Below are 61,349 nucleotides of genomic sequence, written 5' to 3'. Positions count from 1 at the left end.
TAGCTGTAACATCAAAGTCACAAGTAACAAAAGAAAAAATAGAGAAACTTGCCTCCATCACCCTCTTCCTCTCTTCCCGCTGAAAGTCCCTATTCTTCTGAGTCTTGACCCAATCCTTCCTCTCCTGCACCTGTTAAAACCTTCCCCTTTAAAACTAAATCTGATGATCCAAACAAACCCCAATTTTTTCCCTGGATGAAAAAGCTGAACTGTGAGCCAGGGTGAATGAGTTTCCCAAAGTGACTGAAGACCCCCATAGATATGATGACGAATTTAACATACTTACTCAAACTTCCCAAACTGATTTCTCAGATTGATATCAACTAGTCCCCATATGTGTTGGTGAGGGTCAGGCCACACACAGGATGAAGCCAGTCTGCCAGGAAATCCTTGAAAGGGATTTAGAGAAACAGACCTCCCACTTCTGGCAAGATGCTAGAACACACAATGAAAGTCTCCACCGGGCAAATGTGGTAGCTCTTCCTAAGCCTGCTGACTGGAACAGGGTTTAGGATTGCAAACAGCACCTGATGAATGAACCTGTTGATGACAATTACACTCAACTCCAAGTTGTCCTCAAAGAAAATGCTGCTCTTCCTTTAAGACGGGGAATCCGCCCAAGTAGCCTTTAACTAACTCCATGTTTGCTAATCGTCTGAACCAGGAACATACTCTTCTGGTTAACAGGACCAGGATGGAAAGGGAAGACATATCCACTCCAGACTGAGTTAATTTGGCAATGCTGACAGATCACCTTTTGGCTCCCCATTGCAGTGTATGGGAAACTAAGGCATAGTTTTTATGGTTTACTGCAGGTTTTACCTAAAGGATGATAATGTTGAATGGGTTGTGTGTGCTATTGCAACTTATTTTTGAAATCACTGAGGGAGCACCCTTACTTGTGGCTACTTCAGCCTAATAAGGGAGTTATATTCCCTTATCTGAGCTTGTACCTTAACTAAGGGTAAAACCACAGACTATACCAATTGTCAGTATGCCTTTGGGGTTGTTCATACTTTTGGAATATTGTACAAATTGTGTGGCTTCCTTACCTCCAATGGGGATAAAATTAAAATGACTCCTATGTCCAAAATGTATTAGATGCTATACCTTTGCTAGCTGCTTGGGCCCTACTAAGGTTCCCGGGCACTCCAGGCTAAACCCCGTGGTGGCCCAAAGGAAATCACCTCACTGATATTTCCATGAAAAGCACTACTCTCCAGGAAACCAAAAGCCAAATATCTGTCTTGGTCCAAAGGGATGTTCTCCCAAATGATAATTTGGAAAAATTAACAAAGGATACCCAATAATTGGCCTCAGAGAGGGAAAAACAATACTGAAAATCTAATAATTATTGATTCAGTAAAAAGAGAGAACATTGGTTTCGACCAAATAACACTCTGGCCCTACTGGAGATTCAACAATTCCCACTACTCAGCACTGTATATGCGTTAAACCCTGGCCTAATGACAGTGGTAATGTTCATGAACTAATATTGGCAAGGAAACATTAATAAAACCACAGAAAGTGCCTACCTCCCTGGTCCCACCTGTCCAAGTACAACCCAGGGAAACACGTCTGCATAAATGGACTTCACACAGCTCCCTCTCTCCTGGACATGAATACAGTTTCGTCATGGTTTACATGTTTTCTCACTGGACTGAAACTTTCGCTTGCAGACAAGCCAGTGCTTGTCCTGTGGCTGCAGTGCTGTGAGAAAACATTATCCTTACCTGGGGAACACCTCTCAAACTTCATAGTGATTGGGGAACCCATTTTGCCAGTCGGGTGCTTCCGTGAACCAGTTCTGTTAAGCTAGTTTTACAAAACATTCCCTGCACATACCATCCACAATCTTCAGGCTTAGTTGAACACACTAGTGGCACTATCGATGCTCAATTGACAAACTGGAGAGACATCCCCCCACCCCCTACACCATGTCCGAAAGCACTGTGGTTAGTCCTTCTAAATCTCATATCCACCCTCCAGAACTCCTAGACTCCCACCCTGAGATATCACAGCACGTCCATTGCACTGGTCCCTGTTGACTTTGACCCTCAATGAGAAAGGGAGGTATGCTTCAGTATTGGAAAAGATTGGTCGCTTCTATTTGAAATAACCATGCTTTGGAAGAGCAGTCTTCATGGTACCCTTCTGGAGAGAGAGGAAGACCTGGATCCTCCCACCTTGCAACCCCAAGATTTCGCCTACTGACAAGACACCTCCTGGTTCTCTCCAGTCTCCCTGGAAAGGCCCCTCTCAGCATCTGCCTGCCAGCCCTTGTGTCACCACACTCCAGGGCACAGACTCTTGGATGCACGTGACCTGTCTAGACACACAGCAAACCCTGACTGCCTTGCACACCACGTGGTGATGTGACAGTAAGGGTTTCCCGGAACAGCAGCAGACCACATCTGTGCCACAGCCTTCCTGTGATGTTTGGCCCTGGTCTGGGGTCCTTTAGCTCACTGTTGTTTTCTTCTCTCTTCACCGAGAGATGCCCTGCCCTTGTCTGCGTTTATAAAACACTTGAGGGAGGGGGAACCCTTTTCTTGGTCTTCTGGCCTTTCAGGAACAGGCTCATGAGCATCCCATGAGTTTTCAGAAGGGATAGAAAGTTCAGAAAATCAAGTCTTTCCTTCACTTGACCTATTGACTGACTTAGGATTTGTACCCAAGTTCATGGTCTCTTCATTTGCAACCTTACAGGCTGTATTATTGAGAACACATTTGGTTCCAAGTAGTTTGAGATAAAAATACTATTTCAAAATACCTTTCAAGTTTTGCTATTTTTTTTTTTTTTTTCAAAAACTTCACCACTAAGCTTTGTGTTCTCCCCCGCACTGTCTCCTCCCACATGCCCTGGGTTCGTTCTCGCCCTGTGCTTCTGCAGGGCCCACTATCTGCCCTCACGGTCTCCCGGGTGGGAACTTCCAGGAGGCATACAGGACTCTGGGTCTGCCTCCACAGGGAGAACTTTCCCCCTGAGGTTGGAATAAGTGCCAATAAACATTTCAGTGAGCTGCCTTCAGACTCGGGGTCCCGGATTAGATTCATCTTACAATTTGGATTTGTCATGTTACTTCTTTACTGTATAATATTTTAATTTTATTTATTTGTTTATTTATTTATTGCCTCTCAAAACATTTTAAGAAAATGATATACCTGAGGGCACCTGGGTGATTCAGTTGGTTAAGTGTCCAACTTCAGCTCAGGTCATGATCTCGTGGTTCACGAGTTCGAGCCCCACAGTGGGCTCTGTGCTGACAGCTCAGAGCCTGGAGCCTGCTTCGTATTCTGTGTCTCCCTCTCCCTCTGCCCCTCCCCTCCTCATGCACTCTCACTCTCTCTCTCAAAAATAAACATTAAAAAAATAAAAAAATAAATGATATACCCAATAATGTGATGTTGGATCAATGCTTTGAGATAATCTCCAAAGCTTATCACCTCCAGAAGATAGAATATTTAATTGGCAAGTGCCTGAGAGTTTCTCCCTCCCAACCTTCCTTGTGTCTCAAATGTGGCTTTAACTGGTTCCCACTGCTCTGTACGTTCCCCCAAACATAATACACAAGTAGGAAAGGTTCTTCTTGGCAAAAGACAAAAACACTAAAATACGGAAAAACTGACTCTTGATGAGCAATGCTTTTGAGGAAGGAGGTTGATTGAAAGGGGCAAGTGTGAAAATTAATAAATGGAAATGTGCTTTAGAATGGACTCAGGAGAAAAGCAAGGCAGCCCTTGTCCACTACCGCTCGTGCTTAATTGCAGATCCCACAGAAAGAGAAAAGCCTTGCAAGTCAGTAGGACCTCAGCTAATACTTTACTCCCCCAGGAGCAGGAAGAAAGGCTTTCACCCTCTGCCAGCCCAGCCAGTGAGCAGCCACAACGCGTCCAACTGCTAGTTTCCTACAATGCACCCTTGGTTCACAGCAACCCTCCCAACCTTCACATTCCACTAGAAGACTGTTTGTCTCGTTTGTTCTCTGGACTTGTGTGGTTCTGCCATCGCTTGTTCCAGACTGTAATTATCTACTGTCTGTAAATAAGCCAGTTTACCAAATTTATTTACTTATTTATTTGCTGGTAAAATAACTAAGAGTTTCATTTTGAAGGTTAACAAGGTTGACATTGATTTCTTACTTGAACTAATGGCAGCACAAATATAGTGCAGTGGCATATTTAAAATGTTAAGAGCAGGTGCGCCTGGGTGGCTCAGTTGGTTGAGCCACCGACTTCGGCTCAGGTCATGATCTCACCATCCGTGGGTTGGAGCCCCAAGTCTGGCTCTGTGCTGGCAGCTCAGAGCCTGGAGCTGCTGCAAATTCTGTGTCTCCCTCTCTCTGACCCCACCCCACCCCCACTCTCACTCTGTCTCTGTCTCTCAAAAATAAACATAAAAAAAATAATTTTAAAGGCTAAAAGCAAAATTATCTGTCAAACTAAATGTCTATGCTCAGCGAAAACATCTCTCGAAATGAAGAGGAAGCTAGAGACTGGGTCAGATGAAAGCGGAAGGAATCCTTCCAGGTAGGCAGGCTCCACAGGCCCGTGAAAGGCTGTCTTTGAGGCAGAAGAGACCTGATTCCAGCTCAAGTTGAGGTTTCTGCAAAATGTCTTTCTTGCCACTTAAACCTAAGAAACGTTTAATTATTTCAATGTCATGCTGACCCAACGTATTATAGGGCAAATATATGCCTAAACGTGTGGACAACCAGGTGCAGCCTCATGGCTTCCACTCTGCGGTCACGGCTACGGTGGGAGGGGCAGCTCTAGGGCACCTGGGTGGTTTTATGGAAGCGGAAACTGTTCACACCTTCACAAAGCAGTTAACTTTTAACTGTATCCTCATGATAACAAGTCTTAAATTAATGAGAATTGACCACATCTTCCTTCACTGAATTTTCAGAGTCCTAAGGATTTTATGAATTTTTAATCACTCCCGCACCCACTTCCCCTTAGGGTGCGGAACTGTGTGTATCGGCCCTTCCAGGACCTTCCTGAGACCCTGCTCTGGTGGCACTCCCACAATGAGCCCCAGAACACATGGGACAGCACTTGGAGGTACTTCCTCAAGGACAGAAACTTACTCTTCGCCAGAGAACAGCAGACAAGGCCGTTTACCCAAACCTCAGGCCTGTGTGAAGGCAGTACTATCAGCCCGTGCAGGACACAACTGTCGTTACAAGACAGATCCGTGGGGGGTCGTCCCAGACCCGAACCCCAAAGCAGCGGTGGGCCCCTCCGCCCTCTGCCCCCCTACATTGCCAACAACTGGGGTTGGGGGTCCTGGGACCACCACTCCTGCACCCCACCTCGCGGACAAGGATGGAGAGTCAGGTGAGGACCGACGGTGACCCCAAAACCAGTATGGGACACCGGAACCCCACTCGGGAAGACGGCTATAACTCGGGGCCACACCCCTGGGATCTGGGAGACCTGGGCCCATGACTCAGCCTTTCTCAGTCCCACTCCAGGCTCTCAGAGCATCTTCCTGGTGGTTCTGGGACTGTGGCAGGTAAGAATGTGGACACCACACCTAGAGCAGAGGGAGGCATGTGGTTATGACCCAGCTGCACTGGAAGAGCCACCTTGGAAAGCACAGGATCCCGCCTACCCCCGAGCCTGATTGGATGGTTTCTGAGCACAATGATATAATTGCACCGCGTTATGCACCCCTGTGACCTGATTGGGCATTGCTTCAGGTCCTGACACCTGATTGGACACTGCTCTGAGAAACCCGCTCCCACCCCGTGATAGGACGGCCTGCAGCCCCTTCACGTTCTGATTGGAAGGTGATCCTGGCACCACCCCTGTGTCCCAGAATTGGGCAGATCTGCTAGGTCCCACCTCCTGCTCCCTGATAGGTTGGCGGTACACACGTGTTTGACCCGCCTATCCAGAGGTCAGCTCCCAGCAGGATGGCTCCTGGCCAGGGGATGCACCCGCATCCTCCCTCCTTCAGGTAACTAAGTTTCTCCAGGAACCTCCCTTCTCCAGGAAACCTGCCCAAGTGAGACACAGCAGGGCTGTGAAACCGCACGCTCCCGTGACATCAAAGACTATTCTAGGATTACTCCCTTATTGCAAGTTCAACAGGGGCAAAATCAAGCCATGCACTGCTTGGGGATGAGAACAGAGGTAGAGCTGCAAAGAAAGGAAAACAACAGCAGTCCCCAGGGACAGCACACTCACACACTACAACAGAAAAATCATCCACCTGCAAATACGGCACAAAGGTCTTAAGTGCTTGTGGACACTGGAGTCACCACAGCATGAAGGCGTGGAGCCCCCAACCCTGATGGAGAAGGACAGCTCTGTCCTGAGACACTTTTCCCCAGGGGACGCTCTCTGGATAAAGCCCCCCAGTAACCCGAGGAAGAAAGGAGGCAGAAAGAACTCGGGCACTTTACACCTGCTCAACGCGAGGCTGGCGGAGGACAGAGCCATCAGTGCTGAGCTGGACAGGGACAGCGCTGCTCACAGGTGACAGGTGACCTGCAGACGCCTACCTGAGCCCTGTGCTCCTGGGTGGTTCAGTTGGTTAAGTGTTAAATCAAGTGAGTCTTGATTTTGGTTAAGGTGGTGATGTCATGGTTCGTGGGTTTGAGCCCCACATCAGGCTCTGAGCTGAGGGTTCAGAGCCTGCTTGGGATTCTCTGTCCCTGTCTCTCTGCCCCTCCCCCTGCTCACACCCTCTGCCTCAAAATAAATAAAATAAATATAAAAACAGAGAGAGAGAGAGAGAGAGAGAGAGAGAGAGAGAGAGAGAGAGAAGACTCACAGGAAGTCCCCCTGGCTCACCCACGACAGGGCCATGCACAAAGCCCCCAAATCCACACTTTGTGCCTCATCCACGATCAGCTCAGCTGCTTGTCCCCGTGACCAAGGGGCACAAAATGCTGGCTGGTCCCAGCAAAGTGCTGAGAAGCAAAGTGCTTTGGCTTCTCTCCTTCCTCCAGGCCCCTGAATGTGGGCTTGCTCTCAGCCTGAGCCACACACAGCCCCTCCTGGGGACAGGGGGACAGGCTGGCCTCAGGGAACCTCCACGTCAGCACCACACCTGCTCATGCCTGGTTTCTTTCCTCCTCTCCTTTTACATGACTCTTGAGACACTCGCAGGTCTTAGGCTCACAGTGTCCTCCCTGTCGATGTAGCCCCTGCCCCAAATGCAACTGCCCCCCCGATCCCCTGCAGGCCCCTGCCCCCCTGCACAGCCATTGTCCCCAGTGCAAAAGCCATCCCCCCCTCCCCGTCCCCCTGCAAGGCCCCTGCCTCTAGTGCAACAGTCCCCTCCCCCCCCCCCGCCCTTTGCAATCATTCTCCTCAATACAGGACTCTCCTTACTCAGTTGGGAATCTTCATTTGACACTGGTTTAACCAACTGTCCACCACCGCCCGTTTCCTACCCAAACTTTACCGAGGCCACTGTCCTCCCCACAGGCCCCTGCACTGCGGGTGGCCCACACTCTGACCATCCACTCAGCTGAGGAACAAGGCCCTGGGGACATGAGCCAATGAGGCCTTCCTCCACCGCAGTTGCCGGATCCGGACACTGGGCTTTCCTGCCCATCCCCCTCTTAAAGAACAGCCACGCCCCGGTTCTGTTTCACTGGAGACACTGGAGGATCTCTGAGACTGGACATTGTCCCTGTTGGAGTTTTTTGTATTAAAGTGTCCTCAAACAAGCTGGGATTTGAATTTCTCTCTTAGGTCCATCATGAGTTCCCCGGATTTACCGCCCCACGGGTGGTGGTCCCGGCCTTCTTCCACCAGCCAGGGACTCAGCTGGTAACACGGAAACCAGCACGTGAGAAGGGGACAGGACGCCAGAACCCCACTCCGCGGACGAGGGCTGAAACTCGGGTCCGGTCACCGCGGTCCGGGAGACGTGGGCCCGCGGCCACTTCCGGACGGTTCCGGCCAGTTGGAACGAGCGCCCCCCACCCCGTCTCAATCCCGCCGGACTCACCCTCTGGCGGCTCCGCTCCGGGCTCTCCACGCGTCCTCCACTCGGCACTGCGGCCCCAGGCGGGTGCCAGCTCCGCGCGGAGGAGCCCGAGCCCGCGAGGAACGCGGATTCACGTCCACGAGGTGGGATCGCGCCCGCCCCCGGGCCTGATTGGACGGCTCCCGGGATATAATTGCGGCCCCCGCGCCGTGATAGGACAGCTTGCGGCCCTTCACGGTCTGATTGGAGGGTAACCCTGACACGGCCCCTGGGGCCCCAGATTGGACAGCTCCCCCAGGCCCCGCCTCCTGCCCCCTGAGGGTCCGGCTCGCGATACACCTGTGCCGGATCTGTGAGCCCCCAGGTGGGCTCCCAGCAGAATACACTCTTGGCCCGTTGACCCGTCTGCACCCTCCTTCTGTCCCGAGAATCTGACTCACTTTCTCCGCGGAGCCTCCCTTGTCCGGCGCCAGATCAGGAAGAGACAGAACAAAAGGGCCCGGCGACCCTTGAGTCCGCGGTGGACACGGGGTGGCGGTGCACGTATCCCCTGTATTTAAGAACAGCTCAATGACCGGTGATGTCACCAAACAGAAGATAAGGTCTTCTTGGGTTTTGACCTGACCCTTTGACACCGCGAGGCCCCACTCTCCATCCCCGCCCCACTTCTCTGGTCTCAGGTCAACCAAACGTTCCCTGTGTCCTCAGCCCCCACGAGACGTGGGATCCCGCGATCCCAGCAGGACACAGCCACAGGTGTGCATGGCTAAGGGAATGTAAGCTAGGGCACCTGATGTGGATAAAATCTTGATTGTTTCTCAAGAAGTTAACCACGGAATTATAATGTGACCCATGTATTGAGTCCTACCCAAATCGAAACAGATTCCCGGATGTGTGCACACGAATGCCAGGTGCAAAACTATTCAGGACCCACAAGAGGGAAACGTCCCAAGTGTCCCCCAGTGCGTGGATGGATGAAGAGGGTGCAGCGTATACACAGGACGGACGGTGATTCAGCCCCAGAAAGGAATGAGGCACGTACACATCATGCACGTGAACCAATCGTGAAAATGTTATATACCACGTGGAAGACACCAGCCACACCAGGCCACATGGTGTGAGTCCGCTTCCATTAAATAGGCAGAGTGGGCAAATCCATTGCGACATTAAGTATTTCAACAGTGCCCAGGAAGCATGATTTCCTGGCTATTGTGGCCTTTAAATTTGTTTTGAAAATTGAGATATAAGTCACATACCGTAGTGCTCACACTTTTAAGAGTAAAATTCAGGTGTTGTTTTATTTGGTGTGTTCTCAGTGCACCATCTGAAGAAGGAAATGGAGCCTTTTACATTCCACATTCACAGGGACGGATTACAAACAGGATCTGCTGTGACCTTCCTTGCAGAACACAATGCACACCTGAGTATTGCAACACATCACACCTGTGGCTGTGCCCAGCTGGGGGTCCTGATAACACACATCCCTAGACATTGTTTAACGCGATAGGCCATGAAGGAGTTTCTGGTTTAAGTGATGATCTTTGATTCTTATGCAAATACACATCTGTACATCCATACCTTCATCATTATGCTTCCAACATACAAGTTCTTGATGACTGCTCAATTTGGGGTAAGTCCCTGTACCTCATTTTATAAAAATTCATGTCTCTGAACAATTGTTCCTATGTGTAAAATTTTGAAGTGGGATTTGTGAAGTTCCAAGAAAAACTTGGTATAATGCTGATGGAATTCTATTAAAATGATTCAACTATTTGTTAAGTATTGACACGTGGGAAGATTTCCTTGAACCTCTTTCTCAGCCCACCTACAAGCCAGGAAATTCTGATGGCTCTAACTTCAAATACTATCTGGGCTTCAACCTCCACATCATAGCCATTCTACCAACCCAGTGTGATCCACCACCTTGGTTGAAATCACCATCCTACTGTCTGTTGTCATGGTAACAGAAGGATACTCTGCGGGTGCCTGATCAACTCATCTTGAGAAATCACCATCCTAAGGGACCTGAATGTGAGACAGGAAACCATCAAAACCCTAGAGGAGAAAGCAGGAAAAGACCTCTCTGACCTCAGTCGCAGCAATTTCTTACTTGACACATCCCCAAAGGCAAGGGAATTAAAAGCAAAAATGAACTATTGGGACCTCGTGAAGATAAAAAGCTTCTGCATAGCAAAGGAAACAATCAACAAAACTAAAAGGCAACCAACGGAATGGGAAAAGATATTTGCAAATGACATATCGGACAAAGGGCTAGTATCCAAAATCTATAAAGAGCTCACCAATCTCCACACCCAAAGAACAAATAATCCAGTGAAGAAATGGGCAGAAAATATGAATAGACACTTCTCTAAAGAAGACATCCAGATGGCCAACAGGCACATGAAATGATGCTCAACATCGCTCCTCATGAGGGAAATACAAATCAAAACCACACTCAGATATCACCTCACGCCAGAGTGGCCAAAATGAACAAATCAGGAGACTATACATGCTGGAGAGGATGTGGAGAAACGGGAACCCTCTTGCACTGTTGGTGGGAATGCAAACTGGTGCAGCCACTCTGGAAAACAGTGTGGAGGTTCCTCCAAAAATTAAAAATAGACCTACCCTATGACCCAGCAGTAGCACTACTAGGAATTTATCCAAGGGATACAGGAGTACTGATGCATAGGGGCACTTGTACCCCAATGTTTATAGCAGCACTCTCAACAATAGCCAAATTGTGGAAAAAGCCTAAATGTCCATCAACTGATGAATGGATAAAGAAATTATGGTTTATATACACAATGGAGTACTACGTGGCAATGAGAAAGAATGAAATATGGCCCTTTGTAGCAACGTGGATGGAACTGGAGAGTGTGATGCTAAGTGAAATAAGCCATACAGAGAAAGACAGATACCATATGGTTTCACTCTTATGTGGATCCTGAGAAACTTAACAGAAACCCATGGGGGAGGGGAAGGAAAAAAAAAAGAGGTTAGAGTGGGAGAGAGCCAAAGCATAAGAGACTCTTCAAAACTGAGAACAAACTGAGGGTTGATGGGGGGTGGGAGGGAGGGGAGGGTGGGTGATGGGTATTGAGGAGGGCACCTTTTGGGATGAGCACTGGGTGTTGTATGGAAACCAATTTGACAATAAATTTCATATATTGAAAAATAAAATAAAATTAAATTAAATTAAAAAAAAAACACTGAGAACAAACTGAGGGTTGATGAGGGGGTGGGAGGGAGGGAAGGGTAGGTGATGGGCATTGAAGAGGGCATCTTTTGGGATGAGCACTGGGTGTTGTATGGAAACAATTTGACAATAAATTTCATATATTAAAAAAAAAAGAGAAATCACCATCCTACTGTCTGTTGTCATGGTAACAGAAGGATCCTCTGCGGGTGCCTGATCAACTCACCCACCACCAAAGTCCGTCTTCTTGACTGACCAGCACATGCAACCCACCCCATCCTCTCCTCTCACATCTGCTGTTCCTCCTCCCCCCTCACTTTGCTGGGGGCACAGTGGCCTCTGGTGTCCTTCAGATATCCGAGGTCCCCTCCCTCCTTCAGAATGCATTCGTCTCCTGGGGCTGCCATAACACAGCATGAGACAGACATTTGTGGTGTCACAACTGAGGCTGATGAAAGCCTGAGATCAAGATGTCTTGCAAGGTTGGTTCCTTCTGGAGGCTCTGAAGGACAAACTGTCCCAGGCTTCCCTCCCAGCTTCTGGGGGTTGCCCACAACCCTTTGCATTCCTTGAGGGGGTAGATACATCATGCCAATCCCTGCTGCTGTCTCACATGGTCAAGCCCTGTCTTCAGTGCAGGCCTCTGTGTCCAAATCTCCCAGTTTTATAAGGACACCCATCATTGGGTCAAGACCTACCCTGATCCAGTGTGGCCTCATCTTCCTTACATGGGCAAACACCTTATTTTTCTTTAAAAAAAAAAAAATCTTTTCATGTTTTTATTCATTTTTGAAAGACAGAGCACAAGCAGGGGTGGGGCGGGGGGGGGGGGTGTGGAACACAGAATCTGAAGCAGGCCCCAGGCTCTGAGCTGTCAGCACAGAGCCCAATGTGGGGCTTGAACCCACGAACCGTGAGCCAAAGTCGGACGCTGAACCAACTGAGCCACCCAGGTGCCCCTGAACTACTTATTTCTAGAGAAGGTTGTATTCTGAGGTTCCACGTGGACATGAAATTTGGGGTGTAAAATACTGAACCCAGAGTGTGTGTGTGTTTGTACTGCATATACCTTGTCATGAATTTATCAACTTCCAGTGTTACCTGAAATTGTTATTTTACTCTTCCACTTTCCTATTCCCACCAACCTCCTAAATATATATCCCTGATATTTTAATTAAATAGAACTTGTATAGCAACAAAATGACACCCTGTTTACTTTTCACTGGTGAGACTTATATATAAAAATGATATTTTATCTATTTACATTTATGGGTTGTCAAATCAGCCTTGCAGTTTTTCATTTAAGACAATTCTTGTCCATATTCTCATACATGCTTAGTCATAGTACCAGCTACATATGACCTCATGGATTTTCTCCTTATGAATCAATTTTTAAAATTCTTATCTATTAAGACTTTTGTGATTAACATGATTGTAGTACATTAATAAGACTAAGATAATGACTTTGTCGATGCCCTGAGCCAAAGACCACCAGGACCACACCTGTAGTCAGAGAGGATCATCCTGGATTAGCGCATCAAATGACCACAACTCATGAAGGAGGGTAGAGGTGTCAGTGTGAGGGGCACACTGTGACATGAGCCACGTGAGGACGTGTTCTGACATGTCACATTCAGACATGTGATGGATGATGTGTGTGGGATGTTCTCCTTTACTCTGGACTGGGTGCTGTCTAATCCAGATACCATCAGGAGGTACGTGTAAATTTATCATTGAAAAATTATCATAGTTCTTATCTGTTTTTATTTTTTGAAAATGTTTATTTATTGGTGCACCTGGGTGGCTCAGTTGGTTAAGCATCCCACTTTGGCTCAGGTTATGAACTCATGGGTCTTGAGTTTGAGCCCCACATGGGGCTGGCTCTCTGTTGTCAGCATGGAGCCTGCTTCCAATTCTCTGTCACCCTCTCTCTCTCTGCCACTCCCTTGCTTGCCCTCTCTCAAAAATAATTAATAAATTAAAAAACAATATTTTGAGAGAGAAAAAGAGAGAGCAGGGGAGGGGCAGAGAGAGAGGAAGAGAGAGAATCCCAAGCAGGCTCCACGCTATCAGCAGAGAGCCCACCGTGGGGCTCAATCTCATGAACCATGAAATCACGTCCTCAGCCAAAAGCAAGACCCGGATGCTGAACTGACTGAACCACCCAGGTGCCCACACAGTTCTTATCTAGAAAAAAGAATGCAGTGCAGCTCAAACTATGAATAAAGAGGCAGCCAGCACATCAGCAAGAAGCAGGGAATATTTGGTGAGTTTTATGGACTGGACTCTATTTTCAAGCCTTTTACAGACATGACCATAACATGGTCTTCATGTGCCTCGACACATCACAGACAAGGAAGTGCCTCGTCCGAGGACAGGTGGGTGAATGGTTTCTGCTCAGTGAGAGAATGTCACAGCCCAGTACTGACTGAGTGCCGGGCCGGCTTCCGTGTCTGAGGCTATGACTGCCATTGTCGCTGACTGTGTGAACACTTGACCTGCTGCTTACTCATATCCGGCAGTGTGTTCCTTCCATAAAGGAACTCCACCAACATATATAAATCCAGTTTCCCCTGAGCAAAATCTGTAAGATAGATATTTTTTATCTCCTTGTCTGAGTTGCCTGAGGCCTACAAATGCAGGTGATTTTCCAGAGGACACAAGAGGAAAGGAAGCACTCAGGATGGTCAGTGAAACTGAGCCTTCTTTCCCAGATTCTATACTGTCCGGTAATAAATAATGAGCCTCCCTCATGCCCCACACCGTCGGCCCAGAGCACACAGTGATGTTCCATGCCGAACCAGGCACTGCAGACACTTGCCCACATGGCCTCGTGCTCATGGCCGCCCACCCTCTTGCTCTGCTCGCTCGCCCCCGTGGTGCTCCCCAGTGTCACCCCCTCTTTACATGCACTGACTGTCCTGGGATGTGATCATAATACACGATTATCCTGGGCCCTTCTGTGCACCTGGGTTGGTCACACGAACTGGCTAGCCGCTAAAGGCACACAGAACACGTGCAGAGTCACAGCCTACAGACATCAATGGGCATCCCAGCAAAACTTCTCAGTCAGAATCTGAAGGCACTACAAAGAATAGAACTCCAGCTTCAGAAGGAAAACTGCCACTGGGTATGCAGAAGGGCTAACAACTTATAAGCCAGTTTGACAATGTATGTCATGGGTCTGCTAAGAAAAAGAGCGTTCCATGGAATATGTCCAGCTTGAACTCTTTTCCACCGGTGATGAAACAGAAGCGTGGTTCTGACCCACAGCTTCCATGCTGTTCTAGTTCAGCGCAGCTATATCTGAGCCTTATCAGTGTGTGGTATCCACGTGACCAGTGGTCGTATCGATTGGTGAACTGAGGACAGCAGAGAGGAAGGCCCATTCTGACAGTGGTTGGAATGACTAGACACAAGCATTCCTCTCTGCAAACACTGTACAGATATCTTGATTTTCCATTTAAACTACCACATTCCTGAACATTCCCTTTACCATTTCCTTCCCCCAGCCCCAGTGGGACTGCTCACCTCACACATCATCTCAGACATGAAGCCCAACTCCACCCGAAATACAACCAGACTCCCACCACGCCCAGGACCAGGGCATCATCCCTGGAGGCCATGTGACACAGAGATAGAAACTGATCTGTGTCCAATGGGGGCGGACCAACAGAAGCATGAGTGGTCTGCAGGAAAAGGGAAAGGCCTGGCCTATTTTTCCTCCACTGGAAATAAGGAAACACCTCTGAGTGAAGCATTACCAATCAATTACCCATCCTTCATGGGAAGAAACATCCTTTTCAGCACAATTTCTAGCTGGGAGGAAGTACAGGTTTCCATTCTGGTATCGATTTTCAAGTAAACATCTAAGAGCTATTTTGGACAACAAACATTGGAAAGATGCCTTTCCAGATATTAGCAGTGTCCTCAAGGCAGTTATGCCCGGAGCTCCATATAAGAACTCATTCCCACCACCACTAGACTCACCTCATCAGCCACACTGTTTCTTCTAGTCGTTCACAGACAAGTAGGGAAGATGCGTGTGTCTGCCTCCTCCTCCCATATTTTTGAGCAGGACAGTCACAGCCCAGCTGATGACAGACCATCAGAGCTCCGCCGTTGAGAGGTGGTCATAGACCAGCCAATGAGAAGGCACCATCTTCAAACCCCCAGTTCGTCCCAACGGACTTTTTCTTTACCACAACCCCTCCCAACTCTCCCCATTTCCTGTAAAAGAGCATCCTCTCCTTTCTTCTCTGAACTTGCCCATGGATCGGCCATTTCTTGCCTGTCCTGATTTGCAATCCTTGCTATTCCCAATAAACTCGTTTTTGCTTGTAAAATAATAGACACTTAAAATTAACCTCACTTTGGGGTCAGAAACCGCACCCGTTAGAAGTGTGCTTTCAGTCCTACTCCTGTGCGGACTCAGACTCTTCCTACCTGGACCTGTGCAGGCCTTTGGATCATGGCCTTTTGAAACCAGCCAGTTTGCAGGAAACTGTGGTTTTTAGGAGTTTTAGGAGATCCCAGTCATCGGATGCCTTGAGGAAAGAGACCACATTCGGATCCAGACAAACCTCCTCAGGACTGCGGATCGCCGACACGTCTCCTTTTGATTGGTGGCATTTTACACGTCACTCCTCTGAACAATGAAGACTTTTCATAGTTTACTGATAGGTCTTTTAAATAGGATGGAAGTGGTAAATATTCGCTTGGGTGTGCTATCAGAAATCTTTTTTGTTTTTTAAATAACATTGTATCATTTTTTTAAAACTATCTTGACAGCCACTATGGGGATCGAACCCACAACTCTAAGTGCAAGAGTTGCCCACTCCACTGACTGAGCCAGCCAGCCTGCAAGACCTTTTTTAAAAGGTACTACGGGAGCAATGCTTTCCCTTTCACATCCAGCCCAGTAGTATGAGTTACAAACTGCCACTCGGCCATATGCCTTAGCCACGGGCAAAACCAAAAACATTTAGCCCGATAGTTGATATGCACTTGGGGTACCTCAAGACTCTGGAATATTATGGAAACAATGAGGTGTTTTTATCTCCAATGGGGATAAAACTGAAGAGGTTCCTATGTCCAAAATTTATCAGATGCTATATTTTGGCCAGCTGATCTGGCTGATATTAGGGGTACTAGGCACCCCAGGTATTATGTCCTGGGGGCCAGAGGAAAGCACCTCATAAGGATTTCCACCACAATCACTGCTCATGGAAACAAACGGGCAAACCTGAGTCATGGTCCAAAGGGATGTCCTTTGAAGTCACAACTTGACACAAAATTGACTGACACCAAAAATTAGTCCCAAAAAAGAAACAATATTGGAAGTTTACCAATTGTCCATTCAATAAAAAGAGAGAACTCGGGGCACCTGGGTGACTCGGGCAGTTAAACATCTGACTCTTGACTTCCACTCAGGTCATGATCTTGCAATTCGTGGGATCAAGCCCTGCATCGGGTTGCATGTGGACAGTGTGGAGCCTGCTTGGAATTCTCTCTGCCCCTCCCCCACTCTCTCAAAACAAATAAATAAACAACAAAAAAAAGAGAACTGATGTGAAAATATATCCTTTAATAATAAGGATTGAGTAGAAGAGTTGGTACTGACTCAGGAAATTGCAGTATCTGCAACAGAGAACAGAACTTTCAACAATAGAAGTCTACATGTTGAGATCATATACTAGAAACACTCTGCAAGGTGAAATTAAAGAAATCTTTTTCTATAATTATATAAAGTTGTACACACACTGCCACACACACACACACACACTCTCTCTCTTCTCACTCTTGGGTCTGAGATACATACTAATGGAAAGGAGACATGTTGTGCATAACAGTGTGATTACTTGAAATCTGAGGCAACAACATCTATGTTGTACAGATGCAGAGGAGAAAGAAGGCCACTTAAAACCAGTAGCATTCATATCAGTGACATGAACTAGGAATTCATACATTTGGGATCCCCATTAAGGAAGAGGCACTTTGAAAGACAAAGTCATATTCATAACAATGAAAAGATTTCTGTCCTGCCGGAATTTTTGTGAACAAAATACATCAAGTTCTATACCTGATGTTTTCCCAAAATCTTGTTTGTTCAGGATCATCTCCAGTGTGTTGGCTCACATTCCCAATAAAATTTCAAGGGAGAATAAATGCTTTCCCACAGTGTGTCTGTGCTCACAGATTCCTGGGATACCTGAAGGCTTTTCCACGGTGCTGAAGTTAATAGGGTTTCACGTCACTGTGCTTGCCCGTGTGTGTGTCCTTGAAGGGAAGAGAGACAAACGAAGGCTTTCCCACAGAGCAGACATTTACGAAGTTTCCCCAGTGTGTGTTCTCACATGTACCTGCAGATGTGTGTGATCCCAGGAGGCCACGCTGCTTATTCAGAGTTTCACTGCACTGTGCGTGTTCGAGTGACGTTTGAAATGTTCACGCTTCTGGAAAGTTTGTCCACACTCCTTAAAATCATGGTGTCTCTCCCCAGTGTGTGTCCACGTGTGTGTTTCCAGGTGTGATGGACACTTGAGGGCCCTCCCACACTGCAGACATTCATAGGGTCACTTTCTAGTGTGTGTCCTAATGTGCACTCGCAGGTTCTCAGAGGAGGTGAAGGCTTTCTCGCAGTGCTGACATTTATAGGGCCTCTCCCCAGTGTGTGTCCGCACATGTATTTGTAGGTCTCTGTGATACCTGAAGGCTTTGCCACACTCCTCGCATTCATAGGGTTTCACTACATTGTGAGTGGTCATGTGACGTTGAAAAGGTCGATGCTTCCGGAAGGTTTCCCCACACTCCTTACATTCCAAGTGTCCATCCCCTGAGTGTCTCCTCGCAGTATGTAGTACGAGGGTGTGGTGTCGAATGAAGGCTTTTCCACAGTGCTGACATTTATAGGGCCTCTCCCCAGTGTGTGTCCTCACATGAGCTTGCAGACTTGAGTTGTACCTGAAGGTTTTCCCACACTCCTGACATTCGTAGGGTCTCTCCCCCGTGTGTGTCCGCATATGTTCTCGCAGATTTCCAAGATATCTGAAGGCTTTCCCACATTGCTGACATTCAAAGGGTCTTTCCCCCGTGTGTGTCCTCATATGGATCCGCAGATCTGTCTGATCCCGGAAGGCTCTGCCACACTGCTTACATTCACAGGGTTTCACCATACTGTGCATGGTCATGTGCCGATTAAAATGTCCACAATTCCAAAAAGATTTCCCACATTCCTTACATTCATAGGGTCTGTCCCCTGTGTGTGTTCTCACATGTCTTACAAGGGAACTGCGACCAGAGAAGGCTTTCCCACAGTGCTGACATTCATAGGACTTCTCCCCAGTGTGTGTTTTCTTATGTGTCCGCAAGCTTGACTTATACCTGAAGACTTTCCCACACACGTCACATGCATGGACTCTCTTTCCACAGTCACCTCGCACATGACCCTGAAAGGAAGACGTGCTAGTGAAAGCTTTTCCACATTTCTTGCACTCTAGAGATTTTTTACTACTGAGCCTCTTCGATGTCTTAGATACTCTCCCAGTGTCCTGACTTTCATCGGGTTCCTCTATAAGGTCTGTGTCCGTGTGAGTGCTGAGGCTCACGACGCAGCTGCAGGCTAGCCCACACTCCTCACCGGGACTAGGTCTGAGTCCTGGGTGAGATCCTCTTGCCTTCCCAAGGAAGGAACCATCTGCGAAGGCTTCTCTACGCTTAGCATGTTGACAGGATTTGCCTCTAGTAGGATAACCCTCATGCACAGTAAGACTTGTAATCGGGTTCAGGGTTTCTCCACATGGATCTCCTTCAATACGTTCACAGACACTCTCCACCAAAGGACTTCTGTTCAAAATAGGAAGGCACATGGTTAGGGAATAATGCTTATAAGCGATCTCTTTATTAATTAATGATATATTGATGTTTGTTAATCATTATTGGACTACCTAATGGCCATTGTCAATGAATGGGTATGTTTGTGGCACTGTCTCCATGCTTACAAAGTGGTATAAGCTTACTGCTCTGGCTAAGGACTCAAACAAAGTCATAACTTTCTGGGCTTCTTACATGTAGTTTTCCCTGATCATTCTTCCCAACTGAATTGTTTTATAGATGATCAATATCTACAATGCATTTATAAAAACTTTGTCTTGTGGGGCGCCTGGGTGGCTCAGTCGGTTAAGCATCCGACTTCAGCTCGGGTCACGATCCCACAGTTTGTGGGTTTGAGCCTCGTGTCGGGCTGTGCTGACAGCTCAGAGCCTGGAGCCTGCTTTGGATTCCGTGTCTCCCTCTCTCTCTGTTCCTCCCCCACTCATGCTTTGTCTCTCTCTCTCTCAAAAATAAACATTAAAAAAAAAATTAAAAAAAACAAAAACCTCTGTCTTGTGAAAATTCCGACTGCACAATTGTTGTGCTAGGTTTACAGCTGTTCTTTAATTTCTAGTCTCATAACCGCCAACATCCCCGTTCCTCCCATGCAAGTGTCAGTCACCTTGAATGCCCTTCCTGGGTTTGCAGGTGATCTCCTCTGCTACAAAATGTCTGCTTTTCTCCAAAAACAGAACACGAATCTTTTCTTGTAAATATTCCTGTTTTGTCTTCTCCCGGTGGCTCATTCAGCAAAATGCTCCACTGAAGCCTTGATGCACTTGTGTTACCTTGACTTCGACAACCTGCAAGAATTAGTAGCGTAATTTAATTTCTTGGGAATGGTCGATGTTTCAAGATAAGAAACAGACCTTACATCGACTTCCAGTCACATACTGATCCCAAAATGTAAATGAAGTTCGTCAGGAAGAACGGACACATGACCACAGAAAAATTCTGGGGACCCTAGTGGTTTGGGGCTTTGCCATTAAGAAGAGTGTATGAAATGGCAGCCTCTTTACTCAGCAATACTTCAAAATACAGGGAGACCAATGTGGAGATAAGTATTATCAGATTATTATCAGATACTAACTAGGCAAGATACACACAGCCACCCCTACCCCTACAAGAGGAACACAAAAGGCTCACTTTGAGGGTGAGAATGGATGAAAAGTCTGGCGGGGAAGCCAAGTGAATGACAAACATCATCTTCTCAAAGAAAGACTGAGTCACCTTTCTAATGGACGTGTCCAAATGCTTTTCCCTTCTCTGGCACCTGGTGCACCCGAGGGTTGCTGGTCTGTCCTGAAGGCACAGAGGCCCTTGGTGAAGCCTTCTGCTCTGTCCCAGTTGCCAACGGGAGGTCGGGTGGTGTGTGTGGCTACTGCCCTGCCCCTGGAGAACAGCTCAGCAGGGGGCAGTATTTGAAGGGCATCAAGCAATTTGGAAGGTGGATTCATAGTCTTCAAGGTCACTGCTAACGGATACCTGTGTTTTGTTTTGTTTTTAGTGGAAGCATATTGATCTACACTATTGTCAGTTGTACAACATACAACTATATGTCGGACAATTATATACATTAAAAAGTGCTCACCATAATAAGTGCAATCACTGTCACTATACAAAACTACTATAAAATTATTGACCATATTCTCGGTGCTCTACTTTTCCTTCCTTCCTTATTTATTCAGTAAGTGCAAATCCGTTCTTCTCAATCCCCTCCATGATTTCACCTGTCTCTCCACCCCCTTCCAATCTCACAAACACCATTTTATTCTCTATAGTTCTAAGTCTATCCTTATTTTCTGCTGTTTGTTCGTTCATTATGTTCTTTAGATTTCACATATGAAAGACAGTGTTTGTCTTTCTGTCTTATTTACTTGGAATAATACCCTCTAGATCCATCCAAGTTGTCACAAATTGCAAGACTCCATCCATTTCATATTTGCTGAGTGATAGTCCCTTGTATGTAGATGCCACATCTTCACTATCCATTCATCTGTTGATGGACACCTGCATTGTTTCCATATCTTGAGAATAGTGACTAATGCCACAAAGAATGTGGGGGTGCATGTATCTTACTGTCCTGGTTTTTCCTTTGGTGAACTACCCAGAAATGCAATTATGGACCATATGGTACTTATGTTTAGCTTTTTGTGGAAGCTCCACACTGTTTTCCAACGTGGCTGCACCAGTTTAAATCCCACCAACAATGATGAGTTTCCTTTTCTCCACATCCTCACCAATACTTGTGATATCCTGTGTTTTTTGAAGGTAGCCATTCTGGCTGCTTTAAGGTGACAGCTCATTGTGGTTTTGATTTGCATTTCTCTGAGGATAAGTGCTATTGAGCAGCTTTTCATGTGTTAAGTGGCCAACTCTATATCTCCTTTAGGAAAATGTCTGTTATGTTCCTCATCCCATTTTTTTATTTTTCCTTTTGTTTCCCTTACCTGAAGGGAGAAATCCACAAAAATATTGCCAAGGCTGATGACGTCCATGAGTTTATCTCCTCTGTTTTGTCTTAAGAGATACGTGAGTTCAAGTCTTACACATAAGTATCTAATCCATATTGAGTTTACTTTTGTGTGAGATGATGTAAGAAGGTGGTCGAGCCTTACTTTTGCAGGCAGCTGTCTCATTTTTCTAACACCATTTATTGAAGAGACAGTCTTTTTTCCATTGTATATAATCAGCTCCTTTTTTTTGTGGATGATTTGACCATATAAGCATGGGTTTATTTCTGGACTCTCTTCTGTTCTCTTGATCTATAGGTCTCTTTTCGTGCCAGTACGATACTGTTTTGTTTCGTATAGTTTTGTAGTATAGTTTGAAATCTGGGACTGTTGTATCTTCAGCTTTGGTATGCTTTCTTTCTCAGCATTGCTTTAGTTATTTGGAATCTTTACTGTTTCAATAAAAATTTTAGAATTTTTGCTCTAGTTCTTTGAAAAATATTATTAGTATGTCAATAGGGATTGCATTGAATATGTAGAGTGCTTTTCATAGTATGGGCATTTTTAACAATATTAACCCTTACAATCCATGACAATGGTATATCTTTCCACTTATTGTGTCCTTTTCAATTCATTCATTAAATGTCTTATACTTTCAGAGTACAGGCCTTTCAACTTCATTGAGTACATTTATTCACTATATTTTCTTGTTTTTGAAGGAACTGAACATGAGATTGCTTTCTTAATTCCTCTTTTTGCCATTTTGTTATTATAGAAAAACAACAGACTTAGGTATTATTACTTTTGTATCTTTCAATGATTCTAGTTCTAATAGTACTTGGTGAAGTTTCAAGGATTTTCTATAAATAGTTTCAAATCATCTGCAAATATTGACCATATTTTCATCTTCCTTAACAGTTTGCATATTTCTTAATCTTGTCTGACTTGTTTGGTTAGGACTTCCAGTACTATGTTAAATCAAAGTGGTGAGAGTGGACATCGTTTTTTGTTCCTGATCATAGAGGAAAAACTTTTGGCTCTTGACCACTGAGTATGGTAGCTATGGGTTTGTCATATGTGGCCTATATTCTGTTGAGGTATATTCCCTGTATACACACTTTTTGAGAGTTTTTATGAGGAATGGAGGTTCAATTTTGTCCAAAGATTTTCTACATCTATGGAGATGATCACATGATTTTTAATAATTTATCTCATTAGTGTGGTGTATCATATGTTGATGGATATGCTTATGTTAAATCCTTGCATCCATGGAATAAATCCCTCTTGATTGTGGTGAATGCTCCTTTGAATATAGTTTGAATTCAGTTTGCTAACATTTTGTTTTATATTTGACATCTATGTTCAACAGGGATATTCCTGTGTAACTTTTTTTCTCTTTGTAGTGACTTTGTCTGGTTTTGGTATCAGGGTAATGCTGGCCTTATGGAATGAACTTGCAAGTATTCTTTCCGCCTCTATTTTTGAGAATAGTTTGAGTAGGATAGGTATAACTCTTCTTTATATGTTTGGTAGAATGTACCTGTGAGGCCATCTGGATGGTTCTGGATTTTTCCTAGGAGTTGTTTCACTAGTAATTCAATTTTGTTTCTTGTAATGGATCGATTTACATTTTTTATTACGTCTTGATCTAGCCTTGGCAGATTACAGTTTCTAAAAACTTGTCTATTTCTTCTAGCTTGTGCAGTTTGTTGGCAAACAATTTCTCATGCTAATCTATTTTAGTCCATTGTATTTCTGTGGTGTTGATTGCAAGTTTTCTTTCTAGTTTCATTAGTTTCATTTCTAATTTTGAGCCTTCTCTCTTGTTTTCTTGATTACTTTCACCAGATACTGTCAATTTTATCTTTTCAAAGAACCAGCTCTTCTTGCAATTGATCTATTTTTAAATCTCCATTTCATGTATTTCTGCTCTGTTCGCTATGATTTGGGCTTTGCTTGTTCTTTTTCTAGTTACTCTAGGTGCAATGGTAGAATGTTTGAGATTTTTCTTGTTTCCTGACGTAGGCTTGTGTCACTATACACTTCCCTCTTCAAACTGCTTATGCTACACATGCCAAAAATCTTCCATCACTGCATTCATTCAGTGAATACCTGGAGGTATTTAACAACTTCACTTTAATTTCTTTGTTGTTTAGTAACATTCTGTTTAGGCTCCATGCGTTGGAGCTTCCTTCTGTTTTCTTGTACTTGACTTGTACTTTCATACTGCTATGCATGGAAAACACGCTTGGTATGGTTTCAGTCTTCTTAAATTTACTGCAACTTGTAAAATTTTGGGCCTAACCTATGGTCTATCCTGCAGAATGTTCCATGCAGACTTGAAAAGAATGTGTATTCCACTGTTTGGGATGGACTGTCCTGTATACATCTATTAAGTCCATCTGGTCTGATGTGTCATTGAAATCCATTCTTTCCTTACTGATTATTAGTCTAGACGTTCTATGCATTCACATTAGTGGAGTGTTAAATTCTCTTACAATTACTGTACTACTGTCATTTTCTGCCTTTGTATTTAGTAATGTTTGCTTTATATATTGAGGTGTTCCTGTCAGATGCATAGATATATGCAATTGTTATACGCCCCCTGTTGGATTAATCTGTTTGTCATCGTGTCATGGCCTTTGTCTATTACAGTCTTTGTTTTGAAGTCTGCTTTATCTCATAGAAGTATTTCTACCTCTGCTTTTTCCCCCACTTCCATTTGCATGGAAAATCTATTTCCATCTGCTTGACTTTCAGTCTGTGTCCACTGGGTGACAGTGACTCCCTTGCAGGCAGAATATACATGGGTCTTTTCTTCTTATTCATTCAGTCACTGTAGATCTTTTGATTGGAGCCTTCAGTCCACCTACACTGAAAGTAACTATTGAGAGGCATGTACTTCTAGCTATTTCGTTCAATGTTTTCTAAGTGCTTTCATAGTTCTTCTCTGTTCCTTTCTACTCATGCTCTCTCCTCGTGTGATCTGACAACTTTCCCTAATGTTTTGCTTGTGTACCTTTCACTGTTTTCTGTGCATGGATTATAGGGTTTTGGTTTATGGTCACCATGAGGTTCATATGTAATATCTTATGCATACAGCAGTATGTATTACATTAATAATTGCTTATTTGAACACATTCTAAAACACATTTATACTCCCCCACATTTTATGGGTATGATGTCATACTTCATGTCTTTTTTTCCCCAAGGGTTCACACCAATGAATGTGGGGCTTGAACTTATGACTCTGAGATGAAGAGTCACACACTCTACTGACTGAGCCAGCCAGGAACCACATATTTCACATCTTTTCTTGTGTATCCCTTGAGTAACCTCAAGATACAACTTTTGAGTTTATTACTTTTGAGTTTTACCTTCATACTAATTCTGTAAGTGATTGATTTACTATCTTTACCACACATTTGCTTCTACCAGGAATTAAAAAAAATTTTTTTAATGTTTATTTATTTTGAGAGAGAGACAGAGTGTGAGCAGAGGAGGGGCAGAGAGAGAGGGAGGAGACACAGAACCCAAAGCAGGCTCCAGGCTCTGAGCAGTCAGCACAAAGCCTGACATGGGGCTCGGACCCAGGAACTGTGAGAATAGGACCTGAGCTGAAATTGGATGCTTAACTGACTAAGCTGCCCAGGTGCCCCTCTACCAGCAATTTTGTTTTTCCTTTCATACTTTTCATGCTTCTACTTATGGCCTTTTCTTTTCCACTTAAAAGAAGTCCTTTGAGATTTCTTGTAAAGCTGGGTTAATGGTGATGAACATCTTTAATTATTTTTCTCTGGGAAGCTCTGTCTCTTTCAATTCTGAATGATTAACTTTGCCTGGTAGAATATCCTTGGTCATAGTTATTTCCTTTTGGCCCTTCGAAAGTATTATGGCACTCCCCACTGACTTGCCATGTTTCTGCTAAAAAAATCAGCTGACAGCCTTACGAAATTTCCCTTAGAGTTTACAGTTTGCTTTTCTCTTTCTTCTTAGACCTTATCTCCTTAGTTTTAAGTTTTTTCCCATTTTATTATAAGTCTTGGCGTGAACCTCCTTTGGTTCATCCTGTTTCAGCTTGCTGTCCTTCCTGGATCTGGATATCTGTTCCCATCTCCTGATTAGGGAAACCCTCAGCTTTTGTTTCTTCTAGTAAGTTTCTGCCCCTTTCTCTCTCTTCCCCTCCTTAGACTTCTCTAATAAAATGTTATTCCCCCTGACATGGTATAGTGTGGGGCAGTTAGTTAGACATGAGTGAGGAGGGATAAAACAGATCTGGCCACAACCTCAGAGCCACCCCTACGTGGGGCGTGGCGGGGGGTGGGGCTAACAGCCACACCTACAGAGCCACCTCTAAGGGCTAACAAAACAGGAAAGGCCTAGCCACCCAGCTGGTTCAAAAGCCACAAAGGTGTGTATGAGGGAGGTGTGTGTGAGGGGTGTGTATGAGGGAGCCTCAGTGGCTCAGTCTGTTTAGCATCTGACTCTTGATTTTGGCTCAAGTCATGATACCAGGGCCATGGGATCAGGCCCTGCTTTGGACTCCATGCTTAGCGTGTAGCCTGAGAATTCCCTCTCTCTCTCTCTCCCTCTCCCTTTGCCCCATCCTCTGCTTGCATACTCTCTCTCTCTAAAAAAAAAAAATTCAAAAACAAAAAGCCGCATTGGGACTTTCAAGAGCTGAGCCATGTGCAGAAAGAGTGCAACTTACTCTTAAGGTTGCAGCAAAAGCTCATAAAACTCATAAATAGCAAAAACTCATAAATAGACAATATATAAATCTGTACAATTCTAACAGAATGAATCATGAGGAGGCACAGGCACAGAAGCCCCCATATTCTACAACCACCATTTTGCCAGTCAAAATGTCAACCAAAGGCAAATTTACACGTACACGAAGCAGGCTTCAAAGGAGAGCATCCTGGGGCCACTGCCCCTCTTACTCCAGCAGTGGCCCCTTTTCTCTAATAGAAAGCGCAATGACTACGCATATCTACTCAAGCCACCCCAGCTCCCCATTCTGGTACAGGTCTCCGATTCTTTGGTGCATCCAGGACAAGAACCAAGCAGCCCAGTAGTGACAGAGGTCCCGGAACCTGTCCTCACTTATTTGTCAGTATTGTTCTTTTGCTGTTCATCCTGGTGGCTTCTCACTAGTGCATCTTCCAGATGACTGATCTGTGTTTAACATCCTCTTACCTCCTGCAGATTCCATCTGGCGTTTTTCAGGCCAGTTATGGAAACTCTGAGCTGTGACTGGTTTTTGTTTACAGTTTCTATCTTCTTGTTGAAGGTCTGTGTTTCTACACTCTTCTCTCAAGACTGGTGAGGATCTGCAGGACCATGACTTTGAACTCCGTCTCTGGTAGGTCTCTTATCTCCATATCATGTAGCTCATTTTCAGTGGTTTTGTCCTGTTGTTTCCTTTACAACATATTTGTTTGTCTCCTCCCTGTGCTGGCATGTAGCAAGTCGGCAACATTTCTTGGTCTTAAAACTAGTGGCCTTGGAGTGCCTGGTGGCTTGCTCAGTCGGTTAAGCACCCAACTCTGGGTTTCAGCTCAGGTCATGATCTCACGGTTCGTGAGATCAAGTCCACATTGCTCTCTGTGCTGACGGTGCGGAGCCTCCTTGGGATTCTCTCTCTCCCCGTCCCCCACTCTCATGAGTAGTGTGTACACACACTCTCTCTCCCTCTCAAAATAAATAAACTTAAAAAACAGGGTAATAAACAACCAATTTAACACATAAAACTATGCTTTTGTGGAAAAGCTATATGACTCCAGATAGGTTTCATGAATGCTTGGACCAACTCTGTCCTTCTTCCAATGTATTCCCATTCCTCCGGCCCAGTAAGAATAGCCAATTGTAAGAAATATTTCTTCCCTAAATGACTAGTGAAGGTATGGAGCCATCCTTACCCACAGCAGACAGGTTCCTGCAGGTCTCCAGCATCACATCTCTGTAGAGCTTCCTCTGACCACGATTCAGCAAAGCCCACTCTTCCGGGGTGAAGTTCACAGCCACATCCTCAAAGACCACAGAGGCCTGAAACATACCACACACTCTATTGCAGCAAAGCTCCATCATCACCCACGTGTGTGGGAGGATGAAGGGTGTGGGTTAGAGAATGAAGGGTGTGGGTGACAGGCAGGGAGCTGACTCCATTCCTAGGACCCCTGAGTCACAACAGAGGGTGAGGACAACAGCTGACATGGACTTACACACACCCCATTTACTGGGTTATTTCTACGGAGACACATCTGAGCAGACCAGCACTGTACAGACTGAAAAGTGAAATATTCACTCGGACAGCACACAGACCGGAGGACACACGCTTGGCTTGCTCTAAGACGATTATGCCTCATCATCAGCTCCAAGAACTGGAACCAGAATGTCAGGATGCTGTGGACACTCAGATTCCAGGGCTGCTTGATGGGAGCAGTTCTCGCCCTGGAAGGAACAAGGGCAAGAAGCCTGCTGGAGTCCCCTCTCTTCCGACAGAGGCAGACACGACCCTTTCCGCGGATTAGGTGGGCTCTGGGCACCGACACAGGCCAGGGCCCGGGCGCCTGGCACACCTGATGTGTAAGACGAGTCCGGGGCCTTAAGAAACGTGGAAGTCAGCAGGGCCGCTCAAACTTTTAACCCAGGGCCCAGAATTCAAGGAAAAGGGCACCAGAAGGAAGAGTCCCTGAGGGATTGATGGGGACACAGCTACCGCTCACGTTAACACAGGAGGAAGAATCACAGTGTATGGGCCGTTTTTAGGCAACAGGCCTGAGTGATGGAAAGATATGCAGCAAAGGGCACAGTGAGCACACAGCTGAATGCACACGGGCTCCTGAGTGACCTGCCTCGAAACGGCCACAGGCCCTAACTAACCCCTGCGTACTTACAACCGGGCACAGGTCCCACACAGGGAGCATTCCAAAGGTTCTCATGCTCCCTCATGACCCCATAACTGTAGCCCCCAGCACTGCCTCCCGGCAGACGGTCTCTCCTTTGCCATCCTGCCCGCTGCTCCCTTGCAGGGTATTCAGCAAACTCCCATCTCCTCTGTTCTGCCTTGGGGGGAATTCTCTCACCCCCTGAGCTGCGGGCCTCCCCCTGATCGGCTCACCCCACATTTGTTGGCCTTCACAGGGACCCTCTGCTATACTCGGCCTCTCCTGGGATTTCCTAGGAATTTCTTGGGAGTTTCCCTTGGTGGCCTGACTCTAGTGTTCTCTGGGCACCTGACAACCTCCACCTGAGAGGTTCCTCCTTGGTGAGGATCCCAAGTCCCAGGGGGCGTCTATGGGGCACTCCTTGCCCAACAGGATGAGGGATTTCCCCTCTTGCCCTTCAGGGGGGATCCTTGACTCCTTCTCCTTTCTTTTCGCCCTTTGGCAGGTACAACCATATTACTCACCAGGCAGCCAAAGTTCTCTATCCAAGGGGTCCCTGGTATGGTCTATGGGTCTGAGGGTGAACAAGGTCAGACCATTCAGGCCTGTATGGGCGAATGACCCCTTTCCTCTCCTCTCCACTCTGTTCCCAAGGTCTATTCCCAACGAGTGGCAAATATGGCAACGGCAGCTCGGCCGTGGTGAATCCGCACATGTGAAGGACTCAGCTGGGACCCTTTCCTGATGCTGGCTGAGTCTCGGCAGCCTTGCTTCTGTCAGATTCCCCCCTTAACTCCTTAGTTCCCATGTATGCAGCTGCCATCTTGACCTACAAGCAAACACATTCCTACACATCTGAGTGCTGAGTCCTCCCCTCCTTTCTGCTTAAGTACAATGAGAATCTGTTCTCCTTGTAACAAGACACCATTGGACACATTGGTTATTTCACCAAAGATTTGACAGGAATGTCGGATGTGGGACAGACCTGCATAGACCCAGAACTAACCAGACAGCTTGAAGGAATTAAGGTGGACTTTGTGGAGCCAATCAACCCCCCTGGAAATACTGGCCTGATGCCTTGCTGACAGAGTTCCCAGCAGCCTTACCAGGTGAGTAAAGTCAACTCCTGGCAGGTGCCGGAAACCTCAGGATGGTTTTGGGACCTTGAGAAGAAGAAATCACATAAATCTACAGGTCTTGCAGACAAGTCTGATGACAAATATTTGGCTTGTCTTCTGGCCTCGAGGGGCTATTAAAAGTTCAGTCTAGAGGGGCGCCTGGGTGGCTCAGTCGGTTTAGCGTCCAACTTGGGCTCAGGTCATGATCTCACGGTCCGTGAGTTCAAGCCCCGTGTCAGTGTCTGTGCTGACAGCTCAGAGCCTGGAGCCTGCTTCAGATTCTAAGTCTCCCCCTCTCTCTCTGATCCTCCCTTATTCATGCTCTGTCTCTCTTTGTCTCAAAAATAAACATTTAAATAAATAAATAAAGTTTTTTTAAAAAGTTCGATCTAGAGATTCCTCATGAAAATTTTGAGCAAAGCAAGCTTTTTAAAAAACTTATATGGCCAATCACTGTTCTTGCTGAGCGTTTGTAAATAACTAGGCCATTTTGTTAAAACTGGACCTGTTTTACAAACAAATCAGTCTTGATTTCTATCTCTAGAAATAAGAGTGAATGCAGAGAGAAAATAATTATGTTTTCAAAACAACATCTTTGTAGATACTGGGTTTTTGGTACTATTTCTTATAAACCAGACTAGGTTTTGAATTCTTCTGGTTTCCTCAAATATCTGGCTAGAGCTCTCCAAACTAAGGTTTCATATCTTCCTTTATCATGACTTAAAATCATTAAAAGTTAAAACTGCTGTTTTTATTAAAATTCTGAATACCAACGCTAGACAACTTGATGTGAACTTCAGAGAGATGCCACAATAACTCATGTACAGAGAATCGTCATGCTTGTTACTCTGTTTGGATAAGAACAGAACCCCAGGGACACAGCATTATTTGAACAGCTGGGAAATGGGAAGGACTCCCCACCAACTGCATGACTCAACTGTCACCTTGACCAATTCTGCATGGCTGTGATAAGAAATTCACTCCTTAAACGCTTGAGCATATCCCACTCCATGTGATTAACTATGGACTTACAGAAATAAGGGATGCCCTCATTTTCCTTATATTGGATTGCATGGTGCAGGTTGGGACGTCCTTATCTCCGGGGAGAGGTAGCTCCCATTTGCCAGCAATTCCTCATAATTAGGATATTGTTAAGGTTAGACATCAGGCATTGAAGGCTTATTAATGGGACTCTCTTGTAACCATATTTCTCCTGGAAAACCTCTATGGATTTAAAATTACAAATAGAGGTTTTAGCCAGGCATACAACAGCCATCTTTAACCAAGCCCAACACACAGTCACCCACAAACTGAGAAGGTGACCCTCCAATACCCAATGGCCTGATATCCTGCAGCAGCTCAAAAAGGAACCTATGCTTTCATTAAAACAGAGTGCCATGTATGCGCTCCAGATTACCCCAATAACGTAACAGGAGCGCTGACAGATACAAATCCTCATGTCGGTGCTTGAAAGGATCCCTCCCTCTCCTTTAATGACTGGCGAAACTCCTGGACTGGAGGAAGATCATGGTCAACTATCAAAGGTCTTTTCTTCAGGCTTATTTTCCTGCTGAATGTTGACACACCAGGGACATCTCTATGCCCTCATTCAGCAGGAAGAAGCTACTGAAGGTGACACCCCTGTCCTAACGCCAAAGATTTGTCATTTTCCACCTGTCAGGGGGATGTCAGGGCCACATTTAGACAACAGGCTTCACCAATGGAAACCTAAGTTAGGCAAAAGGGCCCACAGTGACCACACAGATGGATAAAAAACAGGCTCATTGGGGCGCCTGGGTGGCGCAGTCGGTTAAGCGTCCGACTTCAGCCAGGTCACGATCTCGCGGTCCGTGAGTTCGAGCCCCGCGTCAGGCTCTGGGCTGATGGCTCGGAGCCTGGAGCCTGTTTCCGATTCTGTGTCTCCCTCTCTCTCTGCCCCTCCCCCGTTCATGCTCTGTCTCTCTCTGTCCCAAAAATAAATAAAAAATGTTGAAAAAAAAATTAAAAAAAAAAAAAAAAAAAAAAAAAAAACAGGCTCATTAAGTGACCCGCCTCTAAATAGCCACAGGCCCCAACTCGCCAATGGTCTACTTACAACCGGGCACAGTTACCATAAAAAGGGCGAATTTCCATGTGTCCCTACACTCCTTCACTCTGCCCTATGACCATTGCTCGTCACCACCACCTGGTGGCCTGCAGCTCCCCTGCAGTGCATTCAATAGACTTCTAACTCCTTTGTTGGGTAAATTCTGCTGTGGGTGAATTCTTTCACAGCTTATGCTGCCCACCCTCCCTCCCCAACCAATCTGAACACCCTACACATAGTATCTTTGGAGCAATATGAGGACACCACATCACTGAAGGAAAAAGCAAACAATTATGAGAAAATAATCAGGAATTACTTAAATAAAAGACATGTTTCCACAACCTAACCACACAGAATTCCAGCTACATCAGCTACAATGAAGGCAACACCATTTCATCTGGGGCTGCAGCGTGGGTTTGCTAGTCACATCTGATACGAGGCTTGTAACCTACACAGGTTTTTCAAAACTTGTATAACAACAATAAAAAAGATTATATTATAGGTTACATTATAAAGACAAATAATGCAACTAAATAATGGACAAAAAAATGTGAATGCACATTTCCCTAGGAAGATACAGAAGTGGCCAAAAAGCACATGAAATGAGCTCAACGTCACCACACATCAGGGATCCATATGCAAAATGCAACCATGCACAGACACTTCCAATCTACCCCATGTGGCCAGTTTATCCTGACACCAAAATTAATCCTATATGAAATGGATTCTACAGGGGCGCCTGGGTGGCTCAGTTGGTTGAATGTCTGACTTCGGCTCAGGTCATGATCTCTCAAGTCTGTGAGTTCCACTCCTGCGTCAGGCCCTGTGCTGACAGCTCCGAGCCTGGAGCCTGCTTCTGATTCTGTGTCTCCCTCTCTCTCTGCCTCCCCCGATCATGCTCTGTCTCTCTCACTCTCAAAAAATGAATGTTTAAAAAAAATTTAAAAATAGTAATAAAATGGATTCTACAATGTGACCAAGTGAGATTTGTCTGGGAATAAAATGGTTGGTTCAGCAAGCAAAATAGCAGTCATAAACTTCATGAACAGAAGAGAAACAAAAACCCCATGATCACTTACACACAGAAAAGGTATCTCCTTGAACCCACCACCCTCTCTTGACAAAAATACTCAGCCAACTAGGAACAGAAAGGAACTTCCTCATCCCGGAAAAGGGGCGGCGGGGAAAAGTCCACACCTAACATTTGCGCACCCAGACACTTCTCCCAAGAACATATGCAAATGGCCAGTGGGTCGATGAAAAGATGCTAGACATTCGTCACGAGGGACACGCACCTCGAACTACCAGCAGAGGCCCCTTCGCACCCACCACACTGGCTATAAAGACGCCCCGGGAAGCGCTGGCGAGGACGTGAGCAGGGCGCATTCTCCTTCGTTCATCCTGCTGCGGATGTAAGAGGGGGCGGCCGCCTTGGAAGAGTCTGGTGGACCCCCAACACGAGCAACGTGGAGTTCCCACCCAACACGGCAGGTCCGCTCCTCGTATCCACCTGCCCCAGACCCGGGAGGACGAGCGCCATCACACACACGCGTGCGCACGCGCTCTGCTCTCCGCGGCACGACTCCCGATCGCCAGCGATGAAAACCACCCAGAAGCCGGGCACCCCTTCCAGACTGAGTAAAGGCGACACGACTGAAGTGCAGTCAGGAGTCCACAGGGGAAGCTCCCCAACCCACCGCTCAGGGCCAAGGGCAGACACAACACGGAGAGACGCACCTGCACACCCATAATGTATCACTGTTCATGCAGGAGGAAGGATTATTTCCTCCGGTGGCAACAGCTCAGCCAATGAGAGCCAGCCACAGTCCAGCCAATGCGAGAGCCAGGGCTCAGCCAGTGAGAGCCACAGCCCAGCCAATGAGAGACAGTCACAACCCAGCCAATGAGGGATGGTCGCAGCCCAGCCAATGAGAGACAGTCATGCCTCGGACAATGAAAGAGAGCCACAGTTCAGCCAATGAGAAGCCACTACACGTGGAACACCCAGTTTGCTCCAATGGCTTTCTGGTTTGGCACAGCCCCTCCCAATGTCCCCTCTCCGCTAGGAAAAAGCGTTCCTCCCTTTCTTCTCCAGACTTGCCTGTGGTATTGCTGGGGCTTACCTGTCCCAAATCCCAATTCTCTGCTATTCTCATTTTTTTCCTGGAAAAATAACTGCCGGTTTCATTTTTAAGTTAACGTTACTTGGTGATCACCAGGGGACCCAGAGGAGACCCCACCACTCCAGGCTGGCGAGCAAACAGGTGCAGGTACCCACCGAGCCCACTGCTCTCTCTGCTTTCTTGGGGACCCTGAAGTGGAGGTTGTTTTGTGCTGAGATCAGAGCCCCGCTCCCTGGGTCTGCGCTCTCCTGTGTGTGCACTCTCCAGGGTTTATTCAGAACCTGTGTTAGGGGCTTGTCCTTTCTCAGAGAACTCATTTTTGTTCCGACTACTTTCCAAAACCGGACTGTTCCTCTTGGAATCGTGCCTGTTGCAAATGCGTTGGCCCTTGGTCTGATTTCTTCTGGAACAAGGCTACTCCTATAGAGACTAGTGTTCATAAATTTTTATTCTGGTCTAGAGAAAACTACCAAGAAATGGATTCCAGTTATCAAAGCGCATGGAGGGGGCCCTCAAATGGAACCCTGGCCAATCTTATGTTTAAAAACCATGGTGCATCCTCGTGCATTTCTAACAAAATGAGCAACTGAACCAAATATAATTTAGAACTACAAGGGCCTTTATGGGGAACTTTCAATCTCCCCAAACATGTTTTATTGAATACTGTTAGAAAAAAAAATTAAAAATTAAGAAGGAAAGAAAGAAGAAAAGAAAGAATGAGAGAAAAGAAAAGAAAAAAAAGAAATGAGGAAGTCATGAATCCAGCAAACTGAATTTGATACATATTTTATTCAGTACCTCAAGACTTGCAAATATTTTCAGGATCTAAGTGTACCTCTTTGCAAAAGACTATTTCAAATGAACCAAGGCAAACAACTGAAATAACGACAAATGGCTTCCGAAGTGTCTTTTTCTCCCGCCCAGGCTTCCCTGTCTGCAGACATCCGGTGGCTACTCTACACCCGGGACCTGCCTCCAACCACTTTCCTCAACAAGCTCTGAACTTCCCCTTTTCTCCTGAACCTGCCCATGATCCCTCCTTACCTCAGCCTGTTAACCAGGCCTCTTTAAAGGGAAGGCTTCTCAAGATCTAAAAGCCCATGTTTCTCATGTTCCCTGGACTAAGGCAGAAGTTTCCAAAAGTGCCCAGGACCCCCCATAAGCTGGCTGAAGAACATGACATGGCTATTCAACTTACCAACATGGTTTCCCAGATTTAGATCAACTAGTCCACATGCATGTTGCTGAGGCCCAGGCCACACATGGGATGAAACTAACCCAAGAGAGGGAGAGAGAGAGAGAGGCCCAACTTCTGAAAAGATGCCAAACATCTGAAAATCCCCACCAAGCAATTACAGTAGCTTTTCCTAAGACTGTGAATTAAAACAAAATCCAGGTTTCCACACAAAAGCCTGATGAACCTGTACATAGCTATTACAATGGACTTCAGCCTATCTTCAATGTAACTTCTGGTCTTTCTTCACATGTGGAATCCATCAGGCAGCATTTAATGGGCTGGACTGGAATCTTTCTTTTTCGTTAAAAGGACCAGGATGGGCTGGGAAATCTCATCCCCTGCATATTTAATTATTTTGACAAACTAGGCCACTCACAGCCCACATGAAGGAAAGACAGCTAAAATTCTTAATTTGCACCACGAACAACTGAAGGCTTCTATAAGGAGTGCCTGGGTGGCTCGGTTGGTTGAGCATCCAACTTCGGCTCACGTCATGATCTCACAGTTCGTTGGTTTGAGCCCCATGGTGGGCTCTGTGCTGACAGCTCGGAGCCTGGAGCCTGCTTCGGATTCTGTGTCTCCCTCTCTCTGCCCTCCCCCACTCACACTCTGTGTCTCTAAAAATAAACACACATTTAAAAAAAAAAAACCACCAAATACCTCCTAGTTTGCACTATTATTGCCAACATCCAGGACATGTGAGGGAAGGTTATCAGCAGCCTGAATGCTCCAGGTGGGAGCCCTCCTCCTGGCCCCTCCCAAGCCCTCCTCATGCCCGACGGCTGGGCTCTAAGGACCACAGGGGCTCTGCCCCAAATTCCCTCCTGATCAGCTTGGAGAAACCACTCTCCAGATGGGGAGGGACTCTCTCTGTGCCGCCTGGCACGGGACCTACACTGTGAAGCAGGTCCCGCCGCAGAGAGCTCACGGGGCTCCAACAGTGGGGTCTCTAATGAACCTGCACAGGTTCCTGCCTCTGAACCCGCCCCCTTGTGTCTAGTCCCGTGTGACAGACACACCATTTTCACGTTAGTTCCTCCACCTCTAGTCATTCACTGCACGGATCCTCAGAAGGGATCACGCTGGAATTTCATTCTCCCACAAAGGGGAAGTAATTCTAGAACTGGATGAAGGTACTCAAAATACCTAACCAGGGGATGAAATGCCCCTTGAACATCTTTTTTTTTTTTTTTTTTTTTTTTTTTTGGACAGGGGAGGAGCAGAGAGAGGGAGACACAGAATCCGAAGCAGGGCCCAAGCTCTGAGCTGTCAGCACAGAGCCCAACGCGGGGCTCGAACCCACAAACGGCGAGATCATAACCTGAGCTGAAGTTAGGTGCTCAACCACTCAACTGACTGAGCCACCCACGCGCCCCTGAACATCTTTTATTTAACCCTTGGCACGCCATCATTCCCAGCCTCCAACACTACTGACATCCATTCCCACGGAAAGCAGCTTTTTGATATAACTACCCTATGCAGTGCATTTTCATGTTCCAGTAGGGATGACCCATGTGTCCGCTTTGATGTGAAAGGAATAGAAACACACCAGGGCGGCACAGGCTTTCTTGCTTTTCTTGAATCTCAAAAGCTGGTCTGGATGATGGAAAACTGCTGAAGGCTCTGCTCTCTGATGACATGTAGACGGTTTGGGTCTCTGCTCCCCTTCTCAGACCGCTTCCCGGGAAGCCCGAATCCACCTGTTACCCCTTTTGGCCTTGAAAGGACAAAATGTCTCTAAAGAAATATTGCAGGTTGCTCAAACTCAGGATCGATACGTAGGGCGCCCGATCCTGGCCCCACGTGAAACCCCTCGTGACTGCTTAGCACGGACACGGCACCTTCCGACTCCCCGTGCAAACAGGAAGCGCCTCTCACGCACAGGTTCTATGGTTTACTCTTATTTACAAATTGAAAACGGTAAATATCGTGCTGGGGATGCGACTGCAAGTCCCTTGAGGTCACTGAGCAGCACTTTACCTTTGGGCTACTTCAGCTCAACACGCTGAATGATCGGCCCTTCCTCTGGCCCTGCACCTTCACCAAGGGTAAAACATGTTCACACATGTTCATAGGGACAGTCGCCATGCCTGTATGGGAGCTCATGACCTTGGACTACTATGGAGACAAGATGTCCTTACCCACATGGGGGTCAATTAAAAATGGCTCCTTTGTCCCAAATTCATTAGATGCCCTACTTGAACTGACCTCTCTGGCATTACGAAGGGTCCTGGCTCCAGATCTGACTCCTTGGAGACCAAAAGAAACCATTTGGCTGATGATTCTTCAACACAAAAAAGGAAACACAGCTCTAGGAAACCAAGGCAAACTCATGTCATAGTTCAAAGGGATGTTCTCCCAAATAATAATATAGAGAAACTGAACAGAGGTGTCCAAAAATGTTCCCCAGAAATGTAAAAGCATTGAGGGAAATCTAATAATTGTGACTTTAGTAAAAAGAGAACTCTGGTTGGACAAATACCAGTCCAGCAATATCCAGAGACACTATAATATGCACTACTCACCAGTGGACGGACATTAGAGCAGTGGCCTCCAACAACCTAATAGTGTTTGATAATGACTATGAGCAGAGAAATACTAATAAGGTCACAAAAGTGACAACCTCGCAGGTTCCACCGGTCCAAGGACAACCCCAGGGAAGCTGGCTCGCACAAACGGATGTCACACAGCTCCCTCTCTCGTAAACACGAATACAGTTTAGCCACGGTTTATATGTTATCTCACTGGACAGAAGCCCAGTGTTTCCCTATGGCTTCAGACTGTGAGAGAACGATATCCCTACCTGGGGAACACCTCTCAAACTTCACAGGGATCGGGGAACCCAGTTTACCAGCCAGTGCTTAAAAGTTCACCAGCCAGGCTGGGAACCTAGTTTACCACCCAGGTGATACCAGCCAGAAGCACTGTCGAGTGGTTCACACTCCGCACCCCGTTTCCTGCTAACATGTAACTTACAAGCTACAACATGCAATGTCCCCCCATCGCAGAAGGACTTACGAGGTATTTACCCTGAGGACAGGACCACACTGACGGCAACAGCAGAGCCCACAGAAGGAAAACATGAACTGGAGACCCCCACGCCCCACCATCCCGGGACGGAGGGGTTCACCAGGAGGCCCCAGCCGCAAATACCCGCCCGAGCGACACAGATGAGCCCTGGGCAGCCACACGGCAGCCACATCACCGGTGGCACTGCTGATATTCCCCTCTCGCACCGCAATAGAGATCCGGTCAAGTGACACCTGCTTGGGGGTGACGACACGGAAAGCTGCCAGCAGAAAGAGATATGGCCAAAGGACAAAAGTCCTAAGTGTCACCCACACTGAACTCCTGGGGCAGCGAGAGCCTCTCCAGGAACAACAGGCCAAGGAGCAGAGCAGGAGCCGCTCACATCGGTCACCCGCGGTGCCCACACCGCACAGGACACCCCATTGCAGAGGGTCACGCCCAATCCCCACACGGGAGCTAAGCTCTCCCTGCTGACACCAGTCCTCCAGGAAGGAAGGAGGGGACCCGGAGACCCCAGGGGACCCAACCCTGGAGATCTGCACACCCTGCACCCCCTACTCCAGGGCTCCAATTCTAACCAGGGAGGAAACCCTCCCAGTTTAGGATCTGACCCCTACACGCTGTGTTCATGACCCTTCCAATGGCACTTGACCCGAGGAACCTTCCCTCAGTCTGACCTGCACATCTTCCTGTTTCCACAGATCCCACTTAACCCCACAACCCCTTGGACGATGCCAACACCGGTCCTCGGGAGACACCCCAGGGCGGCCCCAGCCCCTTCCCCACTGGTCCCCACTGATCCCGGGGGCTGGAGGCCACCTGCAGGCGAGCGAGACCCCACCACACCCTCCCTTGCCTCCCACCAGGCCCAGCTTTGGGGGTGGCCGGTCCCCAGCCCAGAGGAGGCCCCAGCTTCCAGCAACCCGGGTCACCCGAATGACACGGGGACCCCAAGCTGCTGTGTGGACAACCAGGTGCAGCATCACGGCTTCCACCCTGAGGGCAAGGCCACAGTGGGAGGGGCGGCTCTAGGGCCCCTGTGTGGTTTCCCATGAATGGAAGCTGTTTATCCCTTTCAGAGAACAGGGACCTGGTACCGTTAGAATTGAACCCGTCTCAGTTCACAGAATTTGTGTGCGTCTCTGACACCGGCAATTCCCAGGGGACAGATCAGGAAGACAGTTTTCCACCTCTGGACCCTGCGTGGAACCGTCACCAGCATTTGGATGAATCCTCTGACCCATGACTCCACCCACCTGCATGAAGGTGTGGAGCCCCCTGCAGACCCCCCCCCCCAACCCTCATGGAGAAGGACAGTTCTGTCCTGAGACACTTTTCCCCAGGGGACGCTCTCTGGATAAAGCCCCAGTAACCCGAGTCAGCAGGGACAGGAACGACCTGACACATTTACCACCCTCTGCCCTGAAGGGGAAGAAAAGAGGCAGAAAGAACTCGGGCATTTTACACCTGCTCAACTCGAGGCTGGAGGAGGACAGAGCCATCAGTGCTGAGCTGGACAGGGTGACAGGTCCTGCTCACAGGTGACAGGTGACATGGAGACGCCTACCTGAGCCCTGTGCTCCCAGGAAAACCTCAGTGGAAAGGCACTCCCTCCCCCACCCTGTTGGGGTTTGGAAAACAGCAGGCTGCACGAGGGCCCCTCCCCCGTCAGACCAGGAGAAGACTGACAGGAAGTCCCCCTGGCTCACCCACGACAGGGCCACGCGCAGACCCCCACACCCACACTTTGTGCCTCATCTGTGAGCAGCTCAGCTGCTTGTCCCCGTGACCAAGGGGCACAAAATGCTGGCTGGTCGCGCTTTGCTTTGGCTTCTCTCCTTCCTCCAGACCCCTGAACGTGGGCTTGCTCTCAGCCTGAGCCACACACAGCCCCTCCTGGGGACAGGGGGACAGGCTGGCCGCAGGGAACCCCCACGTCAGCACCACACCTGCTCATGCCTGGTTTCTTTCCTCTTCTCCTCCCTTGTACACAACTCGCAGACAACTTACACAACTTGAGACACTCGCAAGTCTTAGGCTCACAGTGTCCTCCCTGTCGACATAGCCCCCCGCCTCCCGCACAGCCCTTGCCCCTAATGCAACAGCCCCCTCCCCGCTGTAGCCCCTGCCTCTAATGTAACAGCTGCACCCCCACCCCCATGGCTCCTGCATCTAGTGCAAAAGTGCCCCGCCCCTGGCATGGCCCCAGCCTGAAGTGCAGCGGTGCCCCTGCTCCCCACTTTGCAGTCATTCTTCTCAATACAGGACTCTCCTTACTCACTTCGGATTTTTGACTGAATTGACACCGGTTTGACCAACTGTCCACCACTGCCCCTTTCCTACCCAAACTTTACCCAGGCCACCGTCCTCCCCACAGGCCCGACTGCAGGTGGCCCACACTCTGAGCATCCACTGAGCTGAGGAACGAGGCCCTGGGGACCTGAGCCACCTGGGGACCTGAGGCCTTCCTCCACCCCAGGGGCTGGATCCTGACACTGGGCCTTCCTGCCCATCCCCCTCTCACAGAACAGCCAAGCCGGCTCTGTTTCACTGGAGGGTCCCTGAGATGGGAGCTGGTCCTGTTGGAATTGATTGTAATAAACTGTCCTCAGCCAGGCGCAGATTTGAGGTCATCTCCCAAGTCTGTCACCAGCTAGACCTCAAGCTGACGAGCTTGTACTCACAGAACTTTGCCCCACGTTTCCCTAAGCTGTCCTTTTAACTCAGGCAAATGACAGGAACCCGCCCCTGGAGCAGACCCACTGCCCTCACCAGACCTCCAGGGCCCCAACCTCCCCGACCAGTTTGAGAAGCCCCAGGATTCCTGTCTGTGCAGAGGGACCTGGAGGGACCTCTGGAATGACCACCAACTACCTTTACCTCATTATCACACTGAAGTCTCCACTGGGGGAGGAGCACAGCCTCCTGTACATGACATACTCCCTGGGGACAGGCCTGCTGCCCTAAGGCCCACCCGCAGCACCCCTTCTTCCCACCCCACACAGGACGAGGAGGCTTCCCCATGGGAATACCCATCCCAGCCCTAAACCAGAAGAGCCCATCCACCCTCCCTCCGGGGAGTCAGGGCTTTGGAAGTTATTTCCTGTGATCTACTGATCTCTGTATCTGCTGCTAATAACGTTTTCTTCCTGGGACTGCTCAGTGTGGAGCACTTTCTGACTCACCAAGCAGAGAACTCAGGTTGGTTGGGTGACAGGTCCACCGTGGGTCCCCCTGTAAGCTTAGCAGGTTTAGGGGGTGCCCAGAAAAGCAATCGTTTTAGGACCCCCGCTCCATTCCGTGATCTACGCCTCTCCGGCTCTAATTGCCCAGTACACCCCTTGCAGAACTTCCTGGTCCGGGTCAGAATCACAAAGAAATGGAAAAACAGAAAACCAATCTCAGCCATTTACGACTTGAAGGGAACAGCGGGTTGCAGACTGACAGTCTGCACCAGGCCAGGAAACAGCCAAACCCGTGAAACTCTCCGCGCGGTTTCCAAAGTGAGAAAACCCTGCATTTCTTACCCGAGATCGCAGCCCAGGACCCCGTGCGCGCGCACCTGCTCCCTCAGCGCGCGCTCAGCCCCGGCCCCACGTCCCACACTTACCTCCGCTGGATTCTAACGTCCAAGTCTCAGCCCCCGGGAGCAGCTCTGGCTCCGTGACCGTCACACTGCACGCGTGCTTTCTGGGCACGTCTTCCAGCTCGGTCCGAGCAACCTCACGCCCGCCTAGACTGCCCCCGACAGAGCTCCCCTTTCTGAATATTCATCGTCACCCTCCATAAAAGACCCCCCCCCTCCCCTCTGGGGAGTCGCGGATTCAGAAGCTATTCCCTGCGGCCTCTTTACGGCTGCAGTTTCCTTTATGAGACAACTCACCGGACAGTCTCTACCTGTCCCCCACCGAGGAGCAAACTCCTGCTTAGTCAGGTCGTCGCACACGCTCCCCGAATCCCAGGCCTCCCCCCTGCCCTCCCCCAGCCTCCCTTCTCAGTTCCAACCGCCCAGGACCCAGGTGCGGACCCCTGGGGACGGGACACCCCGCCGCGGCCGCTTCCACCAAGGTCCGGCTGGTCCCATCCGCCCCGCCGGCCCGCGCACTCACCATCTTGGGGCCCTGCTCCGCGCCCTCGGAGCTTCCTCCTCCGACGCCCACACCCGCGCCTGGGGCAGCACCGGATCCGAGGGCGCCAACGGCTTCGGCTGAGAGCCACACCCCCCGGACTCTCACTCGGGCCTGGTAGGGTAGCTTACACGTCCCGGGCCCTGATTGGACGTTGCTTCAATCCCTGCGGCCTGATTGGATGCTGTCCCGAAGATACCACCCCGAACCAGATTGGACATTACCGACAGCGCTTCCGCACCTTGATAGGACAGTCTGGGGCCTTCACGTTCTGATTGGAAGATAATCCTGACACCACCTCTGCGGTCACAGATTGGGCTGAACGCCCAGGCCCCGCCTTCTCCACTTTGAGTGACAGGTTGGAGGCACACACGTGGCTCCTCCTCCGGCCGGGAGGTGGGCCCTCAGTCCAATGTGCTCTGGGCGGGGTCTCCTGCCTGCCTCCTCCTTTTCTGTCGCTCATTCCACTCAGTTTCTCTGTGGATACTCCCTTGTCCGGCGTGGGATCGGGACGTGACAGAACAGAAGGGCCCAGTGATCCTTCAGTCCGTGGCCTACACGTGGTCACTACGTTTAAGAACAGCTCACTGACCGGTGACCTCATCGCACGGGAGCCAGGTCCACCCGTGTTTGGAGCTGACATTTGACACCTAGAGTCGCCCCCCCGCCCCCCGACCCAACCTCCACTTCTCAGTCCTCGGGTCAATCAAAAGTGCCCTGTGTCTTCAGCCACCATGCGACGTGGGATCCCGCGGTCCCAGCCGGGCACAGCCACAGGTGTGACACGTTACAACACTCAGGTGTGCGTTATATTCTGCAAGGAAAGTCACGGCAGATACAGTTTGTAATCAGTCCCTGTGGATGTGGAATGTAAACGCTCCACTTCCTTCTTCAGGTGGTGGGTTGATGTGGGACAGCCTGGGAACACACGAGGGGAGGGGAGGGCAGGGCAGGGCAGGGGAGGGGAGGGGAGGGAAGAACACTGAGTTTTACTCTTAAAAGTGTGAGCACAGGAGCACCTGGGCAACTCAGTCGCTTGAGCCAAGGACTTCAGCTCAGGTCATGAGCTCCTGGTTAGTGAGTCGGAGCCCAATATTGGGCTTAAGTATATTGTCCGTTTCAGATCTGTCCCCATCTCTCCCTGCCCCTACCCCTGCTCCCTCTCTCAAAATAAATAAACATGTAAAAACATGTGTGAGCCCTATGGGATGTGAATTATATCTCCATTTTCCTAAACAAATTTAAAGGCCACAACAGCCAGGAAATCATGCCTCCTGGGCAATGTTGAAATACTTCGTGTCTCTGCGGATTTGCCCACTCTGCCTATTTAATGTTAGCGGACTCACGCTATGTGGCCTGGTGTGGCAGGTGTCTTCCACGTGGTATAACATTCTCAGGATTCGTTCACGTGCATGATGTGTCCGTGCCTCATTCCTTTCTGGGGCTGAATCACCGAACGTCCTGTGGATACGCAGCACCCTGTTCATCCATCCACACACTGGGGGACAGTTGGGACGTTTCCCTCTTTTGCGGGGAACGCACAGTTTTGCACCTGGCATTCGTGGGCACACATCTGAGTGTCCGTTTCCGTTTCCGTAGGACTGGAACACTTGGGTCACACTGCGGTTCTGTGTTTCACTTCTTGAGGAACCACCAAACGTTTTCCACGTCAGCTGTCCTAGTTTATACTCCCACCAGTGTAGCTACCAGTGTAGCGAGGTTTTGTTTTCTCTTGGAGGCACAGAAATACACTGGACAGTCGTGCCCCAGGGACTGATGATCTTCCTGTCGTTTCACAAACCACTAAAGCTGATCTGGAGGAGAGAGAGTCTTCCGCATCTCTACTTAGCTACAGTACGCAGGTAGTTTCATTGTCTGCTTCCCCCCAGTGGAAGACATCATGTACCTGTTGCAACTTTTGGCCTTAAAGGGACAGAAAGCCTCAAAAATCTGCAGTTTGCTCAAACTCAGGACCGACGCTTAGGGCACTTGATCGTGGAACCAGACCTCATTTGGATCCAAAGAAAACCCCTTAGGACTGCTTAATGCTGACACGTCCCCTTTTGACTCCCCATGGCAATTTACATGCCACTCCTCTAAACAGTAAAGATTTTGCATAGTTTACTGATGGGTCTTTTAAAAAAAAGATCAAAGTGGTAAATATTAACTTGCGTGTACTGTTGCAAATCCTTTTTTTTCCTTTAAAGATTTTATTTTATTATCATTGGTTTTAACGTTATCTCTACACCCAGTGTGGAGTCAAAATCCAAAAGTCCAAGACCAAAAGTTGCACGCTCCACTGAATGAGTCTGCCAAATGCCCTGTAAATCCTCTTGAAAGTACTGAGGAAACAATACTTCTCCCTTTGACATCCAACCCAACAGGATAGTTACATATGCTTACTTGGCCATATACCTTAGTGAAGGGTAAAACCAAAACCATTTAGTCCCATAGTTTGAATGCCTTTGGGGTACCTAGGAACTGTGGAATATTATGGAAATAATGAGGTGTTTTTATCTCCAGTGGGGGGATAAAACGGAAAAGGCTCCTGTGTCCAAAATTTACAAGATACCATATTTTGACCGACTGATCTGTCTGATATTAAGGGTACTGGTCTTTCCAGACTTTACCTCCTGAGGGCCAGAGGAAAGCACCCCACTGTATTTCCACCACAGTCACTGTTCATTAAAAAAAAAAAAAAAACAAAAAACAAAAAACAGGCAAATCTGAGTCATGGTCCAAAGGGATGTTCTTCCAGGTCATAATTGGGAACAAAACTGACCAAAGATACCAAGATTCAGTGCCCGAACACATTAACCAATATTGGAATTTTAACAAATATCCGTTAAATAAAGAGATAACTGAACTTGAAATGTATCTTTCAATAATAAGGACTGAAAGTACACACAGAATTGGCAAATTCCAGTATCCGCAACAGCGAACAGAAATGAACTTGCAACAAGACAAGTCTGGTGTCGTGATCAGATAGTAGCCATATTCTGGGATGTAGAATTCACGGAATTTTTCTCTAAAATTAAATAAAGTTGCATGTACACCTCCCCTCAACAGACACTTTCTTATCACCCCAGGGTCCAAGAGACATTGTAATGGAAAACAGGTATTTTTATATAACCATATGATTACTTCAAGTCTGAGATAACAACATCTACATCCTACAGATGTAGAGGACAAAGAAGGACACTTAAAACCATCAGTGTTCATATCAGTGACACGAACTAGGAATCCATACATGTGGGATCCCTATTAAGGAAGAGGCATCTGGAAACTCAAAGCCATATTCCCAACAATGAACAGATTTTTGTCCCACCTGAATTTTCATGAACAAAATACATGAAGTTCTATACCTGGAGTTTTCCCAAAATTGTGTGCATCCAGGATCATCTCCAATGTATTGGCTCACATTTTAATTAAGATTTTAAGAGAAAAAAAGAAAAATAAATAAGATTTTAAGGGAGAAAAAATGCTTTCCCACAGCATGTCTGTGCTCAAAGATTCCTGGGATACCTGAAGGCTTTTCCATGGTGCTTAAGCTCATAAGGTTTCATGTCACTGTGCTTGCATGTGTGTCCTCGAAAGGAAGAGAGACAAGTGAAGACTTTCCCACAGTGTGGTCGTTCATAGTGTTTCTCCTGAGCGTGTGTTCGCACATGTTTTCTCAGGCTTGACTTATACCTGAAGGCGCTCCCACACTCTTAACATTGATAGGAGTCTCTCCCCAGTGTGAGTTCTCACGTAGCGTGGGAGGTAGCAGTGATACATACAGGTTTTCCCACAAACGTCACACTCATGGACTTTCTGTCCACAGTGAACTGACACATGACCCTGAAAGGAAGACATGCAAGTGAAAGCTTTTCCACATTTCTTGCACTCTAGAGATTTTTCACTACTGAGACTCTTCCCTTTTGTGTCAGATGCTCTCCCAGCATCCTGACCTTCATAGGATCTCTCTACGAGGTCTACATCCACGTGAGTGCTGAGGCTCGAGACGGGGCTACAGCCCAGCCCACATTCCTCACAGGGACTACGTTTGAGCCCTGGGTGAGAGCTTCACGTCTTCTCTAGGAAGGAACCATCCGCGAAGGCTTCTCTACACTTAGTGCACGATTTGCCTGCAGTAGGACACCCCTCATGCACAGGAAGACTTGTAATCGGGTTCAGGGCTTCTCTACGTCGATCTCCTTCATTCAGAACGTTCACAGACACTCCCCACCAAAAGACTTCTGTTCAAAATAGGAAGGCACATTGTCAGGGAATAATGATTATAAGTGATCTCTTTATTAATAAATGATCTATTGATGCTTGTTAATTATTATTGGACTACATAATGTCCATTGTCAATGAATGGGTTTGTTTGTGGCACCGTCTGTATGGTTACAACGTGGAACAAGATTAATGCTTTGGCATTAATGACAGTCATAACTTTCTGGGTTTCTTACATATAGTTTTTCCTGACCATTATTTCCAACTGAATTGTTCTTCAGATGGTCAGTACCTAGAATGCGTTTGTAAAAACAGTGTCCTGTGCAAATCTGACTATACGATTGTTGAGCTAGGTTATGGCTGTTCTTAAATTTCAAGGTAGTCTCCCAATCTCTCCGGATCCACGCATGCCTCCCGTACAACTGTCACTCACCTCACACACCCTTCCTGGGTTTGGGTTTCGTCTCCACTGCTATGAAACTTCTGGTTTTCTCCAAAGGCAGAACAGGAATCGTTTATCGTAAATATTACTGTTTCCTCTTCACTCAGTAGCCCACGGAGTCTTTGATCCACACGCTTTACCTTTACTGGGAGAAACTACAAGAATTGGGAGCCTAATTTAATTTCTTTGGAAATGACCTGGTGTGTAAGGTAAGAACATAGACCATATGCTGATTTCTATTCATACACTGATCCTGAAATGTAGATGAAGTTCATCAGAAAGAATGGACACGTGACCAAAGAAAACTTCGGGAGACCCTAGTGATTTGGGACTTTGGCAGTAATAGGAAAAGGGTACATAATGGCGGCCCATTCACTCACAAATACTTCCGAACAGATGGAGACTGGGGCGCCTGACCATTGGAAACTGTGGGTTAAGCAGCCGACTTCAGCTCTAGTCATGACCTCATGGTTCACGAGCTCCAGCCCTGTGTGGGCTCTGCACTGACAGTGTGGGGCCTGCTTGGGATTCCCTCTCTGCTCCTTCCACACACTCTTTCTCTCAAAGTAAATAAATAATCTTAAAAAAAAAAAACAGACATAAAGTGGAGATAAGTATCAGACAAGCAAAGTAGGAAGGAATTGGGCAAGACACACACGTCCACACCTACCTCTACAAGAGGAACACAAAAGGCTCACCACGAGGGTGAGGATGGGTGAAAAGTCCAACAGGGAAGCCACGTGAATGACAGACATCATCTTCTCCACCAAAGGCTGAGTCACCTTTCTAATGGCTGTGTCCAAATGCTTTTCCTTCTCCAGAACTTGGTCAACCAGAGGAACACTGGTCTGTTCTGAAGGCACAGAGGCCCTCGGTGGAGCCTGTCTGCGCTGCCCCAGCTGCCACTAGGAGATTAGATGGTGCGTGTGTGGCTGCTGTCCTGCCCCTGAGAAGAGCTCTCACCAGGGAGGATTTGAAGGACCACAAGCAATCTGGAAGATGGGCTCTTACTTTAGTCTTCAGGTTCGTTAATGATGATAAGTGTGGGGCGTTTTCAGTGGAAATCTATTGATCTGTAATATTGTACAGCATAGTGCTTGGGACAATTACAGTCATTACAAGATCCTCACCACGATAATTGGAATTACCATCTGTCACTGAACAAAATACTACAATATTACTGCCCATATTCCCTGTGCAGGACTCTGCATTCCCATGACCTCTTTACTGAATAAACCCAACTCTGTACTTTTCAATCCCCTTTACCTATTTCACATGTTCCTCCAACCCCTTCCAATCCCACAAACACCAATTGAATCTCTATAGTTTTAAGTCTGTTTCTATTTCTTGTTGTTTGTTTGTTCGTTCATTGTGCTGTTTCGATTCCACACGTAAGTAAAATACAACGTTTGCCTTTCTGACTTGTTTACTTGGAATAATGTCCTGTAGGTCCAACCGTGTTGTCACAAATGGCTGAGTAGATACCACATATTCACTATCCGTTCACCTGTTGATGGACTCCTGGGTTGCTTCCATATCTTAAGTATTGTGACTGATGCCACAGGGAGTGGGACGGTGCGCCTATCTTTTTATGTTAGTTTTTTTGGTAAGTTTACCCACCCAGAAGTAGAATTATGGACATATGGTACTTGTGTTTAGTTTTTTGTGGAAACTCCATACTGTTTTCCAAGGTGGCTGTACCAATTAAAATCCCAACAACGAGATTTTTTTTCTCCACACCTTCAACATCACTTGCTATTTCTTATCTTTCTGATACTAGCCATTCTGGCTTCTGGGAGGGGACAGCTCATTGTGGTTTTGATGTGCATCTCCCTGATGATTAGTGACATTGAGCAGCTTTTCATGCGTTAAGTGCCCATCTCTATATCTTCTGTGGGAAAATGTCTGTTATGTCCCTGTTCCCATTTTTTACTTTCCCTTTTGTTTCCCTTACCTGATGGCATAATTCCACAAAAATATTGCTAAGACTGATGTCCATGAGTTCAGCGCCTCTGTTTTGTCCTAAGACATGTATGGGTTCAAGTCCTATCCTGAGGTGTTTAATCCATACTGAGCTTCCTTTCAGGTAAGAGGTACGAAGATTTTCCAATTTCATCTTGCGGGTAGCTGTCTCATTTTCCCAGCACCGCTTCCTGAAGAGACAGTCTTTTCCCCACGGTATATTCTCAGCTCCTTCTTTGTAGATAATCTGGCCATATAAACATGGGTTGACTTCTGGACTCTCTATTCTGTTGCCTTGAGCTCTGTATCTGCTTTTGTACTATATGGTTTTGTTTACTACAGTTTGAAATCTAGGACTGTTTTTTGCTTAGCTTTGGTATGCTTTCTCAAAATGGCTTTGTTTGTTGGGAATCTTTTCTGTTCTTACACAAATTTGAGAGTATTTTGCTCTAGTTCTTTCAAAAATACTATTAGTATATTGATAGAGATTGCACTCAATACATAGATGGCTTTTTATAGTATGGGCGTTTTCAAAAAAATTAGTCCGTACAATCCGTGACAATGTCACCTTCAATGTCTTTCATTAAATGTTTTATACCTGCCAGAGTAAGCTGTTTCAAGATCCTTGGTTACTTTTAACATAGTATTCTATTGTTTTTGAACGAATTGAACATGGGTTTGTTTCCTTAATTTCTCAGCTACGTGAGTAGGAAATATAGAAATGCACAGATTTTGCAATACTAATTTGTGTTCTGCAACTTTTCCAATTCATTTATTACTTCTAATACTAATTAGTGAAGCCTTAAGGATATTCTAGGTACAGTCTCATATGATTTGCAAATATTGACCTTTTCTCCCTCCTCCTGAAGAGACCAGTGAAGGTATGGAGCCATGCTTACCCACGGAGGCCAGGTTCCTGCAGGTCTCCAGAATCACATCTCTGTAGAGCTTCCTCTGACCTCAATCCAGCAAAGCCCACTCTTCCAGGGTGAAGTTCACAGCCACGTCCTCAAAGACCACAGGGGCCTGAAACATACCACACACTCTATTGCAGCAAAGCTCCATCATCACCCACGTGTGTGGGAGGATGAAGGGTGTGGGTTAGAGAATGAAGGGTGTGGGTGACAGGCAGGGAGCTGACTCCATTCCTAGGACCCCTGAGTCACAACAGAGGGTGAGGACAACAGCTGACATGGACTTACACACACCCCATTTACTGGGTTATTTCTACGGAGACACATCTGAGCAGACCAGCACTGTACAGACTGAAAAGTGAAATATTCACTCGGACAGCACACAGACCGGAGGACACACGCTTGGCTTGCTCTAAGACGATTATGCCTCATCATCAGCTCCAAGAACTGGAACCAGAATGTCAGGATGCTGTGGACACTCAGATTCCAGGGCTGCTTGATGGGAGCAGTTCTCGCCCTGGAAGGAACAAGGGCAAGAAGCCTGCTGGAGTCCCCTCTCTTCCGACAGAGGCAGACACGACCCTTTCCGCGGATTAGGTGGGCTCTGGGCACCGACACAGGCCAGGGCCCGGGCGCCTGGCACACCTGATGTGTAAGACGAGTCCGGGGCCTTAAGAAACGTGGAAGTCAGCAGGGCCGCTCAAACATTTAACCCAGGGCCCAGAATTCAAGGAAAAGGGCACCAGAAGGAAGAGTCCCTGAGGGATTGATGGGGACACAGCTACCGCTCACGTTAACACAGGAGGAAGAATCACAGTGTATGGGCCGTTTTTAGGCAACAGGCCTGAGTGATGGAAAGATATGCAGCAAAGGGCACAGTGAGCACACAGCTGAATGCACACGGGCTCCTGAATGACCTGCCTCGAAACGGCCACAGGCCCTAACTAACCCCTGCGTACTTACAACCGGGCACAGGTCCCACACAGGGAGCATTCCAAAGGTTCTCATGCTCCCTCATGACCCCATAACTGTAGCCCCCAGCACTGCCTCCCGGCAGACGGTCTCTCCTTTGCCATCCTGCCCGCTGCTCCCTTGCAGGGTATTCAGCAAACTCCCATCTCCTCTGTTCTGCCTTGGGGGGAATTCTCTCACCCCCTGAGCTGCGGGCCTCCCCCTGATCGGCTCACCCCACATTTGTTGGCCTTCACAGGGACCCTCTGCTATACTCGGCCTCTCCTGGGATTTCCTAGGAATTTCTTGGGAGTTTCCCTTGGTGGCCTGACTCTAGTGTTCTCTGGGCAGCTGACAACCTCCACCTGAGAGGTTCCTCCTTGGTGAGGATCCCAAGTCCCAGGGGGCGTCTATGGGGCACTCCTTGCCCAACAGGATGAGGGATTTCCCCTCTTGCCCTTCAGGGGGGATCCTTGACTCCTTCTCCTTTCTTTTCGCCCTTTGGCAGGTACAACCATATTACTCACCAGGCAGCCAAAGTTCTCTATCCAAGGGGTCCCTGGTATGGTCTATGGGTCTGAGGGTGAACAAGGTCAGACCATTCAGGCCTGTATGGGCGAATGACCCCTTTCCTCTCCTCTCCACTCTGTTCCCAAGGTCTATTCCCAACGAGTGGCAAATATGGCAACGGCAGCTCGGCCGTGGTGAATCCGCACATGTGAAGGACTCAGCTGGGACCCTTTCCTGATGCTGGCTGAGTCTCGGCAGCCTTGCTTCTGTCAGATTCCCCCCTTAACTCCTTAGTTCCCATGTATGCAGCTGCCATCTTGACCTACAAGCAAACACATTCCTACACATCTGAGTGCTGAGTCCTCCCCTCCTTTCTGCTTAAGTACAATGAGAATCTGTTCTCCTTGTAACAAGACACCATTGGACACATTGGTTATTTCACCAAAGATTTGACAGGAATGTCGGATGTGGGACAGACCTGCATAGACCCAGAACTAACCAGACAGCTTGAAGGAATTAAGGTGGACTTTGTGGAGCCAATCAACCCCCCTGGAAATACTGGCCTGATGCCTTGCTGACAGAGTTCCCAGCAGCCTTACCAGGTGAGTCAAGTCAACTCCTGGCAGGCGCAGAAAACCTCAGGATAGTTTGGGGGCCTCAAGAGGAGGAAGTCACGAAAATTTATAGGTCTTGCAGACAAGTCTGATGACAGATATTTCCCTTATCTTCTGGCCTCGAGGGGCTAATGAAGTTCAATCTAGAGATTCCTTATGAAAATTTTGAGCAAAGCAAGTTTTTGGAAAACTTATACGGTCAATCACTGCGTTTGCTGAGCTTTTGTAAGTAAGTAGGCCATTTTGTTAAAACTGGACTTGTTTTACAAATGAATTGTTCTTGATTTGGCTATCTCTGGAAATAAGAGTGAATGCAGAGAGAAAAAAATTATGTTTCAGGAACACATTTTTGTAGGTATTAGACTTTGATACTATTTCTTATAAACCAGACTAGGTCCTGAATTCGTCTGGTTTCCTCAAATTTCTGGCTACCGTTCTCCAAACTAGGGTTCCCATCGTCCATTCTCTTGAGTTAAAGTCATTAAAAACCAATCTGCCCTTTTTCAAGTCCTGAAAACTAATCCTGAACAACTTGAGGTCAGCTTCAGAGAAACCACCCTACGGCTCATGTAGACACAATCTCCATGCTTGTGTCTCTAGAGGGATAATGACAGGACCCCATGGACACAGGATTATGTGATCAACCGGAAAATGGGAAGGACTCCCCAACAACTGCATGACTCAACTATCACCCTGAACCAATCCTGTGTGACTGGGATCTCAAAATCGCTCCTTAAACCACAGCGTACCCCACTCCATAGGCTTAACTACGGACTTGTGGAAATACCGGATGGGATCACATTCCTTATCTTGGACTGGAGGATGCACTTGGGGATGCTCTTATCTCCCAGGACAAGTATCTCCCACTTGCCATCGATTCCCGTAATGAGGATATAGTTAAGGGGAGACATCAGTCGCCCCTGATTTAGGCAAGTGGATGTCCACACGGCAAGTGCCGCAGGGCGGTGGCAGAGACAGGGACACCAGGACACAGGGGGCCAGGGAAGACTGGTTTTCTAAAGGGTAAAAGGGATCATCAGATTCACGGGCAATAACCGAGTCTGGTGGATTTAACTGGAAACAAGAGGAACACACGGACAGAAAGTTCCAGCACGTGTGATCAGACCTGAGCGATGGAGGAGTTTTCCCACAGAACAAAAGACGGTCGTCTACACAGGAAGAGACGGGGAAGGACAAGTCTACTAACAACGCGAAGGGTGCATCCACGCAGACAACTCAGAGAAAGGATACACCCTGACCTGGAGAAAACACAGCAGGCAGAAATGAAACAGCCTGAATGTCCCCAGGACGTGAAGGAAACAGATCATCAGGAAGCAGACACGTGAGTTACAGGTGACAACATGCTGGAAACGCTTCCACAGAAGAGGGAACCCCACACGTGAGACATGCTCAGCCCCGGGGGAATCAGATAAACCAACGTGTGACGTCCAGGAGACCCCGCGTCACACACTCGAGCTGGACGCCATGAAGTCGCAAGTGACGGGACCCAAAACCGACATGTGGTTCACACTCCGCACCCCGTTCCTGCTAACGTGTAACTTACGAGCTACAATATGCAATGTCCCCCCGGCGCAGAAGGACTTATGAGGCATTTACCCTGGAGACAAGGCCACACTGCCGGCAGCAGCAAAGCCCACAAAAGGAAAACATGAACTGGAGACCCCACGCCCCACCATCCCGGGATGGAGGGCTTCACCGGACACACTGAGCCGCAAGCACCCGCCCGAGAGACACAGACGAGCCCTGGGCAGCCACACATCACCGGTGGCACTGCTGACATTCCCCTCTCGCCCCACAACAGAGATCAGGTCGAGTGACGCCTGCTTGGGGGTGACGACACGGAAAGCTGCCAGCACAAAGAGGTATGGCCAAGGGACAAAAGTCCTAAGTGTCACCCACACTGGATGCCCAGGGCAGCGAGAGCCTCTCCAGGAACAACGGGCCGAGCACCAGAGCAGGAGCCGCTCAGACTGGTCACCCACGGCGCCCACACCACACATGACACCCCAGTGCAGAGGGTGACACCCAGTCCCCCCATGAGCGCCAAGCTCTCCCTGCTGACACCGGTCCTCTGGGATGGAAGGAGGGGACCAGAGACCCCTGGGGACTGGACTCTGAGCTCCACACGCCCTGCACCTCCTCCTCTGGGGCCACAATTCTCACCAGAGAGGAAACGCTCCCAGTTTAGGATCTGAACCCTACACGCTCTGTGTTCATGACCCTTCCAATGGCACTTGACCCCGAGGAGACTTCCCTCAGTCTGACCTGCACAGACTTCCTGTTTCCACAGATCCCACTTAACCCCACAACCCCTTGGACGATGCCAACACCGGTCCTCGGGAGACACCCCAGGGCGGCCCCAGCCCCTTCCCCACTGGTCCCCACTGATCCCGGGGGCTGGAGGCCACCTGCAGGCGAGCGAGACCCCACCGCACCTTCCCTCGCCTCCCACCACGCCCAGCTTTGGGGGTGGCCGGTCCCCAGCCCAGAGGAGGCCCCAGCTTCCAGCAACCCGGGTCATCCGAATGACACGGGGACCCCAAGCTGCTGTGTGGACAACCAGGTGCAGAATCACGGCTTCCACCCTGAGGGCAAGGCCACAGTGGGAGGGGCGGCTCTAGGGCCCCTGTGTGGTTTCCCATGAATGGAAGCTGTTTATCCCTTTCAGAGAACAGGGACCTGGTACCGTTAGAATTGAACCCGTCTCAGTTCACAGAATTTGTGTGCGTCTCTGACACCGGCAATTCCCAGGGGACAGATCAGGAAGACAGTTTTCCACCTCTGGACCCTGCGTGGAACCGTCACCAGCATTTGGATGAATCCTCTGACCCATGACTCCACCCACCTGCATGAAGGTGTGGAGCCCCCTGCAGACCCCCCCCCCCCAACCCTCATGGAGAAGGACAGTTCTGTCCTGAGACACTTTTCCCCAGGGGACGCTCTCTGGATAAAGCCCCCAGTAACCCGAGTCAGCAGGGACAGGAACGACCTGACACATTTACCACCCTCTCCCCTGAAGGGGAAGAAAGGAGGCAGAAAGAACTCGGGCATTTTACACCTGCTCAACACGAGGCTGGCAGAGGACAGAGCCATACATGCTGAGCTGGACAGGGACAGCACTGCTCACAGGTGACAGGTGACATGCAGATGCCTGAGCCCTGTGCTCCCAGGGAAACCTCAGTGGAAGGGAAAGGCACTCCCTCCCCCACCCTGCTGGGGTCTGGAAAACAGCAGGCTGCACGAGGGCCCCTCCTCCATCAGACCAGGAGAAGACTGACAGGAAGTCCCCCTGGCTCACCCACGACAGGGCCATGCGCAGACCCCCACACCCACACTTTGTGCCTCATCTGTGATCAGCTCAGCTGCTTGTCCCCGTGACCAAGGGGCACAAAATGCTGGCTGGTCCCACTTTGCTTTGGCTTCTCTCCTTCTTCCAGACCCCTGAACGTGGGCTTGCTCTCAGGCTGAGCCACACACAGCCCCTCCTGGGGACAGGGGGACAGGCTGGGCTCAGGGAACCTCCACGTCAGCCCCACACCTGCACTTGCCTGGTCTCTTTTCTCTTCTCCTTCCTGTTACACGACTCGAGACACTCAGATGCCTTTTGCTCACAGTGTCTCCCTGTTGATGTAGCCCCTGCCCCCCTGCAAGGCCCCTGCCCCTAGTGCAACAGTCCCCTCCCCCCCCCCCCCCTTTGCAATCATTCTCCTCAATACAGGACTCTCCTTACTCAATTGGGAATCTTCATTTGACACTGGTTTGACCAACTGTCCACCACCGCCCCTTTCCTACCCAAACTTTACCCAGGCCACTGTCCTCCCTTGAAGTGTGGGAGGCCCACACTCTGAGCATCCACTGAGCTGAAGAACGAGGCCCTGGGGACCTGAGCCACTGAGGCCTTCCTCCACCGCAGGGGCGGGATCCTGACACTGGGCCTTCCTGCCCATCCCCCTCTCGAAGAACAGCCAAGCCTCGTTCTGTTTCACTGGCGGGTCCCTGAGATGGGAGCTGGTCCTGTTGGAATTGATTGTAATAAACTGTCCTCAGCCAGGCGCAGATTTGAGGTCATCCGCCAGGTCTGTCACCAGCTAGACCTCAAGCCGACGTGCTTGTATTCACAGAACTTTGCCCCACATGTTTCCCTAAGCTGTCGTTTCCAGCTGTCCTTTTAACTCAGGCAAACGACAGGAACCCGCCCCTGGAGCAGACTGACCTGCCCTCACCAGACCTCCAGGGCCCCAACCTCCCCGACCAGTTTGAGGAGCCTCTGATTCCTGCCTGTGCAGAGGGACCTGGAGGGACCTCTGGAATGACCACCAATTACCTTTACCTCATTATCACACTAAAGTCTCTACCCAAGAAGGAGCAAAGCCTCCTGTACATGACACACACCCTGGGGACAGGCCTGCTGCCGTAAGGTCCACCCCCAGCACTCCTCCTGCCTGCCCCACTCAGGGTGACGAGGCTTCCCCATGGAAATACCCATCCCAGCCCTAAACCAGAAGAGCCCATCCACCCTCCCTCCGGGGGGTCAGGGCTTTGGAAGTTAGTCCCTGTGATCTACTGATCTCTGTATCTGCTGCTAATAAAGTTTTCTTCCTGCGACTGTCCACATGCTGCGGTTTCTGACTCACCAAGGAGCTGGTGTGGCTTTGGAGTGGGGGAGGGGTTCGGAGCATGACCGCCAAGAAAAAATTCTCGAGATGCAAAAAGATGGTTTACTACAGCACGGGGCCAGGACCCGTGGGCAGAAAGAGCTGCACTCGGTTTGAAGAGTGACTGATTCTGTGAGATTTTCTATCCTATGGAGGGGAGGGTGATATTGGGGTCCAGGAAACTGAGTCTATCGGTTCCTGGAGACTCCTCTTTTTCCTTGCAATTTCCTAAGAGCTTTGTAAGCTGGTGGCAACTCAAGCCTTGCTTCACTGTGCTCTCCATCACTTAATTGCTGTGGGAAACAAAGGCAGAAGGAAATGGCAGATAAAATTCAATTTCCTTACAATCTGTAGACCATTGACAAATACTTGAGGTTGGCAGAATAAAAGCCAGGAACTCCCTTAGTTTTATCGCTTTGCTAGACAGAAATACAACCTTAGCTTGGCAATGGCTAGCCTGACCCCCACCCCCATCCTCCGTGTCTTCTTTAGCATACGGAAATCACATTGGAATCTTCCCCAGGACTAGACCTCCCACAACCCCATAGTATATAAGCAGACTCTCCTCAAGTCCTGGAGCAGCTCTTCCTGCCCTCGGGTCCTGTCCTTGAGCTTTAACAGCTTCACCTTTTTGCACCAAAGATGTCTTCCAGAATTCTTGGCCTGTGTAGGCTCTGGACTCCACCACCCCACCATCACCCCAAAACCTCATCATTAACCATTTGTTTCTCTCTTTCCTTCATTCTTGGGCGGCTAAGAGTGCCTGAGGAATGTCACACATACTCCACCTGCGGGGAGGAGGGGTGGGTTGTCAGCTTGTACTGTGCCCACAGCGTGCCTTCGTTTCCCACATCAAAGCACAGGACTCAGGTTGGTTGGGTGACAGGTCCACCGTGGGTCCCCCTGTAAGCTCAGCGGGTTAAGGGGTGCCCAGAAAAGCAATCGTTTTAGGACCCCAGCTCCATTCCGTGATCTACGCCTCTCCGGCTCTAATTGCCCAGTACACCCCTTGCAGAACTTCCTGGTCCGGGTCAGAATCACAAAGAAATGGAAAAACAAAAAAGCAATCTCAGCCATTTACGACTTGAAGGGAACAGCGTGGAAGCAAAGACTGACAGTCTGCACCAGGCCAGGAAACAGCCAAACCCGTGAAACTCTCCGCGCGGTTTCCAAAGTGAGAAAACCCTGCATTTCTTACCCGAGATCGCAGCCCAGGACCCCGTGCGCGCGCACCTGCTCCCTCAGCGCGCGCTCAGCCCCGGCCCCACGTCCCACACTTACCTCCGCTGGATTCTAACGTCCAAGTCTCAGCCCCCGGGAGCAGCTCTGGCTCCGTGACCGTCACGCTGCACGCGTGCTTTCTGGGCACGTCTTCCAGCTCGGTCCGAGCAACCTCACGCCCGCCTAGACTGCCCCCGACAAAGCTCCCCTTTCTGAATATTCATCGTCACCCTCCATAAAAGACCCCCCCCTCCCCCCCCGGGGAGTCGCGGATTCAGAAGCTATTCCCTGCGGCCTCTTTACGGCTGCAGTTTCCTTTATGAGACAACTCGCCGGACAGTCTCTACCTGTCCCCCACCGAGGAGCAAACTCCTGCTTAGTCAGGTCGTCGCACACGCTCCCCGAACCCCAGGCCTCCCCCCTGCCCTCCCCCAGCCTCCCTTCTCAGTTCCAACCGCCCAGGACCCAGGTGTGGACCCCTGGGGACGGGACACCCCGCCGCGGCCGCTTCCACCAAGGTCCGGCTGGTCCCATCCGCCCCTCCGGCCCGCGCACTCACCATCTCGGGGCCCCCAGCTCCGCGCCCTCGGGGCGTCCTCCTACGCCGCGCACACCCAAAACCGTGGCAGCGCAGGATCCGGCTGCGCCAGCCGCCCCGGCGGAGAGCCACACCCACCGGGCTCTCGCCCGGGCCTGATTGGGTGGTGTACAGGTCCCTGGCCCTGATTGGGCGATCCTTCAGTCCCTGCGGCCTGATTGGATGGGTTCCGAAGATAATCCCCCAGAACCCGATTGGACGTTACCAGGCCACCTCGCTTCCTCACCGTGATAGGACAGCCTTCGGCCCTTCCCGTTCTGATTGGAGGGTAGTCCTGGGTGGCCGAAAATTGGGCAGATACCCCCAGGTCCCGCCTTTTTCCCCCCTGAGTGACAGGCTGGCGGTACACACGCGTCCGATCCGCCTGCCAGGAGGTGGGCTCTCAGCTGAAAGAGCTCGGGCGAGCTGAGCAGCCTGCCTCCTCCTATGCTGTTCAGGGAATCCTACTCACTTTCTCTGCGGAGACTCCCTAGTCCAGGGTCGATTCGGGACGCGAAAGAACAGAATGTCCTGGTGACCCTGTGTTCGTGGTCGACACGGGGTGACGATGCACTTGTCCCCTGTGTTTAAGAACAGCTCACTGATGGGGTGCCTGGGTGGCTCAGAGCCTGCAGCCTGCTTCAGATTCCGTGTCTCCCTCTCTCTCTGGCCCTCCCCCCACTTGTGCTCTGCCTCTGTCTCTCAAAAATAAAAGAACATTTAAAAAATTAAAAAATAAGAGAGAAGAAAGGTCACTGGTCTGTGGCCTCACCTAAGGGATGATTGGTCTCCTTGAGTTTTAACCTGGCCCATTGAAAGCGTGAGGCCCCGACCTCTGAAACAACCTCCACGTCTCAGGCCTCAGGTCAATCAAAAGTGCCCCGAGGCCTCAGCCACCAAGGGATGTGGGACCCCGCGGCCCCAGCCAGGCACAGCCCCAGACGTGACACATTGCAATGATCAGGTGTGCGTTACATTCTGCAAGGAAAGTCACGCAGATCCATTTTATAATCCGTCCCTGTGGATGTGGAATGTAAAAGCTCCACATCCTTCTTCAGGGGGTGGGTTGATGTGGGACAGCTCTGGGAACACACAAAATAAAAAGAACGCTGAGTTTTACTCTTACAAGTGTGAGCCCTATGGGATTGGAATTATATCTCCATTTTCCGAAACAAATTTAAAGGCCACAATAGCCAGGAAATCATGCCTCCTGGGCACTGTTGAAATACTTCGTGTCTCTGCGGATTTGCCCACTCTGCCTATTTAATGTCAGTGGACTCACACCACGTGGCCAGGTGTGGCTGGTGTCTTCCACGTGGTATAACATTGTCACCATACGTTCACATGCATGATGTGTCTGTCCTTCATTCCTCTCTGGGCTGAATCACCGACCGTCCTGTGTCTATGCCGCACCCTGTTCATCCATCCCTGCACTGGGGGACATTTGGGACGTGTCCCTCTTTTGCGGGGTCTGCACAGTTTTGCACCTGGCATTCGTGTGCACACATCTGAGTGTTTCCGTCTACGTAGGACTGGAACACTTGGGTCACACTGCAGTTCTGTGTTTCACTTTTTGAGGAACCACCAAACGTTTTCCACGTCAGCTGCCCTGACACTCCCACCAGCCAAGCACAGGGTTCCGCTTTCTCCACATCCTGGCCGCCGCTTCTTTTCTGGATTCTGGCTCCTAGCCGTCCTCGTGAGTGGGAAGTGGCATCTCATCGTGGTTCTGACTCGCATCGTCCTGATGGGAGGATCGGTTCAGGTGTCTATTAGACATTTGTGCGTCATCTTTTTTTTTTTAATTTTTTTTAACGTTTATTTATTTTTGAGACAGAGAGAGACAGAGCATGAACGGGGGAGGGGCAGAGAGAGAGGGAGACACAGAATCGGTAGCAGGCTCCAGGCTCTGAGCCGTCAGCACAGAGCCCGACGCGGGGCTCAAACTCACGGACCGCGAGATCATGACCTGGGCCGAAGTCGGACGCTCGACCGACTGAGCCACCCAGGCGCCCCTGTGCGTCATCTTAAGAGAAATGTCTCTTCAAGGTGTTGCTTGCTTTCTGACTGGGCCACGTTTTTGTTACTCACTTAAGACTTCTTTGTGTATTCTGAATGATAAAATCTTACCATGGATGTGATTTACAAGGTTGTTCTCCCATTTTATGTCCTTTCAATCTCTTGATATTGACCTTTGATACACAAAAGATTTTCATCTTGCTGAAGCCTTATTTAGCTACTTTTTCTTGTGTTCCCTGAGATTATCCTGTCAGTTAAGAAACCTTACCGAATGCGAGTTCATGAAGATTTCTCCCTGAGTTTCTTTCACTCTCGAATTATCCAGGACAGGCCCCTTCAGGGCTGGGGATTCTCAGCAGAGCTGTTTCCAAGGCCTGGAACTGAGATGCTCTGATAACACACATGTCCCTGGACACTTGTCTAATGTGCGAGGCCATGAAGGTGTTTCTGTTTAAAAAAAAAATTTTTTTAACATTTATTTATTTTTGAGACAGGGAGAGACCGAGCATGAACTGGGGAGGGTCGGAGAGAGGGAGACACAGAATCTGAAACCGGCTCCAGGCTCTGAGCTGTCAGCACAGAGCCCGACGCGGGGCTCGAACTCACGGACCGCGAGATCATGACCTAAGCCGAAGTCGGACGCTTAACCAACTGAGCCACCCAGGCGCCCCAGGTGTTTCTGTTTTAAGTGATGATCTTTGATTCCTATGTGAAAATACTTCTATACATCCATACCTTCAGCATTATACTTCCAACATACAAGTTCTTGATGATTGCTCATTTTTGGGTAATTCCCTCTACCTCATTATATAGAAAAGCATGTCCATGATCGAACAATTGTTCTTATGTATAGAATTCTGAAGTGGGATTTGTGAAGTTCCAAGAAAAACTTGGTTATAGTATTGATGAAATTCTACTAAAACCATCCAACTATTTGCGAAGTATTGACATCGTGGGAACATTTCCTGGAATCTCTGTCAGCCCACCTGCAAACCGCGAAATTCTCATGGCTCCAACTCCAACTCTATCTGCACTCCAACCTCCACGTCATTGCCACTGCTATGATCCGCCCAGCGTGACCCACCACCTTGGACGACATCACCATCCTGCTGTCTGTTGTCATGGTAACGGGTCCAGTGAGGCTGCCCTATCAGTT

General features: G+C 48.5%; 1 protein-coding gene across 1 annotated transcript; it reads right to left on the bottom strand.

The window, feature by feature from the left end:
- Nucleotides 1-16,717: 16,717 nt before the first annotated feature.
- Nucleotides 16,718-42,751, bottom strand: LOC132673716 (uncharacterized). Its single transcript, XM_078443665.2, has 4 exons — nt 42,069-42,751; nt 27,397-27,523; nt 19,645-19,825; nt 16,718-18,995 (listed from the first exon to the last, which is right to left on the bottom strand). The coding sequence occupies exons 1-4, from the start codon at nt 42,069-42,071 to the stop codon at nt 17,726-17,728; spliced, it is 1,581 nt and encodes a 526-aa protein (XP_078299791.1). The 5' UTR covers nt 42,072-42,751; the 3' UTR covers nt 16,718-17,725.
- Between the last annotated feature and the right edge of the window lie 18,598 nt (nt 42,752-61,349).

Source organism: Panthera onca, chromosome A2, assembly GCF_046562875.1.
Source record: "Panthera onca isolate mPanOnc1 chromosome A2, mPanOnc1 haplotype 2, whole genome shotgun sequence".
In the NCBI taxonomy this organism is placed as follows: domain Eukaryota; kingdom Metazoa; phylum Chordata; class Mammalia; order Carnivora; family Felidae; genus Panthera; species Panthera onca.
The sequence above is the reverse complement of the archived record's forward strand: the minus strand, read 5'-3'. Positions and strand labels throughout refer to the sequence as shown.

Coding starts and splice junctions, on each gene's coding strand:
- LOC132673716 (XM_078443665.2), bottom strand. Junction 19,826..27,396: donor CAGGAACCTGTCTGCTGTGG/GTAAGGATGGCT, acceptor TAATTCTTGCAG/GTTGTCGAAGTCAAGGTAAC. Junction 18,996..19,644: donor ACCCAGGAAGGGCATTCAAG/GTGACTGACACT, acceptor TATTTTGAACAG/AAGTCCTTTGGTGGAGAGTG.